The following is a 72,089-nucleotide window of genomic DNA, read 5'->3' on the forward strand; positions in this document are numbered from 1 at the left end:
TAAACGCGGTTCCTCTGTTTCCTATATATGTAAAAAAAAAAAAAGAGAGAGGGGAGAGAAGGAACTGCTGCTTTGAAATGTGAAACAGGGTTGCCTAGCGTTCCACGGATCAGTACAAATAGATGATGGAGGAGCGTGCATTGCCGCTGGAGTCGTTCTTTAATTATAGACAGCCGTGTTAAATGGAATTTCCAGCTTCACGCACAAGGTGCATGACTGATGGGGTTTGTTTGAGAATACAGGCAGTTGGATGTGTGCAGGAGAGGAACATGTGACGGTGACTAACAGTGAATCAGCGCTCACTAATGACATCCCTCATCAAAGATAGTGCAATACTGACTCACAGGGAGAAAGTAAGGGATATGGCATTGGTTTTATTCCAGATTATATTCAGGGGTGGCCAACTCCAGTGCTCATGGGCCACCAACAGGTCAGATTTTCAGAATATCCCTGCTTCAGCACAGGTAGCTCAATCCGACTGAGCCACTAATTGAGCCACCTGTGCTGAAGCAGGGATATCCTGAAACCCTGACCTGTTGGTGGCCCATGAGCACTAGAGTTGGCCACACCTGGGTAATTGAGTTGAAGACTGAGCCACCTGTGCTGAAGCAGGGATATCCTGAAACCCTAGCCTGTTGGTAGCCCTTGAGGATTGGAGTTGGCACACCTGGCATAGATCTTTAACTGTATATGCTTACACTCTAGTACAGATGTGCCACATTTTCCACAAGGTTCTGGGAACCAGGTGAAATCTTCCTTTTTGTTTTGCAAATTGTCAGGCTCTGCAAGGAATATTATTCAGCTACATGCTGTGATGCCTTTTTTTAGAAGCTGTTTTTGTGTTCAAGTGATAAACTGGAATGTCCTATAGGCCATTCATTGAGACTGATGACCACCTGTAGAAGTGAAGAATAGTTTTACGAGTCTGGGTTACACAAGTGAGAATTATCTCCCATCTATAAAAGCAGGTGAGATCTCTTCATACTAAGGTAATAATAACCTGGTGTTGGCTGCAAACATACTTTCTGTCCCTGATCATATCTCATTCCTTGAACAGGGCAGGGCAGTTGCAATGTGGAATTCATTACCCATGGAGACTGATCGCAGATACAATATATATCTAAAAAGGTTGGACATCTTTTTAGAAAGGAAAGGTATACAGGGATATACCAAATAAGTAAACATGGGAAGGATGTTGATCCAGGGAGTACTCTGATTGCCAATTCTTGGAGTCAGGAAGTAATTTAGGTTCCCCCTTATGAGACAGCATTGGATGATGTGTCACTTGTTTTTTTTTTTTTGTCTGCATTTCTTGTGAAAATACTGTAAATACTAATATAGGATAAGCATCGGTCGTCTAAATTTAACATCGGGTGAACTTGATGGACATATGACTTTTTTCAATCTTGTCTACTATGTAACACAAATGTAACACCTGCTGGAGATTACTAAACCAAAGATCACGGGGGCTTGTATTCCATGTCCCACCCCAGTGATTTCTCATGTTCGGGCTTTTACATTGATGGGGAACTGCCGCTGACGCTTCTATCTCACTCATCATTGGCCATCTGCACTCGTTCGCATCAGTCATTTCATGGAACTTCATTTTACACCAAACGTAACGATTCATTAAGCCGCGGTGTGGGAAATTGCCTCTGATCTGGTGTCAACTGGCATCGACTTAAATAGCAGTTAACGCTGGATCAGGGTGTGATACCTCGCATCGCGGCTTAGTGAATCTTCTCCCAGAGGGGACGTTACGATGATAAAACTTCCCCGCTGTAAAGGTGATCAGCAGAAGTTCACCCACAAAATAATCCAAATGGGGTGTGAGCTTCAGAAACCAGGACAGTCTAGATTGATCCTTAATCTCATGGTAAATGGTCACTCAACCTGAATCGGGTCAAGTTTTACTATGCCTTTTTTGAGAGTAGGCTCTCACACATTTGGAGTGTCACTCAGTGGAAGTCTGTTTGACTTATGCAAAGTGTTACTCGCTGGAAAGAAATGTGTTACTACTAGAGTACTCTTTGGAATGTATCTTCACTCGCACGGAGAATTACTCACTGGGTGACCTGTTTGAATTGGGGAATATGTTGGCGGTTTACAAATAAACGATAAGAATAATAATTGTTACTAGAAGGATAAGTATTGCTTATTTGGATTGTTACTCACTGGGAAGCAGATTGTTACTTATATGAATATTTCCATTACAAAGATCCATTTATTGACCCAATGTCAGACTCTGCTGTTTCTCACACATTTAGCTGTTTGGCAGCTATGCTGTTGGCTCCCACACCCCATGTCCGTAACCCTAGAGATAACATGGTGGCAAAGAGTGGTCCCTTGGACGTGACAGGGTGACACAGAGTGGTCCCTTGGATGTGACAGGAAGACATAGTGGTCCTTTGGATGTGACAGGGTGACATTGAGAGTGGTCCCTTGGACGTGACACAGAGAGTGGTCCCTTGGATGTGACAGGGTGACACAGAGAGTGGTCCCTTGGATGTGACAGGGTGACACAGAGAGTGGTCCCTTGGATGTGACAGGGTGACACAGAGAGTGGTCCCTTGGATGTGACAGGGTGACATAGAGAGTGGTCCCTTGGACGTGACGGTGATACAGAGTGGTCCCTTGGATGTGACAGGGTGACACAGAGAGTGGTCCCTTGGATGTGACAGGGTGACACAGAGAGTGGGCCCTTGGATGTGACAGGGTGACACAGAGAGTTGTCCCTAGGATGTGACAGGGTGACACAGAGAGTGGTCCCTTGGATGTGACAGGGTGACACAGAGAGTGGTCCCTTGGATGTGACAGGGTGACACAGAGAGTGGTCCCTTGTATGTGACAGGGTGACACAGAAAGTGGTCCCTTGGAGGTGACAGGGTGACACAGAGAGTGGTCCCTTGGAGGTGACAGGGTGACACAGAGAGTGGTCCCTTGGAGGTGACAGGGTGACACAGAGAGTGGTCCCTTGGAGGTGACAGGGTGACACAGAGAGTGGTCCCTTGGAGGTGACAGGGTGACAGAGAGTGGTCCCTTGGAGGTGACAGGGTGCCACAGAGAGTGGTCCCTTGGATGTGACAGAGTGACACATGGTTGTTCCCGCCTGGCCATCCCTCCCCTTGGGTGTGTGAGCTCCTGAGGCAGAGCCCCAGCTCCGGCTGTGATTGGCTAAGAGGCGCGAGCCCATGCCCGCTCGCCCCATTGGCCCGCAGCTCCGGAGAGCGCTGCCCGATTGGAAGCAGAACACGCCGCCTCTGCTTCATTGGTCCGCCCCATGGACAAGCCCCTTTCCGATTGGCCGACAGGGATGACGCCCCCTGTGATTGGCCGGCCGTGTGAGGATCAGCGCTTGGCCACGGGGGGGCGTAGCAGGAAGGGACGGGGAGTCAGTCAGAGCTGCGGCGTAGCGGATCTCGGCGGCGGAGTAGCTGCTCACTCGCACCTCCGCACTCACACACACTCCCCTCACCATAACCACAAACTCCCCCCCACCCCCCTACTCACCGGATGGAGTGGCGCGAGACCCTCAGCAGGTACCCACGTGACAGCGCGCGCGCCGGGGGCGGGAACAGGGTGACAGCGCGCGCCGGGGCCTCACGGGGGTTAGCACGAGGACCCCCCCAACCCTCCTCATAACATCACGTGACAGGGGGGCTGACAGGTGTAACCCGCAAGTGAGGTGATACCCGGATTGTACGTCCCCCCTCCATTCCGCCCTCCCCCTCTCGTGTCGCATGTTGTGTCCCCATATTTACGCCCTAGTTTTTGCTGCACCCGCATCTTGCCCACTCCATCCCATTTTCTCTCCCTCGTCCCACGTTGCCCATCTCTAGCGATTGCGCCCACAATTTGCCCCTCCCTCCCCCTGTGTCTGCCTTTTTTTTTTTTTCTTGTTGCCCCATTGGGTCTGAATTTGCTGCTGGATGGGATAGGTGCGCCCCCCCCCTTTTTTTTTTGTCCCTCCCCCTCCCTTCCCCTTGGGGTAACTGCAGGTGCAGAACCCGGTTGTATCACAACCCTGCAGCTGCCATTGACACCGGCAAAAGGTAACCCTGCACCTGACAGCCACCTGGGTGTGATGGGAGCCATGCCCAATCCCCTGCACTGTGGCACTGAAGGAGTTAACCTCTTCTGTCCAGCCGGGTCCCCTCACTCTGCACCATGATCACTGACACCCCTCTACCCCCCCCTCCACCCCCAGGGTTAAAGTGAGGTTAGACCTCGTTATCCATAGCATGATATGGGGAATGTAAAATGGCCACCGTGGTGTAACATCGTCTCAGTAAGGAAAACTTTACTATCAACAACCTAGAGGCAGCCGAATAACGGGGGGGGGGGAGGGGGTTCTGTGGTGGGTAGAGTTGCTGCTTAACCCCTTCCCTGCCAGAGGGGCTAGCAACGCATTGCAAAGCAATGCGTTGCTAGCCCCTCTGGCAGGGAAGGGGTTAAAAATGTGTTGGTTCGGCGCACTTTGAGAAACGTTTGCTGGGGCCGCTTATCAAAAAAACCGTATAAACCTAATAATTTTTTCCCCTGTAACTATAGCTGTTTGGCTACATGATACAAGCTGGATGAGAACGCGCGGTGCATTGTAAGGCGATACGCTGTATCTATAAACCCCCTCCCACTGCCTCATTTCTAGGGGTAGTGGTGGCCTATATTAATTCTGCAGTGTCCAACTATCCCCCCCCCAGTAATAGTCTCCCCGTGAAATCAGCAGCCATATTTATCATGCGACTGGATTTTGTGAGCAGGCAAAGCAATAAGGAAATATCATTGACGTTGCAATCTACTATAAACCGTCTTTTTGTTTTGTGTTCTATGCGGTCGCAGTTGTAACCTTTTTATGATTTTCTGCGATATCTGCTTACATTGTTAACTTTTTTTTTTTTGGCCTATCTAATAAAAATGCCCTATTTTGATTAAATGCTTGTTTTTGTTAACCTGTTCGCTGCCAGCGTTGCTGGCTCTGGCAGCGAATGGGTTAAAAATCTGCTATTTTTAAAGGATTGCCCATTTGCAGCCTGAGTGCCACCTGCAACGCATATTGCAGTTGCAATGAAGTGAAGAACTGTGTGTAAAATGTTTAATAGCTTTTCAAAGTGTGCAACAGGCACACCAGCAAAGTCCTCTGAATATTTAATGAGCACTGTTTGCTTTAGGGGATTAGTTAAGTAATCGCATGTAGAGTAGATAAAAATTAAGTAGTGATTCCAACATTGCAGGGGTATGGCCTCTGCTAAAAAGGTATCTCTTCAAAATGAAAAAGGCCCCACAGAAATAATTTTACATTGTTTTCCTCCAACGTTGGAAACATCTGGATGGTTTGACAGCAACGTGTGTGAGAGAGGCTGAAAGGAATGTCGTTTTGTTACTAAGTGGGGGTGAACCTTGATTGCCCCAAAGGGATTAGCAGTTGGCCATCCAGTACCAGTGTTTGTTGCCATCAGATCTGACATCAGTTGACATGGCTACTAGATGTAAAGGGGTCAGCACAGAGTCCCACGCAATACTTAAGTGATGCAATGGAAGTGACCGTTTTTAATAGCCTAAAACTTTCAAAAGAATGAGACCTATGTACGTATTGATAAATTAGCTTTAAAAGTTATCCTGGAACTGTTGGAAAACTTTTCACCGGAAGTTGTGTGGTGTTTTTTTTTTTTTTGCCCTTATCTCTGCTATATCAATGCCCCATTTCCCCCGATTGGTGCTCCATAAAGGGATTGTCACCAAGAAAATTTAGAACTGAAGTGGAACAAAGACTGAGCATTACTCCCACAGTTTAGAGTTCTGGTTGAAAGGGAAAAACCAAACAGATTTTTCAGACATTTATTTCTGTATGTCTATATCTATATAGCATTTTATGCTGACCTTTTAAATATAGCACTGTCATTAGTTCAATATAGTCCTACATTAGAACGTACCTCGCAGCCTAAACATTAGCCCCACTTATGTAGAATATTTAATCTATATCAAAGCAGTGGCTTTTGGAAAGTGTAAGACTAAATACTGGTATTTTGCTGCAAAAAATATAGCTGAATATTGGTGTTGCTAAATTTCTACTTTTACTGACATGGAGGAATATATTACTACTTTTTATTTCCTCCTTTTTGCTGAGCACTGGATAACTGATTCCTTTTTGGCTTTTCACTCCAATCCTGTGGTGAGAATGACAGGAATAGAAAGTGTGAGAACTTATCACTCATTTTCAGTTTCACTTTCATCTCATAAACAGAGAGAGATAAGGAATGTAGAAAAAAAGTTGTGACACAATTTCTGGGGAAAAAACAATATTCATTTAAATAGCACCATACATACAGGGCAATCGGTTTTTCATGTAATGGTTTATACTGTGTATAAATATGATTTATGCAATAGAAGTGATGATAAATTCCTCCTGCTAAAAATGTATACCTGATTTATACATTCAGTTGGTCAGAATGTGTTATGTAAATGTGATTTATACGCTCATTAAGTGCATTGTGAAAATGTAGCCATAGTCACTGCTATCCGTTCCTCATCTCTCACATGAGATAAAGGCTCACAGCTTCATCCAACATGAGACAGATTAACAGTGGGCATTATACTGAGCCAGCAAACTGTACGCTGGTGAGTGATACCGTATAAACAATCTCTTCATATGTGGAAGACATGAGTACACATGAAGAGCAAACCTACCAGGTTTGCAAAATTCTGCTCACTATAATTTAATTCTTGATGACTGGTTGATGCGATAAAAGGTATAAGAACCAACAGCAAATGCTCTTCAAATGTGGTGCAATTTTATAGCTGCATCACCCCCCTCTGCAGCCTGTGTGAGTTTAGCGCTTGTGATGTTATAACCTCTTGCTCTGTGAGCAGGTGCTGCTCTTTAAAATAAATAAATGTAAATGTTTGTTTTTCTAGCGGTTTAAAACATTAATTTCTTAATGGTTACCTTTTTAGATGACAATGGACTTTGGGGAGAACTCTTGTTTTAACCTCCCGGACACTTAATATTTAAAATGCTTGTATCTCCTGAACGAAGCATCCAATTTTTAAAATAAAAGTAGCCTTGGTAAGGGAAATGTGAGCTCTCTGAAAGTAGGCGATTAATCTGAGTTCAGTGAAAACTTGTTTATGTAGATAGAGGCTTACCGATTCTGTGTGTACTGATTTTTGAGTTTGGGTGAATCATATACATTAATGATAGAAGCCAAGGTTGGGAAAAAAACATTTAGTGTCTTGAGTTGGACCTTTTTTGCTTAATTTATAGTGTGTGTGTGTGTGTGTGTGTGTGTGTGTGTGTGTGTGTGTGTTATATTTGCCGTTCTGTGGTTGAATATAAACAAAGTATTGTGGAGATGGTAAGCTGATACTTGTCAAATTCTGTTTGAGAAGATGCGAAAGTTAAGTTGTGCTGTGTCCTTTAAACTTCCAAGTTGCATAAAATCTTAACATAAAAGGGGCTTTTAAAATTAGTTATATTTTTAATAAAATAAAACCTTTAAATGATGATGCATTCCTTCATTTTGTTCAAGGCTAAAAAAAAACCATTGATTGATCTTGTGACTCATGCACAGTGTCTTTTAGTCAGGAAAATCCAGCTTTAATGTGCCGGGTCGGGTAGTAGGAACTTTCATATCTGTAGCCGCACACATTTTCTGTGTGTCAATCACAGGTACCAGTGATCTGTTTAACAAGTTAAAGCACGGTGATAGATACTTTTATTGTTATAGGGCCAATCCCTCCTAGGACTAAACTGTGTGTGTGTGTATGTATGTATATAAACACCGGTGAGGTGGGACGGGATGGATTTACTGTCTGCTCACTTTTGTGTGATATCACTGTCGTAAACAGTTTGCACAGGCAAAGCCCTCTCTCCCCTACACCGATCTTTATTGGCTCTGATAAGGATAGGGTGGCATAAGGGTTGAAGAAACACTTGCTTAACAAACACTTCCCCACTCAAATACATTTTGCTTTTTTGTCAAAGAAGCAAAAGCAGCCAAATCTTTGCTTGAAGCATGGTTACTTTTTTTTAAGCAATACAGTTACATTGTTAAATTCTAATGGTTTTGTTATTTTTTTTTTCTTTCTAGATCAGTTATAAAGGATCACACCTTTTAACAAAATAAGATCATTATATCATTCCTGACTGTTTTTACTGTGCATTATTGTAAACCTTCTAGCCTGAAGCACAGAGTGACATGTAACGTGTCCCCACGTGCTCCTTATTCCATCCTCTTTTGTAGCTTCAGCCTTAAAGAATTAACCAATTCCCAAAGCATTGCCATCAGGTCGCAGTGTCCTACATGGTACTTCATCTTTACTGCGTGATTAAGTGTGTGTGTGTGTTCATGATAATTACAGAGCGGATGGACTCATCGTTAGTGCATGTTTCTGTGTAGTCTTCAGTTTACCAGTTTGCAGACATAGGGGCGAAAAGTCTCTTTGCTTACACAGTTTGTATAACCCGTCTAAACAGTGAGAGTGTGAAGTGCATTCACTTTAAGGTGCAGTGTTACACCAGTAACATTGATATCTATCTATATCTCAAGAGTTGATATTTTGGAATAAAGTTAGAGCACATGGCCACCTGAAGCCTTTGCTATTTGTTTGTGTCAAACTTTGTGCCACAGTGGACTTTAATATTTAGTTTGTAAGAGCCCTTTCAAATGATGTTTTTACAACCGTGTCAGTCTGAAATAGAAAACTGTCTGACTTCAGTATAAAGTATATAAAGGGCAGTGGCGATTTGCACAACTGTTACGTATTTTTGATTAGGATGGATGTGTGGATCTTGTTCTGGTTATACGTATTATCTTGTAACTCTTAACACCTTCACTGCTGATTTTAGGTCTGCATCACAAAAACAGCCAAAGGGTTAATATAGCCTGAACTGGTAGAAGAAAAATGCAAATTGTGGGAGGAATGCTGCAGGGATCAGGGCTGTGTTTTTATCAATTAGTTCAGTGGTCACTGGTTTTTATCTGGCACGAGCATAAACTCATTTGACTTTGATTAGTGCAGAAAATGATTCCACTTCCTTAACAAGGGGAATTACTCCAATGTTTCCTCATTGTTTGCATTACAATCCCGGCACCTTTAGCAGCGAAAGACTTGAAATCTAGACATTGTTCTCCCTTTGTGTTCCTTACGGCTTACCCTAGACCAGGGGTAGCCAATTCCAGTCCTTACGAGCCACCAAACAGGTCAAGTTTTCAGGATACCCCTGCTTCAGCACAGGTGGCTCAATCAGAGGCTCAGTCGAACAGTGCCTCTGATTGGGCCACCTGGGCTGAAGCAGGGATATGCTGAGAACCCGACCTGTTGGTGGCCCTTGAGTACTGGAGTTGGCCACCCCTGCCTGCCCTACACACTGAGTTTTGTTTGTTGCAGTGGGAGATGTTCAGATGCACCTACTTTTTCATCCACTTAACCTCCTGGTTGCTGTAGGGGTTTGGGATTTACAGGGATTATGTTTATTGTACAAGTATTGCAGCCGTTGATAAATAGTACCCACAGTGTGTGCCCGTAATATGAGGAATTTGGAAAGCAGAGGCTTCAGTTATGTGTCACCCTGGTGTACAGAGAAGAGCTGTAATTTATGGGATTTTTTTGGCAGTTTATCCTGAAACTGTTTGACAATTCAGGGGAAATTTGCAGAATTTGTGTATCAGAATTTGTGTATCAGAATGACGTATAGAAGTCAGGTGCACACACTTTGTACTGCAGTAATGAGCGTTCCTATTAGTATGTCTATACATTTTTGAAACATGCTTTAAAACTTTTTGCTGCCAAAGAGGAATCCAGCGCATTGCTCTACAGAAAGGCTTCACGTAACCCCCAAAAATCATCAAAATTCACGATGTATAGAATAAAAGACAAAAAGCCTCAGTGCTACATCCAACTTGACAAATTATATAGTTAAATACTTATCTGTTTGTCTTCTCATAAGCAAGGATCATTTAGTTCAATTCTTTGGCCAAAGTATTTTCATCCTACAACCACGTCACGGGACGGCCCATCTGTATGTCCTAACACTGCTGTACCTGCAAAAAGCGACCATAAGCTCTGTCACATTAGGCATTGGACATAATGCAGGCGACGGCGTGTGCGGCACAAACAAATGCATGTAAGTGCACCATTCTGGCCATGCGGCGCGCTATGTGACGCGCGCAACAGGATTTTGAGTAGACAAAATGTTTTGATTTTTCGCGCGACTCCCGCGCCACTGCCACGTTGCGTTAGAGCCAATCTGGATGAACCCGCCTTTTGACGCCACGCCACACCTCCCCGTCATGCAAGTGATCTAAATCCAGAGATTGCTCAGGCGGCAGGCGCGCACTTCCATGCAATCCGTTGCGCGCTCCATCGTGCGCGCGCCTGCACTATTGCCGCAGCCTAAAATGTAGCACTAGTCCTTTTTGTCTTTTTTGATCTATACATGAGCTCACAATCCTAGTAGCACTCCTTTTAACACACACACACACACACACACACACACACACACACACACACACACACACACACACACACACTGTGGTGGATTTGGGTTCTGAGTGTATTGGAACTGTGTGTTACAATATTCACTATGCAATGGTGTGTTTCTGTACGCTATAAAGCAGTGTAAATTAGCAGGGGATGCTGGTTTCGTGTGTTTTTCAAAAAGAGTGATTAATTTTGAACGTGTGTGTGTGTGTGTTATATATATATATATCTATCATAATGTGGGTGTTTTTTCTCTAAGTAATAAAGATTTAGATGGTGTGGAAGTTCTCAGTCATACTCTGTACAAATTGCATTCTGGAGAGGTGTCCCTGGGTGGAAAAGCACTTTTTTATATGCATTACATATAGACCACGGATAGGGAATAATGATCAATTTCATTAACCGGTCTACTGGGATACGTTGTGGTTTGAATTCATTGAGTTTTGCATAGTAGCAATGTTTTGTAATCTGCCACCATCCCTAGGGTATTCATTTCTTGTCAACCACTGGTATTTGGCTTCGAGTGTCCTAATGGTTTCATAGAAATCTGTCCCACAGGCTTTGATGTCTCCTTAATCCATTTTTCTGTAACTCTTTAATCTGAAACCCATTTGAATTTGCCACTTCCATCTCTGCTGAGAGACAGCAAATTCTCCTTTCAAAGAAGAGGGGCTTTCTCACGGTTCCCATGCGTCTGCTCCAATCTCGCTGCAGTTCATGACCCCTTGTCCTAACGAACAAACATTATCATTATGAGCATATGTGACCTTTCCCGGACTGCAGTTATGGCAAATGTTACTTGTAGACACACTCGCATGTGCACTCCAGATGTTTAATAGATACACCTGCCCATTTACTGGACAGCAGTACCCTGTCTGCTTTGTGTGCACATATTTAACACTCATCTAGTATTAAGAAAGCAAAGTCAGAAAATGAAATGATTTGCTGACTACGAGAAGGATTTAAATGGAGAAAAAAAAATCAGAAATTGGAGACTTTTACATCTGCTTTATGTGTAATGTAATTCATTAATAAAATTGAACAGAGAAATTAAAATATTGCTATATACATTTATATCTATATAATTTCAATCACTCTTCCAAATCCCCCAAGTTAATACACACATTATTATGGGGTTTTAGCGTATAGTAGATTAAAGATTTACAATTTGTTAAAATAATAGATTTGCTGCAAGTTGTAATACCTTTTAGGGGACATACAGCTACTAAAACTTTGCACTCAGATGTTTCTATTTTATTATTTTAGTTCAATTACATATATGCAGTCTTCACAATAACACTATTTAATCCCCCCCCAATACTTTATTTTTATTTTCAATTCAGCATCAGTTCTTATTACATGTTAATCATTATTGATGTACTTTAGTGATGTAATATACAGTACATTTAATGTCCTCAAAATGTTTTGGGGGTATAATCATGGGGGAGGAGGGGGGCGGTTGGGTACCTTTTTTTACATGTTGCCTTGTATATAAGGATACATTGAGAGTGTGCAGGAAGGGCAGTAGAGTCCCAGTCCCGCTGAGCCTTTTCATATTTTGGTGCATCAAGCATCATCTATGTCCAGAGGGTATCTGCGCATTGTTCACCTAATCTGCGAGAGGATTAATGTTTTGGTTTGTTTGGAAATAATTTAATGTGAATTGAAGCTGTGTAGATTTGCCATGTCTTTTTGAATTGTTCTGTGTTTTCTCGGATTATACTAGTTACGTTTTTTCATGGTGTATATGTCCCATACGATGGTGACCCATGTGGATTCCTGAGGGACTCTCTGGTTTTTCCAAAATAAGGGTATTGTGCATCTGGCTGTATTTAATAATTGGACTGCTAGTGCAGGGGTGCGCAAACTGGGGTGCGTGAGATTATCTGCGGGGGGGCACGGGGTTTACAGAGGCCCCACGTGCTTCCCGAAGGCATTTAAATTAATTGCAGGGGAAGCGCGCGAAGGCCTCTCTAAACTGTACTTACCTTGGTTCAGACGTCTTCTGGAGACACATAGCCATGTGACGTCACGTTGCAGAGCGGGGACAGCCAGCAGGGGGGCGCAGGAGAAAAAGATTGCGCTCCCCTGTTATAGTGATTTCTTGGTCTTTATCCTGGGATCCGATCTCTATATTGAGGCGTTTTATCCAAGGGTCTTTGGTATCTTAATGTTGCATATATTGTTTTGTTAGATATGACATTGGACCAAAAAGGTTAGATCCCCGGACAACCCCACCATATATGGAGCATAGTTCTTTTTATCCCCACGTCCTCTCCAACATCTGTTTGCTTGGAAATATCTTGCTTGGTTTTGCAGGTTCTTACTTGGTTTTGCAGGGGTATAGTACCATCGAAACATCATTTTATGTAGGTTTTTAAAAAAAATGTTGACTGTGGTTGCTTTGCTGTGTTCCCCATATTGTGCGCCATTCTTTCATTGGGACTTGTTCATTTAATTCTATTTCCCATATTTGTCTGTATTTTGGTTTAGTTGTACTATCTTTCTCTAAGTTTTTAAATGGGGGGAGCGGTTGTGTCCTGTTGAGCTGAAGTGGAGAAAGAGATGGATTTAAATGCTGTATTTTATCGGAGAATGTTGTTGTTTTTGGCTTTGAGTATATATAAAATGTTTGGGTTGCGTATAATGCCATCATTCAGATTCTGGCCATTGATCTTTCTCTCTTAGTGATGTGTGCAATAACACTTTCATCGTAAGTGCAGTTGTTTTATAGAAGCTATAATGAATTCTGCTATTATCAGACTGTAGGGGTGTCTGCCACTGGATCATGAAAAAACGGGGTCCCTTTTGGTAAAATAAAAGGTTTAGTAAGACAAAAATATACTATAGAAGTGTACACGAGGTCCACTTTGAGCTTTTTGTAAATTGCATATTGCCATCCTGACTCCGCCATGATTTATATTTGGGTCCAGTCCTTGTTTTTTCACACTAGTCTTCAGTATATTCCAGTTCCCCACAACTGGGCAAAAACAAATGATCATGAAAAAGCTGCAAACTCTGTCACTAAAATGTCAATAACTTCCATGACAGACTCGCAGCAATACCGCAATAATACATACACACCGACTTATAGTAAATGTTTTATTATCGCGATGAATTTCAATCAGATCGGTATATTAGCTAACTCTAATTACCCATTACAAGGCAGTGGAGATGTCTTCCCCACAACGTGCTGGACTGTATTGTCCGCACGACACATAAGGGCTGTTATATAGAGTCCGCGCGCGCGGCACTTATAATTGGGCTGAGTTTAGTCAGCCATTCTATAATAGGGCCGCGTGAGTGTGGAGCTGGCCGACAGTGTGTGTGTGTGTGTGTGTGTGTGTGTGTGTGTTAAATAAATAAAAATTATTTTTATTGTGCAACTTTTTTTATTTAAAAAAATATTATTTAATTCATTATTAACTCACACAATCTCTGCACACATACACATACAGACACAGTACCTTCACTCACAGCATACACACAAAAGGCGTGCGTCACGTGCGTTCGCATAGGCGCGCGCCCGCACCTACTATAGGACAAGCCTAAGGCTAAGGCCCCGCTCCCAGAGTCAGCGCACCTGCGCTGCTGACAGGCGGTGCGCTGAGATACACAGACCGCGATCTGCGGTCTGTTGGGAGCGGGAGCCAGAGCGGGAGGTGGGCGGGAGGTGGGAGGTTTGATCGGGAGGTGGGCGGTTTGACAGGGAGGGGGGGCGTGGCTTGAGCGGAGGGACCCGCTACTCTCCCCCCCCTCCCTCCACGGACTCGGGCTGGAGCTGGAAGGTAAGTTTAAACACACACACGCAGGCACTCATTCATACACGCGCACACACACACACACAGGCAGGCACTCACGCACTCATACACACACACACGCGCGCACACACAGGCAGTCACTCACGCACTCATACACACACACACACACACAAAGACAGAGGCAGGCACTCGGGCACACACACACACAGACAGGCACTCACGCACTCAGACACATACACACACAGACAGGCACGCACTCAGACACACACACAGAGAAAGGCACTCACCTGCTTTCACTCCACACTCCTCCCCGCTCCCCGAAGCCTCTCCTCCTCCCGAAGCCTCCCCTCCCCATTGGCTCACAGCCACACACGTCACGCGTCAAAGCTAGAAAACACCATTCTCTGGTGTCTCCAGCGGCTGACGCGCTACAGCGTGTAATCAGCTGTGCAGCCAGTGGGGACCGGGACCGGCTCGCGAGGATTCCCCTGCTGGTGGGGAACTCGCGACCCGCCGCCCGCGCCAACGAGCGCAGCGGGACCGAGGCCTTAGTCACCTGGCAAGACATGGTGTGGCTTGTATGTGTACTTCAGGAATCCAAATAATAATGGGCTCGGTTTCGGTTCTCCCTGCGTTGGAGTATAATAGTAGGTTACAGAACTTGTCTAACTGGGTCCTGTACAGTCCTTACGACAGGGCTGTCCTCGCATCGCTTGTAGCACTGCAGCACACTGCCTCTGAGGTGTTGCTGTGCTCTCTCTGCAGTCCATCCTGCGCTAACCGCACTCTGTCTGCTCAGCCACCACGAGAAACAGACCAAGTAGTATGTGTGTCTCCCTGTGGGATCCTTATAGCGGTAAAAGTGGCATAAGAAGGTAATGGTACTGTGTGTTGCTGCAGGAGAGGTTCATTCTTTCAAAAGCAGTGACAACTTCTGACACTACGTTTCTGATGTGTGTTGTATGAACAAGAACCGCGGCATCCCGTTAGACATCGGCTGTATTACATATTTAAGCGCAAGCTTTTTTGAAGTGAAACTTCTTTAGTGGCACCTGTGATGGGATAAAACTGGATGGATGTGGGGCGAAATGTGAAACGGAAGTGACGTCACGTAATGGACGCAGCTCCGCTCACATGTATCGCTGCCGCCGCTCCTAATCGCTGCCGCACCCCTCACCCTCCCACACACCCCACACCCAGTTGCTCACATGCGGCGGCGATAGCCGCCGCTCCTAACTGCCGGTGTTCCGCCGCCCGCTACCATGCCGCGCGCCACGCATGCGCAGAAGCGGCTGGCAGCGACGCCGTTCCCCGCCCGCTGCCATGCCGCGCGCCACGCATGCGCAGAAGCGGCTGGCAGCGGCGCCGTTCCCCGCCCGCTGCCATGCCGATGGACAGGAGGGAGGCTGGCACCGGCGCCGGCTCCTAACAGCCTGGGAATGGGGGGGTTTGAGCGCGCCGCCGGGGGGTGGGGAAGGGGGGAGCTTGAGCGGCCACGCATGCGCAGAAGCGGCTGGCAGCGGCGCCGTTCCCCGCCCGCTGCCATGCCGATGGACAGGAGGAGGGAGGCTGGCGCCGGCTCCTAACAGCCTGGGAATGGGGGGGGTTTGAGTGCGCCGCCGGGGGGTGGGGAAAGGGGGGCGCTTGAGCGCACCGCCAGGGGGGTGGGGAAGGGGGGAGCTTGAGCGCGCCGGAACCCCCCAGACCCCCACACACTGACTGACCCCCCCCCAGACCCCCACACACACTGACTCCCCCAGACCCTCCACACACACTGACTGATCCCCCCAGACCCCCACACACACTGACTGATCCCCCCCAGACCCCCCACACACACTGACTCCCCCAGACCCTCCACACACACTGACTGATCCCCCCAGACCCCCCACACACACTGACTGATCCCCCCAGAGCCCCACACTGACTGACCCCCCCCCAGACCCCACACACACTGACTGACCCCCTCAGACCCCCACACACACTGACTGATCCCCTCAGACCCCCACACACACTGACCCCCTCGACCCCCACACACACTGACTGACCCCCTCGACCCCCACACACACTGACCCCCTCGACCCCCACACACACTGACTGACCCCCTCGACCCCCACACACACTGACTGATCCCCTCAGACCCCCACACACACTGACTGATCCCCTCAGACCCCCACACACACTGACTGATCCCCTCAGACCCCCACACACACTGACTGACCCCCCCAGACCCCACACACACTGACTGACCCCCTCGACCACCACACACACTGACCCCCTCAGACCCCCACACACACTGACTGACCCCCCCAGACCCCCACACACACTGACTGACCCCCCCAGACCCCCACACACACTGACTGACCTCCCCAGACCCCCACACACACTGAATGACCCCCCCAGACTCCCACACACACTGACTGACCCCCCCAGACTCCCACACACACTGACTGACCCCCCCCCCCCCCAGACCCCCACACACACTGACTGACCCCCCCCCCAGACCCCCACACACACTGACTGACCCCCACACACACTGACTGACCCCCCCCAGTCCCCCACACACACTGACTGACCCCCCCAGACACTGACTGACCCCCCCCCAGACCCCCACACACACTGACTGACGCCCCCAGACCCCCACACACACTGACTGACCCCCCCCAGACCTCCACACACACTGTCTGACCCCCCCCCAGACCCCCACACACACTGACTGACCCCCCCCAGACCCCCACACACACTGACTGACCACCCCCCCACACCCCCCCACACCACCCCCCCCCCCCCCACCCCCCACCCCCCCCCCACCCCCCACCCCCCCCCCCACCCCCCACCCCCCCACACCACCCCCCCCACACACCACCCCCCCCCACACACACACCACCCCCCCCCAGACACACACCCCACACACATACACACACACTGACATACATACACTGACTGACTGACTGACTGACACACACACTGACTGACTGACACACACATACTGACTGACTGACACACACACTGACTGACTGACACACACACTGACTGACTGACTGACACACACACACACTGACTGACACACACTGACTGACTGACTGACACACACACACACACTGACTGACTGACACACACACACACTGACTGACTGACACACACACTGACTGACTGACTGACTGACACACACACACACTGACTGACTGACACACACACACTGACTGACTGACACACACACACACACACACTGACTGACTGACACACATACACTGACTGACACACATACACACACTGACTGACACACACACACTGACTGACTGACTGACACACACACTGACTGACTGACACACACACACTGACTGACTGACTGACACACACACACTGACTGACTGACACACACACACACTGACTGACTGACACACATACACTGACTGACACACATACACACACTGACTGACACACATACACACACTGACTGACACACATACACACACTGACTGACACACATACACACACTGACTGACACACATACACACACTGACTGACACACATACACACACTGACTGACACACATACACACACTGACTGACACACATACACACACTGACTGACACACATACACACACTGACTGACACACATACACACACTGACTGACACACATACACACACTGACTGACACACATACACACACTGACTGACACACATACACACACTGACTGACACACATACACACACTGACTGACACACATACACACACTGACTGACACACATACACACACTGACTGACACACATACACACACTGACTGACACACATACACACACTGACTGACACACATACACACACTGACTGACACACATACACACAAGGAATTCACACTTAGTGCAAATAGCTAATACAGGGGATGTGTGCCGAGCACACGCATTATAAGTCAAATTTATTTGCGTTTTGTCAATCAAATTGTATTTTGATTTTTAATTAAAACATCACCAATACAAATACAATTTCTGTGACAAAAGTCAAAAGTTTCACTTACTATGCGCGTGCACCGCACACACGTTTTTTTTTTTTAGGTTGGTTCCATTTTAGGAATTTTTTATTTTCTAGAAACATAATGAATGTAAGGTGTCAGAGTTTACAGAAGGAAGACTGTGGGATTTGCTTCAAAGCTGGAGAAATTACTAATAGGTCAAAACGCAACTGTCCATTTTAGGTTGCAGGAGGGCAGAGCAAGTCCAGCTACAAAGCAGCCTTTCTGATTTGTTGAAGTTTGGGGTAATAAAAAGGAAATCCCTCCTAAGATAGCATCGAACTCCAGAACACCTTTAAAAAAAAAAATGGCCAAATATCCGTGGCATGAGGGTTTGTACAATCTTTATCTAAGGTTATGTGGTGATTACAGTCTGCTCAAAGCGGCAGGTACATTGTTGGCCTTGCTCTGTCTTTTGTTTGCACGGTTCCATCATTAGTCAGGCAGCTAAATGCAAGTATCTGCTATGCATGAATCCAGTGTTCCTTGTAGAAGAGCTATACAGTACTCCTCCTCCTTTTTAACAAGACCGCTACATTTGCAGGCAATTTCATCTTTCTTTCCTCCCCAAAATAACATTTTCACATTCGCGACTGTTGTATAAAAATTAATCTATTTTCTTCAGATCCGTTTAATTTGAATGTTATTACAAATGATCATTGTTCACTTAAAACTAATAAGGCTGTCATCATTAGCTAAACAAAATCTCTGCGTATATAACCATTTACTGTCTTATTACAATAGGGATGAAGTGACGATTGTTAAAGCACTCTACGAAATGTGGTTACTATAGAGACCTAGTGTAAAAAATGTTTAAAAATACATATATTTGTCTGGTTTTTTTTTAGAAAAAGTGTAACGTGTTGTACATGTCGTTGCCATTAGCTCCTCTGGACCTGGGAGGGACTCGTCCTTTTTGAAAGTTCTCGCCACCTGCTATAAACCTGCATTTCTCCAGCACACACATGGACATTAGAACTCGACCATTGTAAAAGACACAATACAATCAATCGGAGAGTGACAAGGGCAGAGGGGTATTGTGACTGGAGACAGAGGGGGTAATGGCAGAGAGCCCTCAGCAGGGTATGGAGAGAGCCCTGTGGTTCCCTCAATTAGTCACGCTGACTTTCCAGGGAATTCACAACGGGGAGGGTTGGTGGAATTGCAAAAATGTTTTGCTGCTCCTCCAAAACCACAATGTGCAACTTAGATGGGGGGCGGGGAGGAGGAGGTATTGCATGCAGCAGTCTGACTCAGTCCTGTGCGGCTTCTAGCAGCAACAGCCCACACGCACTCCGTGCTGTCAGATTACACCCTGCTGCCACTACCAGTATTACGTTGTTGATGGGATTCCAGTGCTGATAAAGCAGGTGCTTTGCTAGTGTACGCTACGTCACTGTTAGCAGCGCTCATCTGAAACTCTTCCTTAAAATCTCTTTGTGCAACGTGATTTGGGGCTTTGCTTTTCAGGGAAGCAGATAATTACCGTAGTAATTACAAAGGCTATTCGTTGCTGTGAAGACTCTGTTTTGGCTTTAGAAGTATTTAGCAGCATGGTTTACCTTTTTGAAGCTTTTTATTCATTTGATCACTGTATATTAGAATAGAAACTGAAACGATTAAAATTGCCTTTGTATCTTTGAATGTATACCATACATCTTGGGTTGGGCAAGCAAATTAATGGATATGTCTGATCCTAGTATTAAAGTATAAAGACTTGCTGAACTCCATTCCGTTTCCAATGTTTTTAATTCAAATATATTGCTGGCCCAATTACAGTTCGTGTTGAATCAGCTTTGCTGTGGGATTTTAATATCGTGCACGCTGTTTTAGGAAGAACATTTACTATATAATGCTGAAGTTGTATGTTTTGCTGTACATAGAATTTGTATTTGGTGATGCGAGAAGTATGTTGACAATGGGGTTTGGTCAAAGGCCTCCTACTTTAAAGACGGGCATTCTGCCCTCGATAATGCTTATTCCAATTTTAAATAAGATGTTAGGAACTTGTCTGCTTTATGAATGACAGTAGTAAGACTGAAGAACAGTTGCTTATCTATTTATTTCTGTTTTCACAGGTACATGCATTGATCGTCATGTCTGAAAAGGAGTATTGTGTTTTCTACTGAAAAACAAACAAACCGCGGGTCCTACAGACCTAAGCGTGTTATAGACTGTGGGTTGTAGGATGGATAGCACCCAAACGGATTTTACAGGTCCGAGTCTCTTTACAGACCTAACCTGTCAGGGAAGGATTCAAAGTGTGGGCAAAGGAACATTGAACCAGGAAATACGGAAAATGTACCCATTGCGTGGGCGGCTGTCCCCAACCATGAACGAGAAAACCTGCACCGTGGTTCTTACAAGACTAGAGGATGTGACTGGATCAAGCGTCCTGGAGAGTCAGGGTGGGGCCACAGCAAGCATCTCTTGCTGGGTGGATGACTTTGGCACTCTAAAAGTTCATACTGGGCTTCCTTCACAAACTCAAAGGAGCAGTTTGAAAAGGGAAACCTTCTCAAGGGTCTCTTCTGGGATGGATCCTTGCCGGGAAATCCCTGAGCCCAGAAAACGAAGACTAGCTTCTCTCAATGCAGAAGCAGTGAATAACCTGCTGTTTGGGAGAGGAGATGTTTTTTCTGCACGAAGAGTTCGGAAAGATTTTGGCAAAGTTGGTGAGAATTGCAAGTCCGTGGGAGATTGGTCTTCTTTAAAAAAGCCAGAACGTCAGCCGTTTAGGAAAAAGAGCAGACCGAAATGCATCACCTCAGATCGGATACCGGAGGTCGTCTTTGACGACAATGTGAAGAGAGAGAATAGTGGAGTTGCGTATCCTCCCGTTCCAAAGAGATTGGCAAGTCTAAATGCAGTGGCATTTCTGAGGCTCACCAACGAGAAGGACCATCCTCTGAAGCAGAGGAGCAAATCAGATGGAGACGATGGCCGGTCTACAAGCAGGTGTTCCAAGTCCAAGTTAAAATCAACCAGGTCCAACAAGAAGAGCTGCATCAAGTCCAAAAAGGAAATGTTGCATAAGAAAGCGGAGGAACCGCATGGCTGGCCAGGGGCACCCAATGGGGGATTTCTGAAACCAGAGCGTCGCGACACTTCTAGGTCCTTGAGGAAAACTGAGGGCGTCCACGTGGAACAGTCTTCCAACTACCATGACGGCTCAGAAGCCTTGTACCACAGACTGCCTTTACTAATGGGGGGGCAAGCTTCAATGAAGCCGGAGTATGGAAGACCAGGTGAGAAGTCTCCCACTCCTAAGCAGGAGTTTCAACAGCCCTCCTTCCCAATGCAGCAGCTTCACCACCTGCCTGTCCCAGGCAGCCCCACAGATTGTACCTGTCTGTACGACTCCTCCGAACTAACTCATTTGGGTGGGACTTGCGTTTCTTATGGCCAAAGTGGATCACCGTACAACGGCTACTCTGATTTCTCCATGTACCCGAAAGACCAAGTGTTTTTCTCCGCCAATGACCTGTGAGGAACTCTTGATTTCACAGAGCTCCTTACCTTCCAGTGGAACATTTCAGCATCTGCCATGGTGCAAATCCCGGTATTTTGGAGAAGACCCTGGGACAAATATGGACAGCCTTTGTGGGGTAATGAGGCTGCCTCTTGGCAGGGTCAATAATATGCACAAAGGACGTCATTGCTATCCATACAAGAAGCCTTTCACTGCAGGTATGTACTTGACACACTCTGACTAGTTGATATTTCGTGCTCTCCTTACTACTTTGCTTTGGTAATGGTGTAGTTTGTACTTCAAAGTTCTAGTCGCTGTGTCAGTTGTGGAGGTACGTTGCAGGTTGTGATGCCTTTTACAAGACAATAAAGAATTCTTAATGTATGGATGTATAGTGAACAGAGCAAGGTTGGCCAACTCTAGTCCTCAAGAGCTACCAACAGGTCAGGTTTTCAGGATATCCCTGCTTCAGCAAATGCGGTGCAATCTTTGAAAGAGCCACCTGTGCTGAAGCAGGGATACCCTGAAAAGAGCTACGAACAAGTCGGGTGGAGGGCTGGAGTTTGCTGCACCTGGTGCAGAGCCTTGCAAACCTTGCAGGTCCCTCCTTTAAGTGTACTTTGGCAACGGTGCCAGATCTTTTGTGTGTGTCATTGCATGAAATGTTTTCCTTGTAAACAAACGGGCAGCATTTGAAGAAAGGGAATATTTTTTTCAGTGTTTACTTTCAGCTTTTGTTAAAGCAGCAGTCCACACTGATCGCCATGTGATCACATTAAAACAGCAGTCTGAGCTGGTGGCTATTTACTCTCTGCTTGCCCATTCCAAAACTACTGTTAGATTTTAAATGTGATGCTCTGCTCAGGAGACAGACACGTTAGATAAACGAGGTGTCCGGGTGGAGCTCTCCCCAGAGCCCAGTTCAGCCTAAAGGTCACTATGTTGGCCTCAGAAACCAGAGTTTTTAAGAAAATCATTGTTTTTAAAACTATAACAAAAAAGCAGGGCGCAGGATACTAACATAATGAATTAAACTCTTATTGGGTGGGGGTAGGGAGCATTGCTGCTTTAATGTATTGCAATTCTGTAGAATACTGCTATCCAACGTGCGTCTGTACCTTTTTTAAGCTGAGTGTCACATCGGCATTTTACTTAATAGAAACTTGGCCAATAACAGTAATGTCACCTAAAAGAAAATGTCATTTTCTTGGTGTCCTTGATACTTCTGAATGTCTCTGTACCGTGTGTTCTATGAATTGCATTCTTTTACAGGCTGCATGTTCCGCCTGCATATTTATTGTATAAAGCTGCCTTCTCCATGCTATTCAATAAGGTTTCTGTTATCACCCGTCTCAATCGGCAGGGGGGAGGGACGACGACTGTAGTTTTATAAAAAATGAACATAAAACCTAAATTAATATGGCTGCCAAGCACCCCTCACTTAGTGGAATCATTGGATTTCAAATCATCTTTGGTAAACTCAGGATTAGACAACATCTCTGATATGACCCTTTTGTAACCTGCATGGAAAACAGCTGTGTGCTTCCTGCTGGGGTGGATCAAGCGCAAATGAGCAGTAGGAGTTGCCATGTGACCACTCTACGGCAGGCTTTGGGCCTTTTACAACAACATAAAAATCATCTAGGTAAAAAAAAAGTGTATGAATCTGCTTTTAATGGGCATAAATTGTAGCTCACCTTTTAAAGGTAGGTCATTTTTATGAGAAACGGCTCCTTTTAAGCAGCATAGGATGGTACTGCTGTATTGTGGTGTTTGTCACATATTACTGCTGAAAGGAGATAAAGATAAATTGATCTTTGATAAATCGTTGCAGCTATGGATATTAAAACAACATTTCGTTCAAAAGCCTGTTTAAAAAATTAGTTATGTAGTATTAGATAATTATAATTAGTATTAGATATTTACTGCATTCATTTTTATTTCATTTTTTTTTTAAAATCCACTCTTTGTGCCATTTAATAATTGTTGGTACGCTTCCTTGGGCTACAACAACTAGTTGGGATGCCCCACCATTTCCTCTTGACATAGGCCGCCATGTGGCTGCATGCCCTGGGACGCCTGCTCTGCGATTGGCAGCTTAGGTAATTGCATTGCCATAAAGGCGAGACGAAATGCCCCTTTATATACCTCCATAAACAAGCACATTTGAGATTTAGTGGTGAGGACGGATACCACAGTGATTTAGGTGCGACTAGTTTCACACCCACCATAGGTCTAAGCAGGGTGCTCATAATGCAATGTGTCCTACAGATTCCTGTTTCTTTACATCAGGGGCGGCCAGCTCCAGTCCTCCAGGGCCACCAACAGGTCAGGTTTTCAGGATATCACTGCTTCAGCACAGGTGTCTCAGTCAAAGACTGAGCCACCTGCGCTGAAGCTGGGATATCCTGAAAACTTGACCTGTTGGTGGCTCTTGAGGACTGGAGTTGCCACACTTGCTATACATTCTCCTCTCTTTCCACACATACAGTACATGGTGTGTGTCAGAAGACCTTAAAATTATCTTTCGAAAAAGTGGGAGCGGGTAGCACCACTACTGATGCAGGGTCCTTAAAGTTAAGGGGTTATAGAAAGTAGCACACGCTGTGTAGTTACCAGGTTAGGCAGCGGCATGCAATGCGTTGCTTGCTTCACTGGCAGGTAAGGAGTTAATGGCCTTTTACGAAAAAACAACGTAGTTGGAAAAGGCAAGGAGATATCTCTGCACCCTTTAAGTGCCAGCGAGGTTGGGCGAGCCCTCCTCTTCCGGGCAGAAAGCCCATGACGTCGCTACTATGTCACGGGGGCCCCTGGAGTGCCGATCCTCAACATGTGGCTACGTCCCAGGGCACTCGGGTGCATACAAATAATGGCGAGCAACGTGGCTGGCTTCTGTAACCCCATTTGCCGGCCAAGCTGGAGAAAGACCCACTTGTAACAGTTTATTTGGGGATTTGTACCTTTCCCTTGCATCTTTCTGGTCACGCTCCTCCAATAATGTCTTAGGCTGCGCTTACAGTGCCGGCTACGGATGACGTCTCCTGTCTCCGTAGTCCAAGCGAAAGTTGTAATTTGCGTTTGGAGACGTCTCTAGCTACAAGAGGAGTGACAGAAGGCAGAGGGGCGGGGACAAGAGCAAGGGGGAAGGCAGAAATGGAGAGGATTGTAATTTCTGTTTGTATGCTGAATTTACAGTACTTTTACTTTAAATTACGGGAGGATTTACTATTTTAAAGTTGTTCACACACACTCACACTCACTCAGAGCCGCCAACAGAAATCATGGGGCCCAGGACAAATGAAAGGAACAGGCCCCCCCTCCCCCCCCCAACCCATAGCGCACCTACCACGGAATTTTTTTTTTTTAGCATACAACTTTTACTTAACCCCCCAATACATATAAAAATACAACCCCAATAATATAAAACGCTGCACCCCGGTGCCGGGTCTCTCGGCAGCGGCGGAAGTCAGCTGGGCTAGGCTTCCGCCACGCCGGCGTGAGAGCGAGGCCCGGCGCGCACACGAGCAGGCCATTGTGGGACTGAGAGGTGCCTCAGCGGGGCAGGGCCGGCAGCAACTGCTGTGACCTGCAGCCGGGCCCCTGCCACCCCCCGCAGTTCCTTTCATTTGTCCTGGGCCCCATGATTTCTGTTGGCGGCCCTGATCTCACAATCACACACACTCACACAATCCCACACACTCCCCCCCCACACACACACTCCCCCCCCCCCCCCCCCCACACACACACACTCCCCCCCTCCCCACACACACACCCCCCACCCCACACACACCCCCCCCCCCCACACACACACACACACACACACACACACACACACACACACACACACACACACACACACACACACACACACACACACACACACACTCCCCCCCCCCACACACACACACAATCCCCCCCCCCCCACACACACACAATCCCCCCCCCCCACACACACACACTCCCCCCCCACACACACACACTCCCCCCCCCCCACACACACACACTCCCCCCCCCCACACACACAACACTCCCCCCCCCACACACACACACACACATAACCCCCCCCCACACACACACACACACATAATCCCCCCCCCCACACACACACACACAATCCTCCCCCACACACACACAATCCCCCCCCCACACACACACAATCCCCCCCCCACACACACACACACACACAATCCCCCCCCCCCCACACACACACAATCCCCCCCACACACACACACAATCCCCCCCACACACATAATCCCCGCGCGCACACACACTCACACACTCACACACTCACACACTCACACACTCACACACTCACACACTCACACACTCACACACTCACACACTCAATAACTCAATAACTCAATAACTCAATAACTCAACTCAATCTCACACACACACACACACACACACACACACAATCCCCCCTCCCACACACAAACACACAAACACACATTCACACAATCACACACTCACAATCCCACACAAATAGACACAATCACACACGCACTCACACTCACACACACTCACACTCACACACACTCACACAATCACAACCCCCTCACTCACAACAATCCCCCCTCACTCACACTATCCCCCCCTCACTCACACTATCCCCCCTCTCACACACACACACACACAATCACCCCCCCCCCCTCTCTCTGCACTCACAAACCGACACATTCCCCCTCTCCCTGCATCAGAAGCTATCTGATTGGTTACAGCCTGTCACATGAGGAGACAGTCTCTACAAAAATCAAATTCTACTGACTACAAAGATTCATGTCTCTTCGTCGCGCATACTATAAGTGCATGCTACAGATTCAATGCATTTGTTTTGAAGCGACGTCGCGTCGCCGGCACTATAAGCGCAGCCTTATTATTGCGGGAGAAATGGATGTCAAACCATGTATTTCTTTGCGTTGCACACCTCTCTGACACCAAAGGGATTAATTTCCTACTATTTTTCTGCTGGTCGGATATACTTTAGGAGCACGATTTTCATATATTCCTCTGAGCTTCCATGTTAATGCACAAGCAATGAATGGAGGTTTTATCCTCCTTGTCTCTTACTGCATCGTTTATCTGCAGCGTGCCACTCACACCTACACATTCATACACTGCCCTGACAGACCCAGCGAAGAAGCCTTTCACAATCCACACCGCACTGAAATATATTGCTCCAGGAAGGACTTCCCAGTCCTTCTTTGGAAAATGCCCCTGAAACTTTGGAAGGGTTTTGTGACTTGTATACATCACGTGAAGTCTCACGTAGGACCAAAGCGAACTGGTGATGTATCTAATAAGCTGCAAATAAAGTATGTTAATAACCTCATTTAATTTTTTTAATTTTTTTTAATTTTTTTTGAGGTTTAGCCTGGAAAAGCAAGCTGGAGTTCAGGGTGTTTTTCGAACAGCTCTGTGATCTGACCAATGTTTCTCACCCAGCTGTCTTTCCTAATTGGGTCTTCGGCATAAATCTGAGCAAATAACCATTCCATTGTAAAAAGCCTTTCAAATGTTTTAAAAATACATGCACTTGGTCTTATATCGCTTACCAATATTTATAACCTCTCTAACTGCCAAAATGACATGTATCATGCTCTGTCAGTAAAAAGTTAACCCATCAATGAAATCCGCTCTATTAGACCTTAGACGCAGCAATCTGCACTTTTTTTAAAATAGTTTTTGATTTTCATTATATTAAATGGTGCTCCTCCCCTCCCAATGTTTTGTTCTATTTCTTTAAGCACAGGACATGCTTAGGGAGCGAGATACTAACATTAGTGAAACTTGTATCTGCTTCTGGTAGGGGGGGGGGGAGCGGCAGGGGGGGGGGGGGGAACTACTCCAGTCTGTGCTGAAGCAAGGACTTATTGAGCTGCCTGTGCTGATGCAGGGATAGCCTAAAAACCTGACCTTTTGGTGGGGGGGAGGGGGGGGAACTTGAGGACTTGAATTGAGCACCCCTGGGCTATACAGGACTTACAGTGGCTGCTCCCATTGAACAATACAGCTCCGCACACTGTGCTATTGTCAGAGCTCTTTGCTCATCCCTGCACTGACAAAGTAGCTAATTTTCCTGATTGCTGCAAGGAAAGAGACGCTTACATTTGAATGAATGATCCCAGGGTTTATCCTCTTGTTATAGCTGTGTCACAGTAGGACTATTATAATGAGACTGTCGCTTACAATCAGGATTTTACTTGTCTCGCAGTTTGGATCTGCTACTCTGGTTATATGTCCGACGGTTTGCAGGTTGGGGCAGCAGAGGGATTACTCACGGGACAGAGCTACGCACTCACGGACAGGGGTTAGCGCCTACTGCATAATGCAACCAATCCAGATCGTGGAAAGTACCCCTCCCTTTGCAACTTGCCCGCCTCCCACTGTGCCCTTTTGAATCTCCCACGGCATCCCAGGGTGAATAAAACCCCTGCTGAAAAACACTGTTCTAGTTCATTAGTGGGCATTGGGGGCTGCACTCATGCGGGCTACACCCTGTCTTCCCCCGGCACCAAAGCAGCCCTCCTATCTCCCCAGTGCAGAGGGAGCAGAGATGTTGCTTTTATGGATCACAGCTTCTCCCCACTCCCTCATCTGCTTAATGAGTGCGCTGATGCATACTATACTGCCCCCTAGACCCCTGTGCTAATCACCAGTTTCCAGTGTAAGAAGAGGATCTGGGCAGTCTTCAACAGCGCGGCTGCGTGTGCATATTATTTATTTATTTATTTTGTGAGGCCTGCACAAGCGGCCTTTGAAATATTTTGCCTATCACTGGTCTAGTTATTCCTGGCCTGATTGTGCTTTCTGCAGGTCTGTGCAAACTGTGATTGTTCCAGATCAACCAGGACATTTGGTAGTTTTATTAAAAAAAAAAAAAAAAAAAAAAGCCAGAACTAATTTGTTCTAAGAATATCATCTGAGCAGTATCTAGCCACTGTAGTGAGTAGTGATTAGAATGAGGGGAAGTTAATGAGAAGATTTATTGATGACGAAATAAAGTGAGAAATCTGACCATGTAATTTTCTCCTGTTTTAATGTATCTGAACCACGTCGTTACCCGAGACCAGCATTGCTTTGTTCTTCTAATGGTCAGAAGCCTACTGCTAAATATACAAATATCACAGAAAATACTGTTTGTTTCAGAGAGAGAAGTGCTAGAACAAGTTTATGCTTTGACCTGGAGGTTGAGACTCCGGGGAAATGTGAGGAAGTATTTCTTCATGGAGCGGTTGGTGGGTTTACAACACGTCAAGGTAGGGATGCTAAACTCCAGTCCTCCAGCTCCCCCAAGAAGTCAGGTTTTCCGGAAATCCCAGCTCAGCCAAAGTCTGAGCCACCTGGGCTGAAGCAGGGGCTGAGCCACCTGGGCTGAAGCAGGGGCTGAGCCACCTGGGCTGAAGCAGGGGCTGAGCCACCTGGGCTGAAGCAGGGGCTGAGCCACCTGGGCTGAAGCAGGGGCTGAGCCACCTGGGCTGAAGCAGGGGCTGAGCCACCTGGGCTGAAGCAGGGGCTGAGCCACCTGGGCTGAAGCAGGGGCTGAGCCACCTGGGCTGAAGCAAGGATATCTTGAAAACATGACCTGTTGGGGGAGGGGGGGAAGGAAAGAGAGAGAAATGTGTTATCGAAGAAAAAAAAAATAGGAAAGTTTAGGTATAGAAAATGGGACTGGCTAACTTTTATATAGCATACATCTTACCACTGATGGAAAAATCCCTGGTGCTTAATGTCCCCTGGCGCCGGTGCTGTGCGCCGTGCTGACCCGTCAGTCACTGCCACGCCGCTTAATGGGAGGGGTGGCGGAGAGCAACAAGAGATGCGTGAGGACTGAGGGCGAAGCTAGTCGGAGACTCCAGTACTCTGCCCTCCTCCGTGCACACAGTGGCTGGGGAGGAGGGGGAAGGGTGTCTGTGTGAGACAGGGGGTTGTGAGGGTGTCCCACATAACATCACCACCGGCGGAGAGGGGTGGCCAGAGCGCCCCGGGACAAAACACTGGCTCCTAAGTATGTAATATTTTTGTCCACCCCATCATCCTCGTTGTGGCAGTTTTTCTGGAGTAGAGCCACCCGGAGGATCGGCGTTTCTAACGATCACTAGCGCAAGTGATCGCAGGATTCTGTCTTATATTTAGGTCTGACCACTATAAGGTCATTCTCCTGTGCACCCAGGAAGTTGACGAGTTTACCGTTACATATGGTACACAATACGTTTATTATTGATCACTGAGTGCTGAATGACTCCTGACTTAATGGCAGCTTCTCGGGGAGGGCGGTGAGTTGTGTTTTTTTTTATATGGATAAGGAAACAAGAAACTGATATATGAATGCAATGTTCAGAATTAAAATATAAGGATCGTGTTCGCAAAGCATCGCTTATCCACACAAGTCTGAGTAATTCGTGCTGGTGTTTTTTTACCTGCTTGTTTCCGCAAAGATGGAAGGATTAAGCCTTTCTTTTTTTGCTAACGATATAATATTAATATGGCTGTTTCTCCTTTTTTTTTTTTCCCAGAAGGGTACAAATCTCTAGACCAGCTCAGCTTAGCGATCCCCACAGCAGGGCACCCTGTGTCTCCTGCTCACCCACTCTCAGGATGCCCAGCCCCAAGTGTCCCGCCTGCTGCCGAGCCTGTCCCTTACCTGCAAACCGCCAACGCGGAAACTCACACTTTGGTTATGCTGAAGACGGCTCGGGAATGCCCTCAGAGCTCCAAACCCCCCAGCGGCTCCAAATCTGGTGTACGGAACACAACAGGCTGTCTCCATGCAGCCCACGGCAAGACCAGCAAAAACCACAGCCATCCAAAACAGCAGCGCATCAGCAGGAGGAGAGCTACCAACGGCTGGACGCCCCTGGGGACCGCTTGTGAGAAGGTAGTCTATGTGGTGGTAAGTGTACATTCGGGCTCCTCCCTCTGGCTATATAATGGGGACATTTAATAGTGTTGACATAATGCACAAACTTTTGGGGAGGTCTCTTTGTCGGTGCACTGAGAACTGCTGGTAGCGTGACTCGGCTTTGGGGACCGCTGAAAGGGTGAAGCCGTTGTATCCTCCAATTTTAATTTAAAAAAAAAATTTTTTTTTGTTTACTAATGCATCTTTTTTTTTTTTTTTTTGTCTCCGCACAGAATGAACCGGAGCCAGCACTCCGCAGGAGCTACCAGGCGGTGGAGAGAAATGGGGAGATCATCAGGGTTAGAGACACCGTTCTTCTAAAATCCGGTCCCAAGAAAAATTCCCTGCCCTACGTGGCAAAAATCTCGGCACTCTGGGAAGAGCCCAAGACTGGTACGCAAAAATAAATCCCCAGCCCCTTATTGATTTGGTTTTGGCCTTGTCTAAAACCAGCGTATTTTGGCTGTTGTACTCTCCGCTGTCAGAGGGACCTGCAGCACATTGCCGGGTTAAATAATTTTCAGGAATCCTGTAGAGCAGGGGTGTGCGCAAACTCTTCTCCCTGCGCCCCCCTGCCTGCTCTCACACCTTCTCCTCTGTCATGCGATGTCATGTGACCCTGCGTCGCTGGAAAGTTGAGGTAAGTAAAGTTACAGAGGCCTCGCACGATCCCCGGCATTTCATTTAAATACCTTCGGAAAAGCGCAGGGCCTTTGTAACCACCGCGATATTTCAGGGGGGGCGCAGCAGTTGCCGGGGGCTCGTGCGAGGCCTCTGCAACATCCCTTACCTTGTCTTCGACGATGCATTGCCATGGCAAATGATGCCGAATACCAGGTAAGGAGGGGGGGGGGGGGGGGGGCACAATGGGGAAAGTTTGTGTAGCCGTGCTGGAGAGCACAAGAATTTTTCTTTTCTTTTTCCCTTTGAAAAATTTGGTGCTGTTTATTTTCATTTCTTGTACCCCCGTATTGCATTTGTTTTAAGATAATTGGTTACCAATACTATTAAGTGACGCATGCATGATTTGCAATACCCAGGTGCTGAATAACTTTGCCTAAAATGGTTACAAACGCATTTAATTCCGTTCTTTATTAATGAAGAAAAGCGAGTCCCACAACTGAATGAATAAGCATTTTTGAACTTACAATTACAAATATATGAATTATTGTGAGCGTACTGTCTTCAGTGCCCAAGAACATGCAATGGGTGTGTATTTTAACTAGAATTGTATTTGATGTTAAAAGATGCAAACACATGGTCTGACTGTTGTATTATTTATACATTTATTATTTATCCAAGCCTGTGACTGTTGAACACCTTTTTATAATGTAATTCCATTTTACCCTCTAATGGCAAATTATTTTTTCGGAATAGGAAATTTCATAAAGTTAAAGTCCATTAATAGAACTTTAAAGATAATTATATCCCTAATTCTAACAGTTACAGATAATTAGGGAATAATAAAAGAAGGCATTAAATAGAAGTGGTCGTGTTAAAAGAAGGGACAAATTGCTTTCTACAATACTGTAAGAAACGTGTTCAGAGGTACGCAATAGAGACAGTTTAAAGTGAAACTAAAATTAGGCTTTATTGCACCTGTCCCTTTAACACAGCTAAATATTTAGATGAAGCGAAAGAAAACCTACTCCACTTTGGAGAATATCTACACATGTAGACCAGCCCTCTCTAACTGGGTGGTTAGCTAAGCTAATTACCAGCCCCAAATATATATACACATTTATACATATATAGGAGTCCCAAAAGAAAGTCTTATCTGTCTCCTGTAGCTGTAGGGGAAGGCTTCTCTGCTCTCCTGGGTCAGCATCCTTGTGTGCCAAGGCAATGTCTGTCCAGGTTTAGAGGTCTGGTCTCCTTGTCTTGTTATCAGCATACAGTTCAGTCCTTCTGCAGCTCAAGACATCTGTTCCTCTGGTCAGTTCAATGTGGACTAAGGAAAAATCTGTCTGTCCTTCCTTGGTTCAGCCCCCAATTGTGAGACTAAGGAATCCTTTTCCTGTGTCTCAGAGCAGGCTTTTTCTGACAGAGCTGTGATTAGGCAGGTGGAGTTGATGGATTTCACACCAGCAATTAACCAGCACACTGCTGGATTAGAGGCAAGTTGCTTTAACAGAGAAGTCCCTGTTACAGACACTTTGAAACATTGTGTCGTCGTAATTATGTCCAAATCCGGGCACTGCCCAATGTGAGTGACTTAGATTGCTAGCTCTCTGGGTTAGAGCCTCATTATGTATGGCGCTGTGTGTGATGGTAGATCTGTTTAGGAATAATATAGTAATAGTTTGTATTTCTTTTGCCAGGTGAGCTGATGATGAGTCTTTTCTGGTATTACAGACCGGAGCACACTCAGGGGGGGCGCAATCCCAGCATGCACCAGGTGAGTGACAGATGGAAAAACTTTCTTTGCCATATATAGACCCGCTAGTAAATGTGCGTTTCCACCCAGCAGCACTCGCAGGCTTTGCAGCTTGTCAACTTTGTCTGCCATATATTTAAATGCCATTTAACGTGAGATCCGTTTAACTTACCAAATTAAGCTGCAAATATTTGACATCAATATTTTTATTGAGCTGTAAAGAGAGAATAGTGCTCTATCAGAGGCCCGTGTCCATATTTCTTCTTTTGTTGTGTCCGAAATCATCACAAAATTGCAAATACTGCAGATTCTACTATTTAAAGTTCAGGTAATCACTTTTTTTTAATAAGAACTTAATATTTGGGGAAATTGCTGCTTTAACAGGTGATGTGCTGCACTTTAGTGAATTCATCTATAAATGCAGTGCACTGTTATATATATATACATCTTTTATACCATATATACATAGATCATATATCAATCAATCATTTGTTTTTAACCCTTGTCAGAGGCTTGTGCAGCAATATGTAGCAGGGGAGAGAATGTTAAGCAGGCTTAGGATCTCCGAAATTAGGCACCGTGAATCTTGTTGTTTTTCACGAACACATTGCTGCATTAACCCCTTGTGCCCTCTGCAGAATGAGATCTTCGCATCGCGCCATCAAGATGAGAACAGTATTGCCTGCATTGAGGAGAAGTGCTATGTGCTGACCTTTGCAGAGTACTGCAGGTAGGTGGCGCTGTTGTGACACCGTTCTTCACTACCACATTATCCTTTAAAGCTGCAGTTCAAGCAATATCCTACATGCGTATTTTTTTTTAGTCAGTTCTGTACTATGAGAAAATACTTGTAGCATTTAAAAAAAAAAAAAAAAAAAAAAGTAAAGACATATTTTTTTATGTATTCAAATGTAACAGGCATTTTTGTTCCTATAGTAACCATATACAATGTCACACCCCCTTCTCCTTCTGAAACTGCATCACCTTTTTGAGCCCTGCCCTCTCTAGCAGTGAACCAATTAAATCTAGTGCAGCCTGGTCACATGATCTTCCTCACAGAACTTTGCCTGTCAGTGCAGCAGAAGAGGACCCAGGGTGCATTTAGTGAACCCCGAGCTGAATTTCAGCGATCGATTACAGGAGAACGGATCGATCAGCAACTTGGCTAGTCACTCGGTGTATTGATGCATATACTGAATGAAGAAAAAAAAAAGAAACAGCTTTAAAGGAGGCATCCCTCCTAGGCACAAATGGAACTAATTCCAGTTTAACGGGTCTCATCTGGGTAATTGGTAAGTTTGGGTATAACAAGGTGACACCTATAAGTATGTTTAATGTATTTTATAGCGAGACCTAGGAGTGGTTTCATTTCCTCTGGCTGCTTCTTTTTGTCTGATGTCCTTGTGTGATCAGCAGCAAGTGCTCAAGGGCTGGCTGGCCAGGGGGCAAACCCGATCACCTGTCTCAAGAATCTAGCAGCCCGCACACAATACACAGACGAATGCACACCAGATACATTCACCTTATGCCCATAGATGCACACACCAGATACACGCATCATATACATATATCAGGTGTACACAGCATGCATGTTCCTATTACATACACCCTACATGCACACAGCACAGCACCACTGTCACGGTAGCTTGTGACAGGGTATAATATACACCAAATATCTGGGTTGAATTGAACACGACTTAGATATAATAAATATAGTTTATTCCTTAAAGAAGGAGAACACACAAGATGATACAAATAACAGACAAGAAATGGACACTTAAGGGTTGGACAATGAAGCAATCAGGTACAGGATTGGCAATTCATTCAGCCATACAGGTTCAAATAAAGACACTGGGCATAGAGCTTACACTCCTTTTATATGGAGTTTCACACATATACCCTGGCATTGTGTGCAAGTCATTGGAGGACAATTATCTGCACCCAATCCCTCCTTGCCACCTCACCTGAGAGGCAAAGTAATACCTGCCCACTGGGTGGGCCTTATTCTAATCAGGGGCTCATTTCCCTAGCCCCCCTCCCACAAGACCGGCATCTGAAAGTCTGCTTGGGACAGGAAAACTTTTGTCTTCAGGTGTGAAACACAACACTTATCATAAAGTACCCACATCCTGCTTTCCTTTGTGCTAGCATGCACAAGCAGGGTGGGGGAGCCTTTGATCAGGGGGTTTATTGTAGACCACTTGTCTCCCCCCTGAGCATTAACATACCATATGGGCTCTGGGCTTTTATACCAGACCCAAAATACAATACTTTCTTTAATATCTACACATATTAAAATAATCTGTTCTGTGGGTCTGAGCGTGCTGAAATTTGCCAGGTCCTCATGCCGGAGGACCCTTGCCACAGTGGCCAAATATCAGACTTACACGCCCCCCAGAACCGGAGATACAAACATACAGTTTAAAAGCACATTACAAAAGTGGCTTTTTTCTGCCATGCAAGTCAATGGCAGAAACCTAAACTTTACCATTACCCTGTCTCCGTTCTGTTGCCCCGAGAGGGTCGCTATTTGCCATGCAATCCTGCCGGAACTAGGACTACATGGTGAACGAATCTCAGCCCTCTAGGTTGAACAGAACCGGAGTTATGGGTTCCAGGTTTCTGTTCATTCTGACTTAGCCGGTTTTTCCACGCGACTTCCCTCCATTAAAATCAATAGGGCCGGCGCCTCCATAGGAAATGCATGGACCGGCACCGCCATAGGATTCAATGGGACCTCCGCTACCATTTGAAATACATGGGACACACACACTTTTTCACACTTAACCCTACTCCGTTCGGTTGAGGGGAGAGGGCTGGAAATTGCCACGCAGTCATGCCGGAGCAGTGTCTACATCCTTGCCAACTCCCAACCCTCGGGTACCCACGGAACCAGAGTTATAGGTTTTCAGTTTACCCTGTTTCACACTTGTGAGAGTACAGACATTCTCTACTCTGCCCCTTAACCAGGCAGTCTCCTCAAAGAGCAGCTCATGACCTACATGGGAAACACCTGGTAACACAGTATCCATTCTAATGCAACATTGTTACCCTTTTATGCAGGATTGTTCTATTTAGCACTGTTTATGTGCTTTTTGTACCATAAATATATATACATTTATTATGTTTCGTTGATACAATTTTTATTAATAATCTCTGTCTATATGTCCTACTAAAAATGTCATTGTGTGAACTCTTGCGCTGGTTTTTTCTTTATGTATCTATATTTATCATACAGGGACACACCGTCCATGCACTATATATGTATCGGTGGTTTTCAACACTTTTGTTTTTGGTTACTGGAACCCTATAATTACATTGTGACATTCTGAGGAACCCCAACCCTCTCTCATAGCGCGTCTGAGATCAGATGCATTTAAGGAACCCCAACTCTCTTAATAGTGTCAAAAAAACAAACAAAGCGCACAACACTCATCGTGAAAAATGTAATAAACTATGTTTATATATAAGGTGTTTCAAGGTTATGCGTACATCAAGGTAGATTAATCACGCATAGAGCCACAGAGTGGCAGTTACCAGCGTCTGCAACCAGGAACCACCAGAGCTTCACTCTCCTTTCCACCTACAGGTAGGTGAAATGCCAGATAATTGATGACTCTGCCACAGTCTCAATGTCCTGTAAATAGCGTCAATACGCTTAGTGGATCCTGGGAAGCGGTTGTCCTTTGCTCGCAAGTAGTACACAGGTTCCTCTGCAGACCTCACTGTGTTTCCCGATCAGTCAGGCAGCGTGACGGTGTGGTCCCGCGGGCCCTTCTGTGACGTCAGAGCGCCCGCTCTGCTTTGAGTAACAGCGTCTGCCAGTAATGATTCAGACCTCACTTAGCAACCACAGAGGCAGGCAACAGCGCGGCACATGCGCAGAAGAGGAAATCAACTCGGTGTTCAGCAAACCGTTTGACAACAATAAAATACACCTTGGAATATGAATAATAAAAATATATAGGTTGAATGGTATCTCTCCTACGCGGCGGAATAGATTCCCTGAAGAAGTGGCCTGTTGAGCTACGAAACGCCGCGTAGGAGAGATACTGTTACTCAAAGCAGAGCGGGCGCTCTGACGTCACAGAAGGGCCCGCGGGACCACGCCGTCACGCTGCCTGACTGATTGGGAAACACAGTGAGGTCTGCAGAGGAACCTGTGTACTACTTGCGAGCAAAGGACAACCGCTTCCCAGGATCCACTAAGCGCATTGACGCTGTGGCAGAGTCATCAATTATCTGGCATTTCACCTACCTGTAGGTGGAAAGGAGAGTGAAGCTCTGATGGTTCCTGGTTGCAGACGCTGGTAACTGCCACTCTGTGGCTCTATGCTTGATTAATCTACCTTGATGTACGCATAACCTTGAAACACCTTACAGGCATACCCCGCATTAACGTACGCAATGGGACCGGAGCATGTATGTAAAGCGAAAATGTACTTAAGTGGGGAAAAGGTAGTGCTTCACTTTATCGATGCATGTACTGTACTGCAATCATCATATACGTGCATAACTGATGTAAATAACGCATTTGTAACAGGCTCTATAGTCTCCCCGCCTGCGCACAGCTTCGGTACAGGTAGGGAGCCAGTATTGCTGTTCAGGACGTGCTGACAGGCGCATCCGCGAGCTGCCGTTTGCCTATTGGGCGACATGTACTTACTCGTGAGTGTACTTAAAGTGAGTCAGAAAAGGGGGAAGGGAAACACAAAAATGAATGTGCACCCTAAAAGAATTCACTTATATGCACACCAAACTAGTGTAAAAATTAACTTTTACTAAATTCCTTAAAACATATATTACCAAAGTAATGTGTAATGTGAATTAAAAATATATTAAATCAGAATTATCTGGCATCCATGTCTTTAATTATTGTGTCGTGCTGTCCCAGATGTCCACTTAATATTGGTGGGATACAAAAGACAAAGGATGCTAGGAGTCAGGGTGTTAACCCCTCTGGAGCAACGATGAGACCCAGTAGTGAGAGTATATAGTTGTTCACAAGTGAGTGGCCAAATAATTAATTACGCTTCCTTTCTAGATGGACCAGCACTGCACACTACAATAAAGGCTTAGTGTGTTAAGGTACAGGTGCCTGGATAATAAAGCTAGCACGTACAGTGTAATGATGTCACAGACTCTGCAACATACACCCGCCAGACACAGCAGTGCTGGGGTGAATAGCACAGAGATAACTGTGAAAGCACCTCACATAGAATGCAAGGAAAGCAGCCACACAAACTGTGGAAATAAATAAATGAACGACTAACTGCTAGGGTCTGCAAAGTTAAAGCCAGGAGACTGCAGACACTACATTAAAACAGCTCCAAGTAGGAGACTGACAACATTGCGCGTCCAACGCGCGTTTCCCTCCAGCAAAGGAGCTTCTTCAGTGACAAATGAGTGTCCTTAAAGCGGGGTATGCCTGTATATATAAACATAGTTTATTACATTTTTCACGATGAGTGTTGTGCGCTTTGTTTGTTTTTTTGTTACTAGATTCTAGGGTCTTGGGCTACCCTTTACACAGCAGCAGACGCTCATCTACATTGGTATTTATTTGTTTACCTTTTCCACATGGTTGGGTGTGTTTTTTTGATTTAAATTGACATCATAATTAACACTTTGTATTAAGTATATATTTTAGTGCGCACTTATTTATTTTTTCTATTTGTTCTCTCTAATAGTGTGCCTGAGATCAGATGCATTGTAAATTCTACTGTATTTGGTACAACATTCAAATGACCTGAAATTTGCAGGGAAACCCTTTAGGGATGCATAAGGAACCCCTGTTGAAAAACACTGGGAGATGGATCTATCTAATTTCTAAAAGACAGAAGCACAAATAAACTCAACACCCACAGAGCACACTATTAAACAAGTTTATAAAGTATAAAACTGCACTCGCAAGGTACATGACTTGTAAAGACATACAGTATGTTTGTTTGATAACTGCACTTCTGTTCTCTGTGGTGCCGGCTGGGGGGACTCCCCCGGTGACGTTACTCCTTGCTACTCTGGTCCTTCTGCGGGTGGTCAACGGGACAGAACGCCATCCTTTCTCCAACGTGTTTCATAACTAAAAAGTGTCGCTTCATCAAGGGAGTAGCTACGACAATTCTCAGGGAAGTTTAAGTAGAGCGTGCAGGCTCCTCCTACTTGTGAGCGATTGGGTACATGCGTACACACCCCTCACTTATGAGGAGCGTGGATCTGAATGAAAGCGCTCGAGGCTGGTGTGCCCAAACCAAAAACAATAATCATATATGGACAACATGTTGAAAGTAAGCAGATGAGAAGGGTGAACATTAGACTTAAATGTATGCAAATTCTGTGCCAGTTTTTATTTGGCAATATTCAATAGAACAAATATGTATAAAAATAAATAAACAGGTTTTGCACAGGGACCAATGAGCAGATCTGATGGAGTATACCAGTGGTGGAAACCCGGAGGGTGTGGGACGACAATGCAAAATATAAACACTTAACATTTCTACTATATTATGTTAAGAGTCAGTGACAGTGGTCTAACAAATTAATAACCTTAGAAATTCCCTACTTGAAACAGATAAATGGAGTATACGGAAACATGAAGGACCCTGAATAACCGATCTATAGTATAAATGATTATTAAAAAAATGGGTAGTAAATTTTTTTTAATTTATGTAATATTTAAAAATGTTAAACATTTTCTTCATATATAATTTTTTTGTTTGTTTGTTTAATGTGTGAATGTCCAGGAGTGCAAGTTCTCTGCTATGTATATCATTAAAAAGCTTTGATAGGCTGTTAGCCGGCACCACAGAGAACAGAAGTGCAGTTATCAAGCACAGATACGCCTTTATAATTCATGTACCTTGTGAGTGTGGTTTTATTGTATTTTATACTTGATAAACTTGTTTAATAGTCGCACTGCGGGTTGCACTTTGTTTGAGCTTCTGTCATTTAGAAAGTTCTTGCGTCAGTCTGTGAGCAGAGGACTGTCTTAAAGTACCGGCGACGGCACACCCACTAAGGCTGCGCTTATAGTACCGGCGACGGCACACCCACTAAGGCTGCGCTTATAGTACCGGCGACGGCACACCCACTAAGGCTGCGCTTATAGTACCGGCGACGGCACACCCACTAAGGCTGCGCTTATAGAACCGGCGACGGCACACCCACTAAGGCTGCGCTTATAGTACCGGCGACGGCACACCCACTAAGGCTGCGCTTATAGAACCGGCGACGGCACACCCACTAAGGCTGCGCTTATAGTACCGGCGACGGCACACCCACTAAGGCTGCGCTTATAGAACCGGCGACGGCACACCCACTAAGGCTGCGCTTATAGAACCGGCGACGGCACACCCACTAAGGCTGCGCTTATAGAACCGGCGACGGCACACCCACTAAGGCTGCGCTTATAGAACCGGCGACGGCACACCCACTAAGGCTGCGCTTCTAGAACCGGCGACGGCACACCCACTAAGGCTGCGCTTATAGAACCGGCGACGGCACACCCACTAAGGCTGCGCTTATAGAACCGGCGACGGCACACCCACTAAGGCTGCGCTTATAGAACCGGCGACGGCACACCCACTAAGGCTGCGCTTATAGAACCGACGACGGCACACCCACTAAGGCTGGTGTACATTCTACTTATACTGGGGCACCACTTATTCCCAGCTACCTTATTTGGATTACATGTGACCTTTTTGCTTTTATTTTAAGTTATTGCTCTCAAAATTATAAAAGGATCATTTGGATTGCTTTGTTCCCTATAACCGATTGTATCCCTTTTTATCATATATCCCTTATTTCTGGATGTATTGCATTTTAGCTCCCTTTTTGTTATTTTTATATTTTTTATTCACGCATTGTTTATATATTTGTATATATTATATACTTTTTTTATTTTTATTCGTTCTTTTGGTGCATTACTTGCATATGCATACACATACCTCATTTCTGATTTACTGGGTACTCATTTTAACTCTTCCATTTTAGGATCTAGAGCGCCAACCTTTATATCCACTTTTACACAAACAAAACTGTGTGTGTGTGTGTGTGTGTGTATACTTGCGCTCACACGTATTATGGTGTGTGTGTGTATATATATCTATCTCGATCGATAGATACACACACACACTGTGAAGCACTGAATACATTGCGGGCACTATATAATAAAGATATATATGCAATGGCTGGAATCTGCATTGAACGGCACACAGACCCTGCTTCTCTCCTCTGCTACCTGTGCAAAATATTTGAAATATGACCAGCCCAGGGGGCAATTGCCACCCAGGCCACCACCTGCCACCACCTGCAAGTGCCCCCCACCCCCATCTGTTATCTATACTGGTAATCTGATAAAGACACGGATAAGGGGAAAGAAAACACTTGATTGACACACACTCCATTCAGAGACCCCTAAGAAATTCAATCTTCCGACTCTGTGGAATTGCACCTTTTTTAAAGAGCACTGCCCCCCCCTAGGACAAAAGCAAGCAAAATAATGTAACCCTTTTAGTGATCAAGCAATCTGTTTCTGGTTACTCTGGCAGCTAAGGGGTTAAATAACATTGTCAACTTTGTAACATTTCCATGGCAAACACAAGCATTGCAGAGTTTCTGCTATCTAATCTCCTTTTGGTGATCAGACTATTTCAGTCTTCAAAGTTGTGATCTGTTTGTAAAGTCAATATGAAGCACTCGTGATTCAGATAAAACACAATTGGCTAAAGTGGTTGAATTCAAGGTTCCCAAAATAAAAGCTAAACATTTTATTTTTTGCAAGACAGAAATAACGCGTGCAGTTACTGTAAGTGTGATGGAAGCTTTCCAAGGAAGTGATTACACCAAGTTACAATAATGTATATCTATATCTATATCATTTTTAGACCGCTATATTGGACTGCCCTCTTTAGAACGGGCAGAAAAACAATACATTAAACCGTTTTTATTTAGGTTATTGGCTTCTCTTCTAAATATCCAATTACTTAACTGAACTTAATACTTATTTGTGTCCTTTGAAATATAAGTATATATTTTTAAAGATATCTACACTTCTCTAGAACCAATAGAGATGCTAAAGCTTTACAGAAGGTGCTTAAGTGCACAACACACCATTTTCTTATCCTCTGCTTCTTTCTAGAAAGAGGAGACATTAAAAAGTGACCCCCATCTTGTGATCTCTCTTGTAGATTTTGTGCCTTGGTAAAGCGCCGCTGGGAGGGCTGCCCGAGCAGGAAAGCGTTGATCGTCCCCCCGTCTGAAGAGTATTGCACCCCTGTGCACCGTAGGGTCCCAGACAGCACGGATCCAGATCTGGTTTTCCTGTGCCGGCATGTGTACGACTTCAGGCACGGGCGGATCCTGAAGAACCCGCAGTAGCCATCTCTTCAGGAGAAGACATTGCTATGCCAATGGGCACCAGAGTGCCAGCTCTCCCGCAGCCTATGACTGGTCCAAGTATCTTCCCAGGAGCTCTTCCAAGCACAGAAGATGGCAGGGAGACTTCTTGCAGAAGCCAGGAGGCTCTGTGGATTCAGGAACAGACACTGTTTGAAGTACTCCGCAGTTCAAAGCACAGCACTTCGTTAGAGATGAACATAAATTTAAAAAAAAACTAAATATATAACATAAATATATATATATATAAATATATCTATATATTGGGGGAAAATAAGCCAGTACATCAGGTCAGGAACCATGGTTGCAAGGTTTGTGTAGGGATGTGCATGATTTGACCAAGCTTGGTTCAAATGCCTTAATATGTCAGACCGGTCCCTGTCATAACCACATGGACAGAAGTGACCGGACTTCTGGCCTTTACGACACATTTGGTTTGTTTTACACAGTCCCCACTACACCTCTTTGGGTGGAGGATACCATGTTGCCAGTGGGTTGTACTCGCCCCTTTTTTAGTCTCTTCCCTTTATGACATTAATTTAAGATTCTCCCCAATAATAAAATTCGATATGAACCATTTACCATCAAATAATCCTTTGCCCTTTTCTAATGCAGTGATTAGTCACCTCTATTTTTGTTCTTCCATGCGCCCCCTAATTAGCTCCCACAGATAATGGTTGTGGTCACCAATAATTTTATCTTGACCCCCTGTATCAGAGGAATGACCCACAGTATATCGGGCTGGAATGCTTTCAGCCACCTGTATAAACATCACTGTAATACACAGGGAGCCCTGTGTATAGTATAAGATGTTAATGGTCTACACACCACACAGAGGTGGTAAAAAAGAAAAAGGTTTTACCTGCCGCAGGGTATGAAATAGTAATTTTTTTAATTTATTTTTTTTATTAGTTTCGGCTTGGTTGTGCTGTGACGCAATGTTAATTTTATTTAGTATTTGATAAAGTTTTTGCTAATTTTGTCCCAAGTGATACATGAAGCCAATGTTATTGCACCCGCCTGTGGGGGAAATAGCACAGTTATCCCTCCCCCTTCCCAAACCCGGCTGATTAGAAAACAATGCCCACTTCCCTCGCTGGGGCGTGCTGTATATCCCACTGCACCCACAACAGCGTTTACAATAATGTTACCTGCATCTATAAAGCTCAACACATCACCCTCCCTAACGTCCGCACATTCACACCCAATTGTCCCACCAACCAGAAGTGACCAATGAGAAGCTTTTGTTATGAGAAATGCTACCTGATTGCTAAACATTGTTACCATTTGCCTTATGTGTATAGAGTCTAGAGATATACTTTTTGTTTATCAGAAGACAAACTATTCAAATGGATTTTTAGATGGTAAAAAATTAAACCATAAAAACAACCAAAGGACATTCTAACAGAATACATGGAATCAGTACTGAGAAACTGCTAGAAGACGCTCTTTAGCTTGAACTGATTCAATTAATGAAATATCACACTGTATCAGTACTTTGACTGCTGTAATCACTCATTTAAACTAGGACTCTTTATTTTCGGCTTTCTGTACCCACGACGTAATAGAACAGGAGAGGGGAAGGCTTCCGATAAAGACTATTAGGGAAGCAGAGTATATTAAGGATGTAAAAATGAGACTGAGAAACTTTCTCACTACATGAGTCTGTGGGACTGCACAGCGAGAGAGAACATAACTTTTTCTGTATTAATACCAAAGAGGTACTGTGAAAAACAAAGTTTAGGTATAAGACATATAAGAGTTATGTCATGGATTGCAAGTGGGAAGAGCTTACTTACACTGAAGGGTTTTTGTGTGCGATGTAACTGATGGTACAGGCTCTGTGTAGCTGTGAAAGTTTGTTCTGAGAGAGGCAAGGTTGTGTGTGTGTGTGTGTGTGTGTGTGTGTGTGTGTGTGTGTGTGTGTGTGTGTTTTTGCATGCTGGTGCCAAATGACGGAGAATCAGATTCTGTTATCAGTACCGTGCAGTTGTGTTGGAGACAATATCATACTTCCAAAGGTTTTGCAGGGAGTTGAGCAAACTGCTAGTTGTTTTAAGAAAATCCACATGCTGAATCAAAAAAAAAAAAAAAAAAAAAAGTGTCTGCCATTTTCAACACAGATCATGGCAGAAGCCTAAAGTTTCTCAAATCACACTTAGATTTATAGCTGTGGTGTCAGATGACAGGTAAGTATCAATATAATGACTGAGGTTACCAGGGCACCCGCGATTTCTGTTTGCTTGCAATATTTGCAAAAGGTTTCTTACATGAGTTGAATTAGATCAGGAGTGGCCAGCAACAGGTCAGGTTTTAAGGATTTCCCTGCTTCAGCACAGGTGGCTCAATCAGTCCCTGTTTCAACATAGGTGGGTAAGATGGGGTATCCTAAAAACCTGACCAGTTTGGTAGCCCTCGAACTGGAGTTGGCCACCCCTGAATTAGATAATGAAGTCTTAGTCATATGTTTTGTTTAAAAAAAAAAAAAAAAATAGCTGCATTCACTTTTAGGTGGTAATAGTTACAAAATAGTTTCTCACGTTTTAGAACTGTTTTTTTTTTTTTTATTTATTTATTTTTTTATTAAGTAATTATGTACTTTATCAAAAAAAAGTTTGTCATCTTAACCCCTGCACTGCTAGGTGAAGCAGCAACATATTGCGTTTATAATGCCTTTCTGTCCCTCTCCGCAGTAGAGGGGTTAATGACTCTCCCCGTCTCATCCATTCAAGTTGCTCATTGGCTAAAAAAAATAAAATAAAAAATCAGATGAGCAATACAGAAGGGATATTATTTTTTTTAAATAGGGGGGTAACTTTTGGGGATATTTTGTACTGCCTGCAATCATTTACAAATAAAATATTTTTATTTTAACCCTTTGGGTGCCACGTGAGCGTGCCACACACTGTGACCTTCCCAGCACCCGAGGCACCAAACCAATTGTTCTTGTTTTTACAATAAGCCCATTCGGGAGGTTTTATTTAAAGAGTGAATGCACCTTCAACTAAAGTAAGAGGGTGATAGTTATGAATTTCTTGTTAATGTTACAATGACCAATTGTTGATCAATTTCACAGCCACGTGTGTTGTGGTTTTTCTATATTTTTGTTCTTGGCAGGGAAGGGGTTAGCGAGCAGTTCTGACATTCTTAGGACTTCCAAACATTACGCTGTCGATTCCCATCTATCTCTCAGGATAATGCCCCAGAATCTGCCGCTGGGAATAGGAATAATACAGTCCGCACAAATCATCCGTTTCATGCAGGTACAGATCTTCCATTTAGAACATTGCTGCAAGAGACTTCTGTCTCAAGAGCCTGAAAGGCCCTGTTTGCCATAAAATGAAAGCTGATGGAATTGAGTTTCTTCACGTGAACGGGCCAAAGATGTCGTATGGCAGGGGTTCTCAATACCCCCCCCCCCAACAGGTCAGGTTTTAAGGATATCACTGAATCAGCTCAGCTGGATGTCAAAGACTGAGCTACCTGTGCTGAAGAAAGAACTGATTGAGCCAACTGTGCTGAAGCAAGGATATCCTGAAACCCTGACTATTTGGGCGTGGGGGGGGATACTTGAGGACTGTAATTGAGAACCCCCGCCTTATGGCATAGCACCTCTTGGTAAATGTGGACCGTGGTGAGCAACCATTTGCTCCTATTATATTGGGACGTATCAAATTCTGCGTCTGATTCCATTACTTCCCCCGTTCTGTTTAACAACAAAAGTCTAAAAAATAAATATAACAATAATAAAATAAAAAAAAATCTAAGCCTTGACCAATGTATTATTAAGGATCAGCCTGAAGTGTAAGGCCACGCGTGTAATGCCTGCGACCGGTGACGGGACGGGTGACGTTGCCGCTAGCGAAAGTTATATTTCACTTGGCGCGGCGCGTGCTTACGGGCATTTGATTTGTTCAGGGGCTGTCACATGAGGCGACAGCCCTTGAAAAATCAAATATTCCCGGCTTCCAAAGTCCGCGACGCCGCTCCGTGGCGCTTACTATAAGTGCACGCAGCAATGTATTTGTTTTTGGGCGGCGGCGCAGTCGCCCGTCGCGGGCACTAAACGCACGGCCTAAGACTCGTGATTTATGGAGCAGTTCCACCTAGAACCATTTGAACTAATGTCAGCTATATGTTTAATATAAGTGTTGAGCGCCTTTAAAAAATATTTTTATATTTAGAGCAGGCGTATTAAATTTGGTCCACAAGTGCCACCAACAGGCCATAGTTTATGGATATCCCTGCTTCAGCACAGGTGGCTCAATCAGTGGCTCAGTCTTCGACCTGTGCTTAAGCAAGGATATTCATAAAACCTGACCTGTTGGTGGCCCTTGAGGACAGAGTTTCCATGGCAGCAAACCTTATAAAATCTCATCCGTGACATTATCAGAACCAACAGTGAAAATTTCTATTGGCACTTGATTACTTGTTCTTTGTAAAGGCTACCGCTAGCCAAATGGTTAAATGTGAACAAGCATCTCACAAATGTGAATATCTCAGGACAGGATGAAAATAAAAACGTACTAAACTTTCACTTCAAATCAATTACTAATGTCATTGGCTTCTTTAGAAATCGCTTTTAGACACTTCTTACATTTTGATGCAGGCGCAAGAGGAAAAAACATTGTCTGTGTGTCTAAATGCTCTTTTCATGACTTTGATACAAAGCTCTTGGGAGGACCGACACCCACAAGTCCTGTAGCTGAGCGTGTGCTAGTTACCTTGCACATAAATACAAGCACCACAAAAACTGTCACTGCAAGAACAAGGTGTATTATTCAAACATTATTTTGTAGTTGTAGGGAAGAACGGAGTCTGCTCTAGAAGAACCAACATAAACAATAAGTTTTCCTAAAGGAGTGATCCATTAATAGCCTGCTAAGGATTGTATGGAACGGCGATTGTGCGATCTGGGCACTATCGCACGGAAATTCCCATTGATCAGCACTATTGCAGTTGAATGAATAACCACCTAAAAGCTCACCTTTTCCTTGTAATACCAGTTAGACATTACAAATATTTCTATCCTATTTTGAGCATTCCCCTTATTTTTTTTTTTTTTTTTGCACCTCTAACATCAGGATGTCACCAATTTCTTTTTACCCACTACACTTTGCAATGCGTTTCAGACCCTCTCAGCCAGGGAAGGGGTTTATAGAAACCTTTTCTTTTTAAAACGCAAACTATTTTGGTGTCGGTGAATACCGAATACCCTAACTGAACAGGACTAGCTGTTGTATTCTGTGTGCCATTTCTGTTACTTCAGTATACATTACATAATTCCAGAGACCTAGTGGACACCATAATACAGAGAGAATGTGATGAATCTGTGACAGAGCCTTGTGTGTGTGTGTGTTTGGAGAGAAGACCATTTTCACACATGAATATTGCATGGTGCATTTTATCATTTGGATCCCATTCAGGTGTGAGTTCGCTAGGAGTAGGCATCGATGACGAATTCGCATGCTGATAGAATTAGGGGTCACACTGCGTGCTCATTTGAGGGGCGGTCAATGTTTAATGACACCAAACCCACAATATATATTGTACATATGCAGTGTCCCACTTGATCCTATCCCATGGCCAATAATTGTCACCTTGTTGCGACATTTTATTTTTGATTCTCCGTTTTTGTTCTGTTCCAAAATCAACTTAAGACGCCCTTACATTTCTTTATTTGCATGAAGTAAAGATGCAAAACGTGTCATTTAAGCTACTTGTAGTACTAAAGCGATGCATTGTATACACTTTTTTTTAAATTATTATTAGTCGTTAAATGAGCATTGTGTGTTCCAACACAATTTAAACTTATTGGATATGATGGCAGAGACCTTAACCTGCTACAGGTCTCCGTTCCATGAAACGCCTGTAATATAAGTAAAGTGGATTATTACTGTGCACCTTTGCACGTGTCGCCATGTTGGACTTGGCCAACCAGTTGCGTTTATTTTTTGGGGGGGGCGGGGGCGGGTGTAAACGTCGGTCTATCCTGTAATCTTTGACAAAATGTGTTGGTGTGCACAGTGCTCTAATAACCTCTTTGCGTTCTCTGGCCGTGTAGTAATTAATGGGACATTCACCCATTGAAGAAGTGAACTAATGACCGTGATATGAATTGGATTGATAGAAAAAAAGAAAACAAACACGAGAAGTATTTTCTCCCTTTTGTAAATCTGTACCCCGTAGGGCATTGTAAACATTGTAGTATAAAGCGGTGGTTTCCCTGAACACTGCAGGGAAACCATTAGGGATGCCCGCGGGACCCAAGGGTACCTAGGAGCGGTCTAGGGCGCTTGACCAAACCGATGCATCGGAAGTCACCGCCGGGAAAACACTGCGGGTCATGTCACCACTTCACATTTCTTTTCCGCCACCATCTTTAAAAGTCTCAGCCGCCACTCTGAATGTGAACGTGCCCGCTAACCGGGACACACCCTTTCAGCGTGCCCGCCGGACCCGCGCAGCACGCACACATTTGGAGCGGCGGCCGGGGCATTTAAAGATGGCAGCGGCGATGTGTCCAGAGGCGAGTTTTCCCGGTGGCGACTTGCAATGCAGCGGGATGGCGGTTTGGTAACGGCCAAACGTCCCATTCTGTTCTAAGAACCCCTTTAAAAAAACACATACTGTAGGTACGAATGTGTTTTGCTGACCTTATCCCTAATCCTTAGCCTACGTGGGCCATTTTGCAAGGAGGTTATATAAATCTTCTTACCTTAACAGAGACACGCAATCAATGCTTTTTCTTTTATCTATTTAGCGCCAACTACCCAAGGGTTTCGCAGCGAAAATAAAGGAGATTGACATTCACCCATGTGTATAATAATTGTAATAGTTCTACTTGTGCATATTGCCTATTACAAGTGTCCCTGTCATTGGTTCATTAAGGTCTTACAGGGCTAAGAGGTCACCTACTCTAATGTATACAGGTCCCATTTACTATAACGGCCCCTATACACTCATGAACTAACCAGTCGGATAGTATATTTTACTGTATAGTATGTGCCCTATGTCCTATGAAATGACAGCACCTTTTTCACTGCAGAATGCACACGTCGTCATATCATCCTACTATAAGCCTGAATATGACTTCTCTGGCTGTACGCAACACAGCATGTCTGTGGGTCGTTAAAATGTTATTGTCTTATAAAAGTGTTTGTGTTTTTTATTAATCTATTAGATACTGACATTATTTTTTTGAAACTGAAAATGCAGTCAGTAGAATTTAAATTTAAAACAGAAAAAAGTTATACATGTAAAATATATTTTAGTTGATGATTTTGTAAAATGCACTTTTGTGTCTTTTTTTTTTTTTTAATTTTATTTCGCCCCCCCCCCCCCCTGGTCTCCCAGATCTGTATTTCAATGTTTACAGATGGAATGGAAAAAAAAACATTCCCTATAACCTTCTGTGAAAAAAAAGATATATTAGAAGTACTTCTTTAAAAAAATATAATAAATTTGAAGAATTGTATTGATTTAGAAAATTCCAGTTTGGTGCCATTTCTATTATTGTTTCTGGTTTCAAATGCTCATTTATTATTTTTCCTTGTATAGCGCTGGCCATGTATGCAGCGCGGTCTGTACTATTTTTAAGGCATAATGTGTCTGGCTAGTAGAGATTACCATCTAATTCAGGGGTGGACAACTTCAGTCTTCAATGGGCCACTAATAGTCAGGTTTTTAGAATATCCCTGCTTCAGCACAGGTAGCTCAATCGGTGACACAGACGAAGACACAGTCACCTGTTTTGAAGCAGTGATATCCTGAGAACCTGACCTGTTTGTGGCCCTTGAGGACTGAAGGTGTCCATCTCTGATTTAATTCTGGCTGCCTGGAGCTCAGGGCGTTGGGTCATGCCCACAGAACTACGTCAAACGAACTACAACTCCCAGCAGCCTCTGTTGCTATTTAAAGGAACTGCAAATATTCTCCCAGGGACCTATGCAAGTATCTAGGGAATAGATGTGAAAATATATTAACCTCTTTGCTGACGTTGGGTATCCTGCAGCGTGAAATAGATCATTCTCAGAGCTAAAGGGTTTAGCATATAGAAAAGTTAAGATATTATGTGAACATTTTAAAAATAAATCAAAATATAATTTTACATGGTATACGAAGAAAAAGGAGATAACCTCGCATCAACTCCAACAAAATAATGGTCACCATAAGCCAGTATATAATGGAACAGTTTCCATAACAGGCGGTATTCACGGGTCAGTGATAGTTATGTGACAAGAAGAAAGAAACCCGCTTGGGAGCACTCGGGTATACCGTATAAGAAATAACAATTTATTAATTGGCACAAAGACAAATAGATAAACTAATGGTGTAAACCCTAGTGCCTAGTATAGACAAAATTGTAAGAATCACTTTGATATGCAAAAAATAGCCTGTCAAAGAGTTTTTTGCATATCAAAGTGAGTCTTACAATTTTGTCTATACTAGGCACTAGGGTTTACACCATTAGATTATCCCTACATTATGCAACAGTGTTTCTTTTGGGTAGTATTCGTGTCAGGGGTCCTAGCCTAATTTTTAAATATTTTTGTACTGTTATCTATTTTTCTTTGTGTCAATTAATAAATAGATATTTCTTATACGGTATACCTGAGTGCTCCCAAGCGGGTTTCTTTCTTGTCACATAATTTTACATGGGCTAAAGTTTACTGAGCAATTGTGTATATATATATATTTTATACATGGTGCTTACAATGTATTCAGCGCTACACAAAATAGGCAGAGAGCATTACACAAGAAGGGCATCAAATGTGCAATATATAAATATACGTATGTACACAAGCACTTGATAGGTATATGTATAACTGCCCCAGGGAGCTTACAATCTATGTGGTATGTTGGGTGGACAGACAAGGGTAGTATGTTGCACACCAAATAATAAGCCACATACATACAGTTACTGGTGCTGCTGGTTCAAGGAGTACCTGTCAAAGCAATCCAGGCTTAGTAAATGAGAAGGATCCAGAGCACTACAGATTTTATAGTCAGAAAATGAATTTATTTAGCCACACAACGTTTCGACCAGCAAACGTGGTCATTATCAAGTGACACAGCATTGTGGCTAAATAAATTCATTGTATGCTGGGAGACAGCAGGAGAGGGTACAAGTACAGTGGGTAGCTTTCCTTTTGCTCTTGTGGTTGTATTGAAGTTGCTTTCAGCTGATCTGATCATATAATTACAAGTTTTGTTCGAGCTAATGTTGCTATTATGATCCATTATGGATGGCCATCTAATATTCCATATATAACACATGTCTTTTGGCTAATTGTGCCCTTCAGTTCTTGTTAAATGCAGTTTATTGGAGCAGTGTTCCCATTTTCTGCTGTGATCACGGGGAATAGTCTGTAGAACACATCAAGGGGTCACAATAGTAAAATGGTTGTTGAGATGTCAACACAATCCCAGATGAAACATGAGTTGTAGAACCTCTCCGGGCTGCTAGAACAGTATTGTATGCAGTGTGGGAGGGCACTTTGGGAATCATACACAGGACTGCTGTTCTCATAGGAAGTGGGGTGTGCATTTTAACCTAGCTAAGGGAACAGAGCAGAAATGGGCCACTCGCGGTATAACGCATACCTTAAGCATTTGATAACCTTATATATTGGCTAAGGGCGTACACCTATCCCCTGACTCCATTTTATAACTATATCTTTAAAAAAAAAATGATATATATATATAATTATTATTTTTTGTAGGTAAACATTTGTTTTACAGCCAGGGAGAAATATCTTCTGAAATGATGAGACTAGCTGCTAGTCCGCCCTCACCCCTCCCCATGTTTTCTCCTTGAAGGGAGCAGGTCTTTATAGGACATAACATTTAATTGAAGTGCAATGTTTTAGCTTTTATTATATCTGCCTATAATGGTGCTTTCATTATTTCCCATACCTGTTTCTAGCCAATTTCTTACTTTTCTGGTATCAAGGCTATTTGTGTTAAGCGGAAAAGTAATTTGAAGTATTTCATACTTCTGTAATGTGCAAATACTTCCAAATGTTCGTGTGTCCCAGTATAAGCAGACCTAACAGAATTCAGAGCAAGCCATGCCAACGAAAGGGTTAAATAAAATGCCAGCAGAGACTCCATGAACACAGCCAGACATACAAATTGGGGAGTGGGAGGGGCAGGCAGCAGTGCATTCAAGAGCACAGGTGTCAACCCCTAAATACACAGCTAGGAGGAGTATTTGCTGTGTACTAAGCCATCTCACACTGACGCAGTCCAAATAACACGCTGTCATCTGAAAGACCCTATTATGTAGCCTGGCGATGTCTCGCTTCTTAACACACTGCCGAGCGAGCTCCAAGCAGCTGGTTCTGTGTGATATTTAAAGAGCTGTCCAGACCAGACAACAGAATAAAACTTGGTATTAACCCATTTGCTGCCAGAAGTGTTGAAGGCCTCTGGCAACAAATTGGTTAATATTCATCAGCCACTCCTAACTTTTTTGGTTCACATATTTTTATTATGTGGATCTAAAATATGGTATGATTTTATTATAAACCTAAGATTGCCAGATGTTATATAACGTGTGTGTGTGTGTGTATATATATATATATATATATAATACCGTATTTCCTCGATTGTAAGACGCCTTCGATTTGGCCCTTACAATTGAGGAAAATTACTTTCACACCATGTTTCAGGAAAGGTCCCATATCAGCGGAGGATGAAGCGGGCGGCGGCGGCAGGGGAGGTCCCACGTCTGCAGATGGTTGAAGATGGACGGTGGGTGTGCAGCAGCAGGACAGGTCCAAAGTCTGCAGGTGAATGAAGATAAGAAGACAGCGGGCGTGCGGTGGCGGAGGCGGCTAATAGATCATAATAGCAGGTGCAGAGCGGCGTAGGGGAACGGCTTGCGAGGTGCACACTGTAACCAGAAGTCAGACACCGGTCAACTTCCGGTGTTAGTGTGCACCTCCCAAGCCGTTCCCCTACGCCGCTCTGCACCTGCTATTATGATCTATTAGCCGCCTCCGCCACCGCACGCCCGCTGTCTTCTCTTCATTCACCTGCAGACTTGGGACCTGTCCTGCCGCCGCCACCGCACTCCCACCCGCTGTCCATCTTCAATGATCTGCAGACGTGGGACCTCTGCTGCCGCCTCCGCACACTTCGTCCTCCGCTGACATGGGATCTCTCCTGAAACATGTTAAAAAAAAATTAATACATCGATTCTAAGACGCACCCCGATTTCCGACATGTGAAAATCGAAAAAAAGGTGCGTCTTAGAATTGAGGAAATAGGGTATATATAAATAAATAAATAAAATATACACGTGTGATTCTCCCTTATTTCATTGACAGAATTGTCCCTTATTTTAGCGCCTTGCCGTGAAATGTCTGATTTCCTTACAGTCATTTTAAGTTCAGTCATAAAGACGTAATAGATTTCTACCTGAGTGTAATAATTCCCTTTTCCGGTGTCACCTAAATTATTAACGTAATAAAGTTTGGACGCTGCCTGGTATTACCCTGATCCCCACCCCTATAGGCGTTACATTTTCTCCTACCGCTACATCTTATGTCAGTGCACGTGTTTCCCCGTCCCGCCAAGCACAGCAACGATAAAAAAACAAAGAATACAGCGGTCACATGGGAGACACCACTCAGCGCGGAGCGTTTGCACATCGCTCATCCATCATCATGTCACACACTTTCATACTGGATTTCAGTGTCCCGTATTATAAACACTTAAATGTTGCACCCCTATATAAACCCATTAATTTCAATGTTGCGTAGGAGTGAGAGAATGTATGGCGCGATGACAGATTCTGCATTATGTTTAAAACGTGATACAGTATGTCTAACCAGTTCTCTAGGAACCTAGATGAATGTACTGAATAACAAAACTATGGGGCGTCCTTGCAATTGGATTATTTTAATAGGGGTGCCTTGTGGGAGAAAGGTTGAGAAATGTTGGGGCATTGAAATGGACCCTATTGAGAATTGATGCTTAGAGAGGCACTTAGGAAATGTTCCAGAATGTCCTCGCTCTGTAGCAGCTAGTGATTGGTTATAATGACACATATTCTCCTAATCGTTATTTGCTACAATTCTCTGCCGAGTCTGATTTTACCTAAACTTCTCTGACTGATGATCAGCATCAAATACAAGACCCTTTTTATCAATTTTTTTATCTTTGGTGCAGAAAGACTGCCGCGTGCCTAATTCTACTTATCTTTATTCTATTCAATCTTAATCTATTTCATATATATATATATGTATATATATATATGTATATATGTATATATAGCAGAAAATAGCCGTGTTAGTCCAGTTGCGATAGTGCAGAATAAATGAGTTCTTCAGTATTAGGTGATACCTTTTTTATTGGACTAACAATTTATGTCATAGGACAAGCTTTCGAGAGTTCTCCTCTCTTCTTCAGGTCAGGCAATACTCAAGTATTGCTTGACCTGAAGAAGAGAGGAGAACTCTCGAAAGCTTGTCCTATGACATAAATTGTTAGTCCAATAAAAAAGGTATCACCTAATACTGAAGAACTCATTTATTCTGCACTATATATATATATATATATATATATATATATATATATATATATATATATATATATATATATATATCCCATAGTGGTAATGAGTTAAGCAACCATGGCATAGAATAAGTTTTTTATTTTTGTTACTTGGAAGAAATATTCCCAGCATACTTCTTTTTATATATATATTTTTTGTATTCTTAAGATAAAACGGAAATACCAGTTTAAAAGAACACAATGCAAACTGACAGGATCTTGGGTTCTTTTCCACCATAACGTTACAAGGCACAGTGAAACGTCCCTATTAACAGCCATCGGTGGTGTCCGACTGAGTACAATGTAACAGGAGGAGCAGGCTGACTTATCACAGAGGGGCTTTTAATGACCAATCGCAAGCTTTCCCTGGCTTCCCAATCAAAAGCTGGTTTACATCCCAGGTCTGGGACTATCCTCCAGACATTCCTTGTGTGGAAGCATCCTTGCTACAACTAAAACTTTCTGCGGGGAAGCCGGGGCCTTGCTCTGTGCCCCAGGATTGTGGCCTGGGCCTGGGCGTGCTATCCTGTTTCCCGTTGATGTATTTGCCCGGGAGCAGGCCCTTTGAGGCTCTCCAGCTGCTATGCTGGCAAACAGGAGACAAAGCAAAAAGATGAGTGAACGCTGATTACAAGCCATGGAAGAGTGTATTGCTGCTCTGTGGGAATTCTTCACTGCTGGCCCCTGACAGATTTTCTGTCCGGCTTAGAGATTTGAATTGGTCACACTGCGTCTTTTTCCAACTACATTCTGCTTTGTGTCATGTTTCCTCGCCCTCTGTACCAGTTGCCCCAGGGATTTCAGATGGGCAACGACAGTCACCCAAGTGAGGGAACTTTGGCTCTGCGCCGGATTGCCGCTCACCCCACCTTACGTGCCCGTGGGCACAGCACCCTCCTGCCCTCTATGCTGATGTTTGGGCTAATTGTGGCATCCAGCGGTCTGCTCCTCATGATCGAGAAGGGCATCCTGGCAGATGTAAAGACTCCCCCGCCTCGTGGCGACCTGGCGTGGCGCCCACACAGCCGAGAGGTGCTGGGTCACGGAGACATGGACCAGCAGATCCTGCAGGACATTAGGAACAGGACAATGAGCAGCATCTGCAGGCAGAAGAGTATGCCACACAGCGTGTGGGAGCTGCCCGCTGCCCAGCGACGGACGGTCCTCAAACATATACTGGTCAACGACAAATACAAGTTCCTCTATTGCTATGTCCCTAAGATCGCCTGCTCCAACTGGAAGCGGGTCCTGAAGGTTCTGGATGGGTCGTTGGAGAGCGCCGACGTCAAAACAAAGATGGACCACAAGAGTGATCTAGTCTTCTTGGCCGACCTCACTGCAGAGGAGATTCGTCATCGCCTAAAACACTACTTCAAGTTCATGTTTGTCAGGGACCCCATGGAGAGGCTGCTGTCTGCTTATAGGAACAAGTTTGGGGAGATCAAGGAATACCAGCTGAAATACGGGGTGGAAATAGTTAAGAGGTACAGGAAGCACCCAGGGGAGTCAGCGGGGGATGACGTCACTTTCTCCGAATTTCTCTGGTACTTGCTGGATGAGGATGTTGAGAAGATGAATGAGCACTGGATGCCCGTCTACAATCTCTGCCAACCGTGCGCGGTTAGCTACGACTTCATCGGGTCTTACGAACGGCTCAGGGAGGATGCAAACTACGTTCTGGAGAGAGTCAACACCCCGTCTTTCATTTCATTCCCAGAGAGACAAGCTTGGTATAAACCAGTCACTAAAGAGACACTCCACTACTTCCTGTGTAATACTCCGAAGGGATTAATCCGAGAACTACTACCCAAATACATCCTGGATTTCTCCCTCTTTGCTTATTCACTACCAAATACCACTAGTGAATATTGCAGACAGTAAAGTGTGTGTATGTATGTATAATATATATATATATATATATATATATATATATATATATATTACACACAGCTCAACCCCGTTATAATCCGCTTATAACGCGATGCAAGCGTGGCTCCCAATTTTCGTATTTATGAATACTTTACAACACGATTATCGGTATCTTAAATACTTTATTGTACAATGCATACAATTGTACATTATTTCTAACGCGATCCGCTTATAGCGCGATGTGATTCTTTGGACCCCAAGCACCGCGTTCTAAGGGGGTTGGGCTATATATATATATATATATATATATATATATTATACACTTTTTTAAATTTTATATGGATCTGATCTATGCAAACAGCAGTGTTAATACAATCAGTACACTTTGTTTATATATATATATATATATATATATATATATATATATATATATATATATATATATATATATATATATATATATATATATAAAATCTCTGATAAGAAATCCATGCAGAACCATCAGAGCAGGAAGAAGGTAAATATCCTGTTTTTTTGCCATGGGAGAAATGACTTACTTTTGCATTTGACCAAAGTGTTGATATACAGTAGCTAACTAAAAAAAATTAAGAACAATACTATTTTTGCATTAGATATAAGTGATATTTTTCTATGTGTACGGTACATTTCAATTTGACTCGCAGAAAATGCACATCATATTTTTTTCTTGCTACAAGCCATATTTAGCCCTGACAGATGTTTGAGACGAGTTTGTTCTTGTTTAAATGTTGTCAGCCTCTTAAGTATTGTGAAATGTCTTTAACATGTTCACTGCCAGTTGGGCGAGCAACTTATTTCAAGGCACCTCTGGCAGTGAAAGGGGTTAATACAGGGATGGGCAACTCCAGTCCTCAAGGTCCACCAACAGGTCAGTTTTTCTGGGTATCTCTGCTTCAGCACAGGTGGCTCAATCAGTGGCTCAGTCTTCATTTGCACCTGTGTTGAAGCAGGGATATCCTGAAAACCTGACCTGTTGGTGGCCCTTGAGGACTGGAGTTGACCACCCCAGGGTTAATATGTAGTCCGAAAAGGAAGCACAATCTGATTTAGCCGTAGAATTGTTCAGAATCTGCTCGCCAGCGATCTATTTTACACATGAGGCTTAATTAAAGTACTTTTTTTTCATCTAATGAATTGGATCATTTATTGTTTAATCAATCTCTTACTATCCACAGCAAACTAGATTTCTTTTGCCAAAATTTAAGTGTGTAATTGGCTGCTATAATAATCATATTTTATCTGCATGTCACTTTCAATGAATGAACAAATGATTACTTACAATTATTTTTATATATATATATTATATATATTACACGTCTGTCTTTGGGTGGGTTTACTGGCTGTGCATCTTAACCCAGGCTGTGCTCAAAGCTGTGAAATGCAGCAAGCAAAAGCTTACAGGAGACCATGATATATGGTTTTGAAGCAAAAGGTGGCACGGTGCTCATTTGCATGTCATTTCCCAGAATCCCTTGCTGCAGTGGAAGCACTGTATGCTGGGTGATGGTGAAAGGCAGGGTTGCAGACCGTCTAAGACATGCAAATGAGCACACAGTAATATTTCCATTTGATATATATATATATTAAATAGAAACATTACTGCTTGCTCATTTTGCATGTCTTTAGACAGGTCTGCAACCCCGCCTTTCACCATTATCACCCAGCATACAGTGCTTCCCCTGCAGCAAGGGATTCTGGGAAATGACCACCCAGTGCCACCTTTTGCTTCAAATCCATTTTGACATGGACCCCCTATAAGCTTATGCTTGCGGCATTGCACAGCTTTTCAGCACAGCCTGGGTTAAGATGTATAGCCAGTAAACCCACCCACAGACAGACGTTTCGACCTTTTGGGTTTCAGTGTGAGGCTGGTTATACTGGCTTTGCAATGTGCAGCTTTGTATAGGCATCCACCACACATTATTTAAATTTTGGTGGGTAAAAAAAAAAGTGACAAAAACCCCTCCACCGTAAAGCATATACAGTAGCAAATGGAAATATTACTGTGTGCTCATTTGCATGTCTTAGACAGGTCTGCAACCCTATATTATATATAATATATATATTATAGATAGATACGCGCACACTACTGTATATACTTATATCTATAAATACACATATATTAACACACACGGGAATGTGCAGCCGCCCCCGCTCCAGCACACCAGGGGTTAATGCCCCACTTTCCTGTTATAAGCCGACAGTTCTCTTTAAACACCCACAATCCCCAGTGGTCAAAATGGCTTTTTTTATTTTTTTTTAATTCAGTGGTAATGTGCCTGATTTCAATCAATTCTATACCTCTAAAAACAATTGCAGCAAACCTGCTGAAGTTATTATAGACAGGTTTATATTATTATAACTTTCTCATACTCGTGTGGTAAGGAGATTAATTCAAATCAATATGTTATCCTTTGAAAGAGAAGGGGAAATGTTAGATTGTAAATAAATACAGAAAGTTCTGACCCTCAGTGCCCCTCAGTGCCCCTTAGTACCATCACAATGTCTATTCCCAAATATGTGCTTTGTATTAAACTTTTTAACCTCGTAGTTGCTTTGTAATGCAATGCTGACCTCTCTGGTAGGGAAGGGGTTAAGATAAAAATAATACAACCAATGAAAGATATTGTTGTAACGCGGCTACAGTGCCCGGTTATGGATGCCGGACGTACATCACTGGTTTCACGAGAACGGTTTATTACCGAGAAGTTTCCTTTATAGACTTACATCCCGACACAGTGGCAGCACCGGCACATAACATCACATCCCCCAGCACATCACATCACATCCACCAGCACAGCACATCACATCCACCAGCACAGCACATCACATCCCCCAGCACATCACATCCACCAGCACATCACATCACATCCACCAGCACATCACATCCCCCAGCACATCACATCACATCCCCCAGCACATCACATCCCCCAGCACATCACATCACATCCACCACAACATCACATCACCCAGCACATCACATCACATCCCCCAGCACATCACATCACATCCCCCAGCACATCACATCACATCCACCAGCACATCACATCCCCCAGCACATCACATCACATCCCCCAGCACATCACATCACATCCACCAGCACATCACATCACATCCCCCAGCACATCACATCCCCCAGCACATCACATCACATCCCCCAGCACATCACATCACATCCCCCAGCACATCACATCACATCCACCAGCACATCACATCCCCCAGCACATCACATCACATCCCCCAGCACATCACATCACATCCACCAGCACATCACATCCCCCAGCACATCACATCACATCCCCCAGCACATCACATCACATCCCCCAGCACATCACATCACATCCCCCAGCACAGCACATCACATCCCCCAGCACATCACATCCACCATCACATCACATTCACCAGCACATCACATCACATCCCCCAGCACATCACATCCACCATCACATCACATCCCCCAGCACATCACATCCACCAGCACATCACATCCACCATCACATCACATTCACCAGGACATCACATCACATCCACCAGCACATCACATCCCCCATTACATCACATCACATTCACCAGCACATCACATCCACCATCACATCACATTCACCAGCACATCACATCCCCCAGCACATCACATCCCCCAGCACATCACATGACATCCCCCAGCACATCACATGACATCCCCCAGCACATCACATCACATCCACCAGCACATCACATCACATCCCCCAGCACATCACATCACATCACATCCCCCAGCACATCACATCCACCATCACATCACATCCATCAGCACATCACATCCCCCAGCACATCACATCACATCACATCCACCATCACATCACATCCCCCAGCACATCACATCCCCCAGCACATCACATCCCCCAGCACATCACATCCCCCAGCACATCACATCCCCCAGCACATCACATCCCCCAGCACATCACATCCCCTAGCACATCACATCCACCAGCACATAACATCCCCCAGCACATCACATCACATCCCCTAGCACATCACATTACATCCACCAGCACATAACATCCCCCAGCACATCACATCACATCCCCCAGCACATCACATCCCCCAGCACATCACATCACATCCCCCAGCACATCACATCCCCCAGCACATCACATCACATCCCCCAGCACATCACATCCCCCAGCACATCACATCCCCTAGCACATCACATCACATCCCCCAGCACATCACATCACATCCCCCAGCACATCAACTCCACCAGCACATCACATCCCCCAGCACATCACATCACATCCACCAGCACATCACATCCACCAGCACATCACATCCCCCAACACATCACATCCACCAGCACATCACATCACATCCACCAGCACATCACATCCACCAGCACATCACATCCACCAGCACATCACATCCACCAGCACATCACATCCCCCAGCACATCACATCCACCAGCACATCACATCCACCAGCACATCACATCCCCCAGCACATCACATCACATCACATCCCCCAGCACATCACATCACATCACATCCCCCAGCACATCACATCACATCCCCCAGCACATCACATCCCCCAGCACATCACATCCCCCAGCACATCACATCACATCCCCCAGCACATCACATCCCCCAGCACATCACATCCCCCAGCACATCACATCCCCCAGCACATCACATCCCCCAGCACATCACATCACATACCCCAGCACATCACATACCCCAGCACATCACATACCCCAGCACATCACATACCCCAGCACATCACATACCCCAGCACATCACATACCCCAGCACATCACATACCCCAGCACATCACATCACATACCCCAGCACATCACATCACATACCCCAGCACATCACATCACATACCCCAGCACATCACATCACATCCCCCAGCACATCACATACCCCAGCACATCACATATCCCAGCACATCACATACCCCAGCACATCACATACCCCAGCACATCACATCACATCCCCTAGCACATCACATCACATCCCCCAGCACATCACATCACATCACATCACATCCCCCAGCACATCACATCACATCCCCCAGCACATCACATCACATCCCCCAGCACATCACATCACATCCCCCAGCACATCACATCACATCCTCCAGCACATCACATCACATCACATCCCCCAGCACATCACATCCCCCATCACATCACATCCATCAGCACATCACATCCCCCATCACATCACATCCATCAGCACATCACATCACATCCCCCAGCACATCACATCACATCCCCCAGCACATCACATCACATCACATCACATCCCCCAGCACATCACATCACATCCCCCAGCACATCACATCACATCCCCCAGCACATCACATCACATCACATCCCCCAGCACATCACATCACATCCACCAGCACATCACATCACATCCCCCAGCACATCACATCACATCCACCAGCACATCACATCACATCCCCCAGCACATCACATCACATCCACCAGCACATCACATCACATCCCCCAGCACATCACATCACATCCACCAGCACATCACATCACATCCCCCAGCACATCACATCACATCCACCAGCACATCACATCACATCCACCAGCACATCACATCCACCAGTACATCACACCACATCCACCAGCACATCACATCCCCCAGCACATCACATCACATCCCCCAGCTCATCACATACCCCAGCACATCACATACCCCAGCACATCACATCCCCCAGCACATCACATCACATCCCCCAGCACATCACATCACATCCCCCAGCACATCACATCACATCCCCTAGCACATCACATCACATCCCCCAGCACATCACATCACATCACATCCCCCAGCACATCACATCCCCCAGCACATCACATCACATCCCCCAGCACATCACATCACATCCCCCAGCACATCACATCCCCCAGCACATCACATCACATCCCCCAGCACATCACATCCACCAGCACATCACATCACATCACATCCCCCAGCACATCACATCACATCCCCCAGCACATCACATCCCCCAGCACATCCCCCAGCACATCACATCACATCCCCCAGCACATCACATCCACCAGCACATCACATCCACCAGCACATCACATCACATCCCCCAGCACATCACATCCCCCAGCACATCACATCCCCCAGCACATCACATCCACCAGCACATCACATCACATCCACCAGCACATCACATCCCCCAGCACATCACATCCACCAGCACATCACATCACATCCACCAGCACATCACATCCCCCAGCACATCACATCACATCCCCCAGCACATCACATCACATCCCCCAGCACATCACATCACATCCACATCACATCACATCCACCAGCACATCACATCCCCCAGCACATCACATCCCCCAGCACATCACATCCCCCAGCACATCACATCCACCAGCACATCACATCCACCAGCACATCACATCCACCAGCACATCACATCACATCCACCAGCACATCACATCCCCCAGCACATCACATCCCCCAGCACATCACATCCCCCAGCACATCACATCCCCCAGCACATCACATCCCCCAGCACATCACATCCCCCAGCACATCACATCACATCCCCCAGCACATCACATCCACCAGTACATCACACCACATCCACCAGCACATCACATCCCCCAGCACATCACATCACATCCCCCAGCTCATCACATACCCCAGCACATCACATACCCCAGCACATCACATCCCCCAGCACATCACATCACATCCCCCAGCACATCACATCACATCCCCCAGCACATCACATCACATCCCCTAGCACATCACATCACATCCCCCAGCACATCACATCACATCACATCCCCCAGCACATCACATCCCCCAGCACATCACATCACATCCCCCAGCACATCACATCACATCCCCCAGCACATCACATCACATCCCCCAGCACATCACATCACATCCCCCAGCACATCACATCCACCAGCACATCACATCACATCACATCCCCCAGCACATCACATCACATCCCCCAGCACATCACATCCCCCAGCACATCCCCCAGCACATCACATCACATCCCCCAGCACATCACATCCACCAGCACATCACATCCACCAGCACATCACATCACATCCCCCAGCACATCACATCCCCCAGCACATCACATCCCCCAGCACATCACATCCACCAGCACATCACATCACATCCACCAGCACATCACATCCCCCAGCACATCACATCCACCAGCACATCACATCACATCCACCAGCACATCACATCCCCCAGCACATCACATCACATCCCCCAGCACATCACATCACATCCCCCAGCACATCACATCACATCCACATCACATCACATCCACCAGCACATCACATCCCCCAGCACATCACATCCCCCAGCACATCACATCCCCCAGCACATCACATCCACCAGCACATCACATCCACCAGCACATCACATCCACCAGCACATCACATCACATCCACCAGCACATCACATCCCCCAGCACATCACATCCCCCAGCACATCACATCCCCCAGCACATCACATCCCCCAGCACATCACATCCCCCAGCACATCACATCCACCAGCACATCACATCCACCAGCACATCACATCCACCAGCACATCACATCCACCAGCACATCACATCACATCCACCAGCACATCACATCCACCAGCACATCACATCCACCAGCACATCACATCACATCCCCAGCACATCACATCACATCCCCCAGCACATCACATCACAACCACCAGCACATCACATCCACCAGCACATCACATCCCCCAGCATATCACATCACATCCCCCAGCACATCACATCCCCCAGCACATCACATCACAACCACCAGCACATCACATCCACCAGCACATCACATCACAACCACCAGCACATCACATCCACCAGCACATCACATCACATCCACCAGCACATCACATCACATCCCCCAGCACATCACATCACATCCCCCAGCACATCACATCACATCCCCCAGCACATCACATCACATCCACCAGTACATCACATCACAACCACCAGCACATCACATCCACCAGCACATCACATCACATCCCCCAGCACATCACATCACATCCACCAGCACATCACATCCCCCAGCACATCACATCACATCCCCCAGCACATCACATCACATCCCCCAGCACATCACATCACATCCCCCAGCACATCACATCACATCCCCCAGCACATCACATCACATCCCCCAGCACATCACATCCACCAGCACATCACATCCCCCAGCACATCACATCCCCCAGCACATCACATCACATCCCCCAGCACATCACATCACATCCCCCAGCACATCACATCACATCCCCTAGCACATCACATCCACCAGCACATCACATCACATCCACCAGCACATCACATCACATCCACCAGCACATCACAACACAATCCTATATGCACACAGCCATAACCTCTCTGACCTTCAACACATACTTCAGTCTGACTTTTTGAGACTCGAAAACTGGATTTCTCAAAACAAACTGTTTTTAAAACTGACAAGATGGTAACAATGGTATTTGGGACCAAGACTTAATTTGTAAAGCTTCCAGTGACTGAGCTCCTGATTAGAACCAACTCTAACACCACCCTAACACCTGTCACTAGTTTTAAATACCTGGGCTTATGGTTTGACTCCCACTTAACATTCGGGATGCACATTGATACCCTGACAACCAAGACCTACGCCAAACTAGGGGTACTTTACAGGAACAAATCCTCCCTAAGTCTCCTGGTCAGAAAGCGTATCGCACAGCAGATGCTAATGCCAATTATTGACTATGGAGACATAGTATATGGCTCGGCACCTCAAACCCACCTTAGCAAACTTGACACCCTCTACAATTCAATTTGTCGTTTTGTTCTCCAATGCAACTACAACACACATCACTGCAAAATGCTCAAAGAACTAGATTGGTCATCACTCGAGTCTAGGCGCAAAGTTCACCTTTCCTGTCTTGCTTTTAAATTCTTCATGGGCAAGCTACCCAGCTACCTGAACAAGCTCCTCACCCCTACCACTTGCAGCACTTATCACCTGAGATCAGACTCCAAAAAACTGTTCATGGTCCCAAGGCTCAACAAAGAATCCGGACGTTCCTCCTTCTCCTACCGTGCACCCCAAAACTGGAACAACCTACCAGAGACTCTCACATCCACCACCAGTTTAAGTTCTTTCAAATCTAAGGCTGTCTCACATTTTAACCTGGTCTGTAACTGTTTCATACGCTCATAATATATATTTTCTTTAACTGTGCACGCAATGTCTTGTATATAATGTATACCCTGTTCATTTATGTAACTGTACTTGTAACCATGTATTATTTGTTTTACTCTGTGCCCAGGACATACTTGAAAACGAGAGGTAACTCTCAATGTATTACTTCCTGGTAAAATATTTTATAAATAAAAAATAAATAAATAACATCCCCCAGCACATCACATCACATCCACCAGCATATCACATCCCCCAGCACATCACATCACATCCACCAGCATATCACATCCCCCAGCACATCACATCACATCCCCCAGCACATCACATTCCCCAGCACATCACATCACATCCACCAGCACATCACATCACATCCACCAGCACATCACATCCCCCAGCACATCACATCCCCCAGCACATCACATCCACCAGCACATCACATCCCCCAGCACATCACATCACATCCACCAGCACATCACATCCCCCAGCACATCACATCCCCCAGCACATCACATCCACCAGCACATCACATCACATCCCCCAGCACATCACATCACATCCCCCAGCACATCACATCACATCCCCCAGCACATCACATCCCCCAGCACATCACATCCACCAGTACATCACATCACATCCACCAGCACATCACATCCACCAGCACATCACATCCACCAGCACATCACATCACATCCCCCAGCACATCACATCCACCAGCACATCACATCCCCCAGCACATCACATCACATCCCCCAGCAAATCACATCACATCCCCCAGCACATCACATCACATCCCCCAGCACATCACATCCACCAGCACATCACATCACATCCCCCAGCACATCACATCACATCCCCCAGCACATCACATCACATCCCCCAGCACATCACATCCCCCAGCACATCACATCACATCCCCCAGCACATCACATCCACCAGGACATCACATCCCCCAGCACATCACATCCACCAGCACATCACATCCACCAGCACATCACATCCCCCAGCACATCACATCACATCCCCCAGCACATCACATCCACCAGTACATCACATCACATCCCCCAGCACCTCACATCACATCCCCCAGCACATCACATCCCCCAGCACATCACATCACATCCACCAGCACATCACATCACATCCCCCAGCACATCACATCACATCCACCAGCACATCACATCACATCCACCAGCACATCACATCCCCCATCACATCACATCCCCCATCACATCACATCACATCCACCAGCACATCACATCACATCCCCCAGCACATCACATCACATCCCCCAGCACATCACATCCCCCAGCACATCACATCACATCCCCCAGCACATCACATCCCCCAGCACATCACATCCCCTAGCACATCACATCACATCCCCCAGCACATCACATCACATCCCCCAGCACATCAACTCCACCAGCACATCACATCCCCCAGCACATCACATCACATCCACCAGCACATCACATCCACCAGCACATCACATCCACCAGCACATCACATCCCCCAGCACATCACATCCACCAGCACATCACATCACATCCACCAGCACATCACATCCACCAGCACATCACATCCACCAGCACATCACATCCCCCAGCACATCACATCCACCAGCACATCACATCCCCCAGCACATCACATCACATCACATCCCCCAGCACATCACATCACATCACATCCCCCAGCACATCACATCACATCCCCCAGCACATCACATCACATCCCCCAGCACATCACATCACATCCCCCAGCACATCACATCCCCCAGCACATCACATCCCCCAGCACATCACATCACATCCCCCAGCACATCACATCCCCCAGCACATCACATCCCCCAGCACATCACATCCCCCAGCACATCACATCCCCCAGCACATCATATCCCCCAGCACATCACATCACATCCCCCAGCACATCACATACCCCAGCACATCACATACCCCAGCACATCACATACCCCAGCACATCACATACCCCAGCACATCACATCACATCCCCCAGCACATCACATACCCCAGCACATCACATACCCCAGCACATCACATACCCCAGCACATCACATACCCCAGCACATCACATACCCCAGCACATCACATACCCCAGCACATCACATACCCCAGCACATCACATCACATCCCCTAGCACATCACATCACATCCCCCAGCACATCACATCACATCACATCACATCCCCCAGCACATCACATCACATCCCCCAGCACATCACATCACATCCCCCAGCACATCACATCACATCCCCCAGCACATCACATCACATCCTCCAGCACATCACATCACATCACATCCCCCAGCACATCACATCCCCCATCACATCACATCCATCAGCACATCACATCACATCCCCCAGCACATCACATCACATCCCCCAGCACATCACATCACATCACATCCCCCAGCACATCACATCCCCCAGCACATCACATCACATCCCCCAGCACATCACATCCACCAGCACATCACACCACATCCACCAGCACATCACATCCCCCAGCACATCACATCACATCCCCCAGCACATCACATCCCCCAGCACATCACATCACATCCCCCAGCACATCACATCCACCATCACATCACATCCACCAGCACATCACATCACATCCCCCAGCACATCACATCCACCAGCACATCACATCCACCAGCACATCACATCACATCCCCCAGCACATCACATCCCCCAGCACATCACATCCACCAGCACATCACATCACATACCCCAGCACATCACATACCCCAGCACATCACATACCCCAGCTCATCACATACCCCAGCACATCACATACCCCAGCACATCACATCCCCCAGCACATCACATCACATCCCCCAGCACATCACATCACATCCCCCAGCACATCACATCACATCCCCTAGCACATCACATCACATCCCTCAGCACATCACATCACATCACATCCCCCAGCACATCACATCACATCCCCCAGCACATCACATCACATCCCCCAGCACATCACATCCCCCAGCACATCACATCACATCCCCCAGCACATCACATCCACCAGCACATCACATCACATCACATCCCCCAGCACATCACATCACATCCCCCAGCACATCACATCCCCCAGCACATCCCCCAGCACATCACATCACATCCCCCAGCACATCACATCACATCCACATCACATCACATCCACCAGCACATCACATCCCCCAGCACATCACATCCCCCAGCACATCACATCCCCCAGCACATCACATCCACCAGCACATCACATCCACCAGCACATCACATCCACCAGCACATCACATCCACCAGCACATCACATCACATCCACCAGCACATCACATCCCCCAGCACATCACATCCCCCAGCACATCACATCCCCCAGCACATCACATCCCCCAGCACATCACATCCACCAGCACATCACATCCACCAGCACATCACATCCACCAGCACATCACATCACATCCACCAGCACATCACATCCACCAGCACATCACATCCACCAGCACATCACATCACATCCCCCAGCACATCACATCATATCCCCCAGCACATCACATCACATCCACCAGCACATCACATCCACCAGCACATCACATCACATCCACCAGCACATCACATCCACCAGCACATCACATCCACCAGCACATCACATCACATCCCCAGCACATCACATCACATCCCCCAGCACATCACATCACAACCACCAGCACATCACATCCACCAGCACATCACATCACATCCCCCAGCATATCACATCACATCCCCCAGCACATCACATCCCCCAGCACATCACATCACAACCACCAGCACATCACATCCACCAGCACATCACATCACATCCACCAGCACATCACATCACATCCCCCAGCACATCACATCACATCCCCCAGCACATCACATCACATCCCCCAGCACATCACATCACATCCACCAGTACATCACATCACAACCACCAGCACATCACATCCACCAGCACATCACATCACATCCCCCAGCACATCACATCACATCACATCCACCAGCACATCACATCCCCCAGCACATCACATCACATCCCCCAGCACATCACATCACATCCCCCAGCACATCACATCACATCCCCCAGCACATCACATCACATCCCCCAGCACATCACATCACATCCCCCAGCACATCACATCCACCAGCACATCACATCCCCCAGCACATCACATCCCCCAGCACATCACATCACATCCCCCAGCACATCACATCACATCCCCCAGCACATCACATCACATCCCCTAGCACATCACATCCACCAGCACATCACATCACATCCACCAGCACATCACATCACATCCACCAGCACATCACAACACAATCCTATATGCACACAGCCATAACCTCTCTGACCTTCAACACATACTTCAGTCTGACTTTTTGAGACTCGAAAACTGGATTTCTCAAAACAAACTGTTTTTAAAACTGACAAGATGGTAACAATGGTATTTGGGACCAAGACTTAATTTGTAAAGCTTCCAGTGACTGAGCTCCTGATTAGAACCAACTCTAACACCACCCTAACACCTGTCACTAGTTTTAAATACCTGGGCTTATGGTTTGACTCCCACTTAACATTCGGGATGCACATTGATACCCTGACAACCAAGACCTACGCCAAACTAGGGGTACTTTACAGGAACAAATCCTCCCTAAGTCTCCTGGTCAGAAAGCGTATCGCACAGCAGATGCTAATGCCAATTATTGACTATGGAGACATAGTATATGGCTCGGCACCTCAAACCCACCTTAGCAAACTTGACACCCTCTACAATTCAATTTGTCGTTTTGTTCTCCAATGCAACTACAACACACATCACTGCAAAATGCTCAAAGAACTAGATTGGTCATCACTCGAGTCTAGGCGCAAAGTTCACCTTTCCTGTCTTGCTTTTAAATTCTTCATGGGCAAGCTACCCAGCTACCTGAACAAGCTCCTCACCCCTACCACTTGCAGCACTTATCACCTGAGATCAGACTCCAAAAGACTGTTCATGGTCCCAAGGCTCAACAAAGAATCCGGACGTTCCTCCTTCTCCTACCGTGCACCCCAAAACTGGAACAACCTACCAGAGACTCTCACATCCACCACCAGTTTAAGTTCTTTCAAATCTAAGGCTGTCTCACATTTTAACCTGGTCTGTAACTGTTTCATACGCTCATAATATATATTTTCTTTAACTGTGCACGCAATGTCTTGTATATAATGTATACCCTGTTCATTTATGTAACTGTACTTGTAACCATGTATTATTTGTTTTACTCTGTGCCCAGGACATACTTGAAAACGAGAGGTAACTCTCAATGTATTACTTCCTGGTAAAATATTTTATAAATAAAAAATAAATAAATAACATCCCCCAGCACATCACATCACATCCACCAGCATATCACATCCCCCAGCACATCACATCACATCCACCAGCATATCACATCCCCCAGCACATCACATCACATCCCCCAGCACATCACATTCCCCAGCACATCACATCACATCCACCAGCACATCACATCACATCCACCAGCACATCACATCCCCCAGCACATCACATCCCCCAGCACATCACATCCACCAGCACATCACATCCCCCAGCACATCACATCACATCCACCAGCACATCACATCCCCCAGCACATCACATCCCCCAGCACATCACATCCACCAGCACATCACATCACATCCCCCAGCACATCACATCACATCCCCCAGCACATCACATCACATCCCCCAGCACATCACATCCCCCAGCACATCACATCCACCAGTACATCACATCACATCCACCAGCACATCACATCCACCAGCACATCACATCCACCAGCACATCACATCACATCCACCAGCACATCACATCACATCCCCCAGCACATCACATCACATCCCCCAGCACATCACATCCACCAGCACATCACATCCCCCAGCACATCACATCACATCCCCCAGCAAATCACATCACATCCCCCAGCACATCACATCACATCCCCC

The 72,089-nt window shown here is 45.5% G+C and overlaps 2 protein-coding genes across 2 annotated transcripts; both read left to right on the forward strand.

Moving 5' to 3' along the window:
• The first annotated feature begins 3,579 nt into the window (after positions 1–3,579).
• Positions 3,580–48,354, forward strand: BAHD1 (bromo adjacent homology domain containing 1). Its single transcript, XM_075613404.1, is given in 8 exon segments — positions 3,580–3,680; positions 20,328–21,715; positions 21,717–21,939; positions 30,238–30,614; positions 30,857–31,016; positions 32,945–33,021; positions 33,639–33,730; positions 42,189–48,354. Coding segments are annotated over 7 exon segments (2,397 nt in total). The 5' UTR covers positions 3,580–3,680; positions 20,328–20,437; the 3' UTR covers positions 42,379–48,354.
• Positions 48,355–55,363: 7,009 nt separating this feature from the next.
• LOC142502429 (carbohydrate sulfotransferase 14-like) lies at positions 55,364–57,998 on the forward strand. Its single transcript, XM_075613405.1, has one exon. The coding sequence runs from the start codon at positions 55,723–55,725 to the stop codon at positions 56,839–56,841; it is 1,119 nt and encodes a 372-aa protein (XP_075469520.1). The 5' UTR covers positions 55,364–55,722; the 3' UTR covers positions 56,842–57,998.
• Positions 57,999–72,089: the final 14,091 nt, after the last annotated feature.

This window comes from Ascaphus truei, chromosome 9, assembly GCF_040206685.1.
Source record: "Ascaphus truei isolate aAscTru1 chromosome 9, aAscTru1.hap1, whole genome shotgun sequence".
Classification (NCBI taxonomy): domain Eukaryota; kingdom Metazoa; phylum Chordata; class Amphibia; order Anura; family Ascaphidae; genus Ascaphus; species Ascaphus truei.

Coding starts and splice junctions, on each gene's coding strand:
- LOC142502429 (XM_075613405.1), top strand. CDS start 55,723: ATGTTTCCTCGCCCTCTGTACCAGTTGCCCCAGGGATTTCAGATGGGC.